The sequence below is a fragment of the Cupressus sempervirens genome, chromosome 6 (genome assembly GCF_028749045.1).
Source record: "Cupressus sempervirens isolate cs-2001-9-10 chromosome 6, ASM2874904v1, whole genome shotgun sequence".
Classification (NCBI taxonomy): domain Eukaryota; kingdom Viridiplantae; phylum Streptophyta; class Pinopsida; order Cupressales; family Cupressaceae; genus Cupressus; species Cupressus sempervirens.
This window is the reverse complement of record NC_143123.1, coordinates 639,552,247-639,624,335: the sequence shown is the minus strand read 5'-3', so window position 1 is coordinate 639,624,335 and position 72,089 is coordinate 639,552,247.

The window sequence follows — 72,089 nt, the reverse complement described above, 5'->3', positions numbered from 1 at the left end:
AGATTCAATACTTCCCCAATAGAGTCACCATTTTGTTGGTGACTTAGATGAGAAAAACCATATTGAAAAATATTACTGAGATATTCAATTCACACCAAAGGATCTTATCCTTTAACAAGGTGTATTGCCATCTTATCTCGCCAGTGGAGTCACCATTTCATTGGTGTTTTGAAACAAAGACAGTTCCAAATTACCCCGACGAGAACAAGATACATCTAAGGGCAGCTAACTCCCATTTTCAACATACCATTTCAAACACCAGGCCAACTATAAGCCTTGACCCTTCTTCTACTTTAGGCTTTGAAAAACCTAGGCAAGTGGACCTCAAATTCAATTTATATGGTACCCATACTAAAACATATTCCTGAATCTAAAAAATCAAATAAAACCTTTAATCTCTTATACTTATGCAATAACAAAGATGTGCAATAGAAAATTGCAACTCTATGAAATTCACAAGCTGAGTGAGGGCATCCTTTTTAGCTCTTCAACATGAAAGGGAAATACATTTGATTAATGATGTTGAATATCAGAAAAAACCCCAGATATGCAATAGCAAGAACAAATGATCCTATAGCTAATTAGTGCCTTATATATTAGGCAATTCCATGAATCAAACACATATATCTATGATATCAATGAAATATTGTATCTAATCACTTTGTGAATCAAACATCAGTGTTCATAAAGACCTAATTCGTATGAAGTATCCTTCTCAAATTAACCAACAACCCTATCAAATATATAAAGCATTTACTTGGCCCTTTGTTTCAATAGCAAACATACAACCATAAGGGGATGCAAATGGGTCTCAGTTCTTTATCCCTAGACCACATAAGACTATAGATTACAGAGACATGAGATGAGAATCAAAATGAAACTAAAGAAATTCTTTCTCATTTGTATTCATTTATTTGAAACTATACATTTAGATGCATGAAATTAAAATATAAAGACACCTAACAGATTAGAACTAGCTATATTATCTTCACTACTATTGTTCACACAAGAGAAATATGTTGAAGAATAATGGTGTTCATAGTTTTGGATCGAATAACATGATCTCATACTAAAAATTTCCAACCCTTACAATGGATGAGAAAGAAGAAGATATAGACAAGGAATGAATTCCTAGATCTAATCTAAAGATGATGTATGTCCACATGAAATTTCATTCTTTATTATTTTAGAACATCCCTCATCTCTCTACCAATGATATCTAATTTGGGTTTCATCATTATCTTGTAACAAACTTGAAATATCTCCTATTCAATGATGAAAACCATTATGTTTGCCAAAATATCTGAAAGCATCATGAAATGCTGATGAAATCCCCATTTAACTAACTTGAAGGTGACCAAACTCAACCCTAACTACATTTTTACTACCTTTTACCCGCACTCAGCTCATTACCCTGCTAGAAATTAGTTTTGAACTTTGGTACTTGAATGTGGTTGCAAGTTGAGAATCTAGAAAAAAACCTCAAATAACCTAAATAGACATCTTCTCATGCAAAAAAAAATTTAGAATCATAAATTTTATCTTCTCTCGGTTTCGATGATATATAATATGTCCATATTTGCCTATCAAGAACTCTCAAAATCTTAGTTCAAAAAATGAACACCCCTGCTATGGCTCTTTGTCTGCACTTTTATATGTTTGAAAAATTAAAAAAATTCTAAAGTTAAAACTTTAGAACATATCATTTTTCAACTTAAAATTTCTATACGTGCACCTTTTGATAAAACATTTAAAATCAATTTTTTAATCATTTTCCATTTGTGGCCCTACCCATGCACTTCAGGTCAACCCATGGTTTGACTTTTTGTCATGTGGTAATATGTCATTGGTTGGCATCTACCATGACACCATCCACCAGGCACCATGTGTCACCTTGTGATGGGATGACATGTGGTTTCCATGTGTCACCTCCTTATTCGCCCTCAAACTACCAGATCACCTCCATGTCACCATGTTGATCGGCCCCCACCATGTCACCTTTCACCTGGGCCTACTACCAAGTGGCACCCAAGCACTTTACCACTTTTCCTATCTTTCTCACAACTTTGTAGAGTGATAATGTGCCCACCATTGGATTCACCATGTGGTGTAATCCTATGCATTCATCTTGAGCTTATTGTGATTCATCCATGGATGCCTTGTGTTAATGTTTGATTTTTCTCTCATGTCCATGTGTATTTCCACCTCATTACTCTATTAGAGCTTGCCACATCATCTCTGACTGGGGCCTGCTAACATGTACCAGCTAAGTGCTTCCCTACATTACAGTTAGCAGGGTGTTGACTGTACAAGCGAGGAAGCACCTTTACAACACATGTCTCCCATGCCATGTCAACACCTTGAATCTTGCATTAGGATAGAATTTCATCACCATGTGTCAACCACTAGTTCATTTGTAAGCTTCCACATGTCATGATTTGACTAGTCAGAGTTCCACATCAGTGATCACATCATCATCTTTGGCATTCAAAATTTTCTTCCTTCTAGCCAACCATGGGCCCCAAACCATGCAAATCTCCCTCTTAAAAGGTTGCATCCTTTGAGACACTATGTATGGGTGTGTAATAGTATTTAAATATCGCAAGTTATCCCTACACAAGAAATGTGGGATAAATGGTTATGACCATTTTTACTTTTTTCATCCTCTATGTATGCTTTGAGGGCTCTGTATATCGCTTCTCTAAGGGATCTATTCCCTCTAACATTCCAAATGGTTTCTCCAACTTTTTGGACATCCATTCTTCTCTAGCAACCTTCCCAAACCTACTCTTCCTTATGTGTGGATGTGGGTAGATTTTGTATACTTCATACTACTACCAAGGACATGGATTTCTTTCTTTTCCTATTGTGGCCTTCTTCCTGGCACTTTTAGACTTCGACGCCACCTCCTCACTCTGCAACATGGTCCTAAACTTCAAGTTAATCTCCTTTGTTGGCTCAATGTCTCCCTCTTTCATGCCACAAATTCCTCATGTTAGCACATTCTTGAACATATAAAATACTTGAAACAGTTTCATAGCCCACCAATGAGCGAAGCATTTTTCTCAACTCCTCTAATTTGTAATGAGAGCATTCATCATTTATGATCAAGGGTGTCTTGAAAATTTCTTCATCCAAATCATTGATGTCTTTAACCAACTTCTCTATGCACTTTTGCTCTTGATCTCTACTAAGCACCCGATCTACTCTCTTTAGCTTCTCTTAAAGGGATGTAACCAACATTTCTGCTTCATACTCCACACTCTTAAAGAAGCTCTTGATATTCAATGAGCCAAACATGTTGAGAGGGCCCACAATCATGTTGTCTGGATAGTCCCCAAACCTAAGCACATCCTTTGTCTCTCTATATGCATCCAATGTATCCTCCATATCCACTCCTACCTTGGCATCAACAATAAATTTTAATATTTTTGATACTACTCCCATCCAAGAATGCTTCTTGTGATCATGTATCCAAAGATGCTAACTTTCACTCAAATCAAAATTTGCTACTTTATTTTTAGTTTTGGAGCTCACAACATAGATTTAGCCACTTTAGATGCATTAATATCAAATTGAAAAGAGTTGATTCTCTTCATATTTATCTTAATATACAGAAATGTATGTCCAGACCTTAATACTATCTTTATACTCTTAGCAACCTCGCCAAGTATAGTTTTCTCAATTCGACCTTTTACGATGTGTGTGACTTTTACATCACTTTCACATTTGAACTTTACTTCTATAATAGGTGTACTTATATTCTTTGTAGCATTTATAATCTCCTTGATCTAAGGAACTCCCAAAGTGATATTCATACTTGTCACTAAAGCCAAGTGAAAAGTCTTTAAAGTCATTTGTGTGCTAAGTTCCCCAATACTTTGGGCTCCAATAGCCCCAACTATAACTTCAGCTTCCATTTTTTAAATGGTAGTGTTTAATGCATGTTTCAATGAACACCTCAAATTAATGTGCTATTAATCTAGATATCTCTACTGCTATTCTTTCTAGAACAATGTAAATCTAGTTTTTCTAATAGAATTAGCACACTTTTGAAAAAATCTAATAGTGCAATCTTCAATTTGTAATATTTTTATGTCTGCAGGTCATCCATTTCTAGTCTTTCTAGGTTTATGGGAGTGCCATCATTTCCTTCCATATGAATAGGGTCCATACCATCTTCCCCACAAAGGAATTCAATAACCCTACTACTTGCATTACGTACTATATCATCATAGTGTGTAGAGAGGTTGTCATGTTCCCTTTTCAAATAATTAAAAATAATAATCTTTGCTAAGGCAGGCAGGCCCAAAAAGGTGAAGTTTCGGAAAAAGGGGATAATCTTTGGAAGCTAATGGACTGATAAATTAAAATTATTATTAAAATATGTTTTATTAACCCCTCTTGGACGTGAGTTAGGGTTATGCCCTCTTTTAAGGGGTTTGGAGGCATTTTGGGCTGATTTCCAAAACTTGATTTTTGCTCATTTCTTTATTATTCTTCAAAGGCTACCAAACCTATGGAGAAGGAGACCCAAGAATGGGAGTTTGCAGGTTTCCAAGAATTCTAAGGATGGGAGTTTGAAGCCATTCCATGTGCATGCTCATGCAGAGTTTGCCTTTGTGCTGAACAGTGCAGATTTGTGGTTTTTCGGGTGTGTTTTTGTAAGAGTTTGGTGTTTCCGGTTGAGTATTTCATATCAGTTTTGGTTTCTGCTGTATTTTAGACTTTTAGATATTAAAATAAAGTTGAATATATGTATTTGGTCGTGATTATACTTCTATGACAGATTATTAGTGTTTTTGTGGTGTTTTCAGGCTATTCTATGTTGTTTTTGGGAGCCCGATGAGCATTATTTTTATCCTCCGTTTGGGAGCTATTGTGTAAATGTTATACAGATCTGAAAATGTCATTTTTTAGGCTATTATGCTGCTGAAATTTTTATAAAAATCTCCACTTTCAGATTTACTAATAATATGTGAAGCTGTGAAGTTTTTGGCACTATTTTCAGCATACCCAATTTGGGGTTTATTGAGAAATTGGTGGATCTTTGAAAGATTGGTTGTTTGATCTTAAAAATCTGATTAGAGGCTTGAAATATCATATAAAATCAGAAAAAGGACATTTCAGTGGTATCAGAGCTATGATCTTGCCAGCCTGAGGGTTTGTAGAAGTTTGCATGTCAGTTTTGACAACTACCCAAATCTTGCATGTCAAAATTTATGATTGCATGCTACTTCTAATCATTTGCATGTTAGTTCTTGGTGAATTTGGTGGTTCCATGTTTCTTCTAATCAGTTGCATGTCAAAATCTATGGTTGCATGCTACTTCTAATCATTTGCATGTTAGTTCTTGGTGAATTTGGTGGTTGCATGTTGCTTCTAATCAGCTGCATGTCAAAATCTATGGTTGCATGCTACTTCTAATCAATTGCATGTTAGTTCTTGGTGTTTGAAAAAGTTATAAACTATTGGGGTTACACTCTACTTTATCCAGAATGGACAGGTATAGTACAATGTCTCAGAGGACACGATCTTGGACAATTGATATCCAGAGTCAGAACAATAAAAAGGATGGTTATTTAGACATTCGAGATAAACTTAGGAAAATAAGCCATGACATGTCTAAACAGTTGGTTGAGCACCACCGTATAATGAATGACATGTTGTCCAACCTAGCTAAGGTGGATAAGTTGACTGGATTTCTATTTGGCAGATTTTCTCATAGGGCAGATGACACAATTACCAAGAACTTACATGAGGAGTTTGAGAAACTAGCTTATAGCCAGGCTGAGGTCTCAGATTCTACTCCGTCATAGGAGGTAGTGAGAAAGGATATTACGCATATTGATAGTAATGGTCAACTTGATACTCAAATTGAGACAATTGTATATAGGTCATCAAAGGGTGATGTCATAAGTATTTAGGATGGTATAGTTACAACAGGTAGTGACTACAGCATAGTGGGTTCAGATGATGATTATGAGGATGTTGTTGTGCATGATGGTGAGATACCTGGTAGAGATGAGCAGACATTGAGCATTCATGACTTTGCTGAGAAAGAGTACCAGGCACAGTTAGATGCTTCGACACATGAGGTTGAGGCTGGTAGTACTTCACATGATTTGTCCAGCCAGCTGAAAGTGAACAAAGACAGTATTGTGACTTCATTATCTCATCATGACAGGTATGTGGAGTTAGTTGGTATTGGTCATATTACTCAAGTGAGGATTTTTCTTGAGTTACCAGCTGATTCTAGTTTAGAGATATGGACTCGAGATTGTTATATTGGCATTTGGGATTTAGTTGACTGGAGATCTTTAACACTTTTTGGTAGCAGTGTTTGTTTGGGTGCTATCATGGATTTGATTAGCAGATTTCATGGTGTTGTCTTTTCTTGTGATAGCAGCTTGTCTGATGTTGGTATTAGTTTTTATACACCGGTGTTGGGCTTTTTTCATATATCAAGTCGACCATACTTGCTGGAATGTGTTGATGATCTTTCATATTTGGCAGTGTGTATAGATGAGTCCCAGGATCATATTGGCATTAACGACATCCAGGAGGATGCAGTGGGCAGTTTTGAAGACTTAGTTTCCTTGGGTACAAAGGAGTTGGACAGCAGTGCTACAGTTTTTGATACTCCATTTGTTGATATGAGCTTTGGAATCGATTCACATGATATGGATGGTAATATTCTAGAGACCAGTAACCTTGAGGATGCTCCTTTAGATAGTGTGTCGGAGGAGGTTTGTAGGATACAGTCTAGCCAATGCCATCATGTGTCTAGTCAGTTGAGAGTTAGTGAGTGAGACATTGCTATCGCTTGCCAATATTTTGATGATGCTCGTCAATTGTTAGCAGTTTATGGATGGGGTTCTCCTACTAGTGATGAGCAAGGAGGCAGTTATCTTTCCTTGATAGAGTTCCACTCTTTATGGGAGGCTATCTAGATTTTGAGACAGGATTATATGCAGTTGGTAGCCGACAGAGATTATCTGATGGAGTGGGACAGTACAGCATATGATGCATTGTTGGCCAAGGAAGATGAGGTGAGTGAGCTTACTCAGCAGCTTGAGGTGACTTTTAAGATTCTTGAGAGTACACAGTTGGCTTTCAAGGAGTCACAGTTTCATTTGGCTAAGGTGACCATGGAGTTAGAGCAACTATAGTCTTTACTAGATTTTGTACAGTCACAAGCTATGGTGTCTGGTGATCTGAGGATGTCCATGGTTGAGATTGTCAAAGATAGTGGAGATGGGGATGCATCCATTCTTGATACTAACATTGGCATATCGAGTTCATCCCCATTAGAGTTAGGTTTAGTTGAGTTGGGTGCTGCAGCAGATTGTTGTGGTGTGCCTAACATGGTGGTGACCTCTAGTACTAATGGCACAGAGACTAGAGATGTTGTATCAAATACCATGTGTGATGTTGGTGAGCTATCAGTTGGCATGGTTCCTGCTAGTAATACTACTCCCTTGGTGATTTCTTCAGAGGTAGTAGTCAGTTTCAACTTGGTTAGTGATCAATTGCAATTAGTTACATCTAGATTGCAGTATGAGCCATTGACTGAGATTGGTGCATTCTATCAGCATTACATTGTGAGGTATGTTCATCAATTTACCTTTGATGACCATGTTGATGAGATGATGATACAGAGATGTACTTTGGTTCCTAGTGCTTATCATTAGTTATGGGATAGTTTGACGCCTTGGGATGAGAGTCATGATGGGCATGACATGATGATAGGTTCTATAGTTTACAGCTTGATAATACATGACTTAGAGCATAAGTTTTGGAGTGATGCTTCAGTGGTGTTGTTATTGATTTTACTCCTTTGGCTATGACATCTCCTAACTTAGCTGGTGATCAGTCACAGTGGGTTGTATCACTTGTTCATGGTGAGCTATTGACTAAGGTTGGTTTTCTTTATCAACATTATATTGCAGGGTATGTACATCAGTTAGCATTTGATCCTTGTGCTGAGGAGTTAATGGCAGGAAAATTTGGTTTGGGTTCCATTTCTTACTGTTTATCTTGTGATGGCTTTTCACCATCAGGGGTGCATGGGAGTTATGGTTATGAGATAGTGGCCGGTCATTTGCAGAGTTGTGTTGACTACAAGAGTTGTACAGTGTGTGGATTCTCCATACTTGGTACAGTTTCATTCGAGAGCATTCACCATTGTTGCAGAGTTGGATTGTACATTCTGTATAGGCCAGTGGGATGCATTGATGGTATTTACTATGTTGGTAGTTTGATTTGTCCACTTTACTTAGGTTTTGATATTCTATGAGTTTGTGTCTCATGGGTTTCTGACTATGGAAGTTGTGACTTTGGAGTTTGGTTGAGCAGTAATTGTCAGTTTGATTATGGATTCCTCTTGGTTATATTGCAGAGGATATTGCAGGAGCCTGTGTTAATTGACAATAGTATAGTTCATGATTACATTTGGGATCTAGGTGGATTTATTGGTTTATTTTTCAGCCATTTCTTGAGGACAAGCAATATTTGGAAGGGGAGGACTTGTCATGTCCCCTTTTCAAATAATTAAAAATAATAATCTTTGCTAAGGCAGGCAGGCCCAAAAAGGTGAAGTTTCAAAAAAAAGGGATAATCTTTGGAAGCTAATGGAATGATAAATGAAAATTATTAAAATATTTTTTATTAACCCCTCTTGGATGTGAGTTAGGGTTATGCCCTCTTTTAAGGGGTTTGGAGGCATTTTGGGCTGATTTTCAGAACTTGATTTTTGCTCATTTCTTTGTTATTCTTCAGAGGCTGCCAAACCTGTGGAGAAGGAGACCCAAGAACAGGATTTTTCAGGTTTCCAAGAAGGCTAAGGATGGGATTTTAAATCCATTCCATGTGCATGCTCATGCAGAGTTTGCCTTTGTGCTAAACAGTGCAGATTTGTGGTTTTTTGGGTGTATTTTGGTAAGAGTTTGGTGTTTCCGGTTGAGTATTTCATATTAGTTTGGGTTGCTGCTGTATTTAAGAATTTTAGATGTTAAAATAGAGCTGAATATATTTATTTGGTTGTGATTATACTTCTGTGATAGATTATTAGTGTTTTTGTGGTGTTTTCAGGCTATTCTATGTTGTTTTCGAGAGCCCGATGAGCATTGTTTTTATCCTCCGTTTGGGAGTTGTTGTGTAAATGTTATACAGATCTGAAAATTTCATTTTGTAGGCTTTTATGCTGCTAAAATTTCTATAAAAATTTCCACTTTTAAATTTACTAATAATATGTGAAGCTGTGAAGTTTTTGGCATTATTTTTGGCATACTCGATTTGGGGTTTATTGAGAAATTGGTGGATCTTTGAAAGATTGGTTGTTTGATCTTAAAGATCTGATTAGAGGCTTTAAATATCATATAAAATTAGAAAAGGGATATTTCATAGGTCCTTAAAAGCTTTCATCTACCTTCTAGACATGTATCTTGTCTCAGTTGTTTTGACCTTGAATGTCATAACAATTGTAAGAAGCATCATGTACCAAATATTGATTCTCATCCCATGAATTTTTGTGGTATGCTCAATTTTTTCAATTATGACACTTTTGACTGCCTCAATTTCAAGTTTTTGTTCAATTTCAATAAGATGATTACTTTTTTTATTTCTTCCATTTAGAAAAAATTAATTCCAAGTATACCTTATCATATTAATACCATTTAGTCATGCTCAAAGGTAGGTCCAACTAAAAAAAAATTTCAAACAATTGAACTATCAAATTGATCTACTAAACTTTTGATATTGATTGGGATTAATTTTGAGCACTAATTGATCATTAAAACTCATTTTACATCTTATCTGTAAACTATGATTTTCTGCAAACAAGGCCTATTGGCTGGCTTTAAAAACAAACAAAAACACTTGATCAGGCTCTAAAATCAGACATACAAATTCTCTCTTCCACATTCTTGTACCCTATTGAATCTTGTCTCATGATGAATTCTCAATCAAAAGATATTGACTATCAAAGTTTCCCTCTTAGAATTGCTTGCAACAAAACATGTTAGAAAATAATAAAATGCATTTGAATTTGGCTTCAAAAATTGTGCAAACTGACACTTGGGGAAACAAAAGTTGGGGCATTAGTTCACTATCACAAGGAGAGTATAAATCTTTGATTTGGTCTAATGACAAATAATAGGACACATTTGGCAAGTGGTCAAAGTGGGCTACTCAGAATTTGCAGACTAGAAGCAATGGCGAACAACTTTACTCAAATATCCCTTAAGGATCTCATTCTATTGCTGAAGTGTTATCATTTCTACCCCATCCTATTCTAGGCTCTTGAACACCTCCTTCATCCTTATTTTAACCATTAGCTTTGCAGTTTCCAAGGTCAACTTGCCAAGCATAAATTCTTGGATCTGATAATCCCTTGGAGTCAATCCTTCAACATTTGATTCTAGAGGAGGGATAGCTACATTAGAAAAAAATTCCTAGCTCTAATCACTCATGATGAAATCTAATGTTCTTGCATCCTTTGGAGGTGAATTAGGCTTCCTTAGCACTTCTATCAATTCCATCCTATCCTCCTACTTAACAGTGAATTATTACTTCTTGTTTCTTATCTCTTCTTTTTTGAGCCACCTATGAATATGTTGCATTGAGGATTTACCTCTACAAGATGAAGGTTTTTTCTTAGCTATATATTTCCCCTTATCACTCCTTTCTAGAGTCTTCTCCCTTTGTGAGGGGTCTATGTGGGTAGTCTATGTATTTGTGGAGCCTATAGTTCTCACCTCTATGTCCTAGGAAGTTTGTTGAGGTTGTTCACTTATCTGCCTCTCTTCTAATACTTCATTAGTGGATACTTGACATGGCTCTTCTTCATTTTCTACTTGGACCTATTTAATTTCTATACATGGAGGAAGAGGGGTAGTCAATCCCTTGTCTACACAAAATATGACTTGCAGCTAGGATTTTAGAACTATCTTAGGTCTTTATGAATTGAGGGGCATCTGAGTCCAATCCTTATGTTGAGGTTGATTGGTGGGCATGTCTCTAATCTTGCCCCCAACCAACTCAATAACCATAGGCATATAGTCAAAATTTGACATCTTAAAGATATCAGTGCCCTCCATATCCTACTCATATATCCACTATTTCATTTCATCTTCTAATGTAGTGGTATGCATGGGTTCATTAGGGATAGATGGTGGTATGATTTTGGAACTTCTCCTTTATTCCTACTCTATGGCTCTAGCTAGTTGAGCCCTTTGACTCAAAGGTAGATCATCCTCTTCATCCTCATCACTCTCTTGTTTTGCCTCTTTTGGAATGGGTTTGGGGATAGATGGAAAAGGAATCATTTTCTTGATCACCTTTTATCTCCTCTTCATCAGAGTCTTAATTTCCCTTCTTTTAGGTGTTGAGTGGGAGGCTTGCTCTACTTGTCAAGGTGGGAACCTCTTGTACCTCAATTTTTATTTCTATTTCTGATGACACTTGGGAAACTAGCAAAATTTAGGGATCACCTTGAGTTTGTGCACCTTCTATATCTTTTAGTCATTATATGTTTTCCTCGCCTTGTTTTGGAGGTGTCAAAATTTATCCCTCTTCTAGGTCAACTCCTTGAGGAGAATTCCTCTTCCTCTTACCCTTTCCTTTCTCATTTTGAGCTTGATAATAATCAACTAGCCTATCAATTTGGTGCACCATCTTTGGCCTTACTGGTGACTGAGTTGTAAATGTAGGGATGGTGACCTTTTTCCCTTTACCTTTGGTTGGATGGGCTTGGGCATGGAAGATTAATGTTTCTGGAATTGGATCAATTTTGAATGGTTTCTTGATCCAATCCTGTGTCAATTTGATGATGTGCCTTTCCCTATGATTAATATCTAATTTTTCTTCTCTATCAATCTTGGCATTCATAATAGGTCATTCACCAATTATATCCATGTTGAACAAAGGATCAAGAAACTCCTCTATGTCCTATTGCAATGTCTTCAATGGAATCTTTATTTTTAAGGCCTTCTCTACCAAATACAAAGTCATCCTACAATAATTCTTGATACAGACATCATATTAATTTATCGCATTCATCTAATGATCTTCTATGGCTTCCTCATGTTGAAATGTTTTGCCTACCAAGTACTATACTCTCCCAATATTGTTAAAATATGGCCACAAAGAATTATAATCTTCCAATGGATACTAATCCCATTCACATTTGAAAGAGGGGATATCTTGCCTCTGATCTACCTAAAAAGTTCCTATAGTCATAGGCCAGGTCCAACATATTTTATGTTTCTTTCTAACTCTATCATAGGTAGACAAGAGTTGTTGGGAAATCTCTAGGAGAATCAATTTATCACTAGGATATCTAGGGAGCTTCTTAGGGTTAATGGTTGTAACTACCACCCTCAAATATGTAAATGTATGGAACTGAATGTAATAAGCTTTGATCAATGATATTTGTGCAACTACCTCTTCTGATATTCTCTTTTCATAATCCCCTTCTATGAACCAGATTATTATGAAGATGAAAGCATCGTTAACAATTCTATATTCTTTTATTTTCTCTAAAAGTTTTTTCTTCACTAGCTGAGGGTATACAATATATGGCCATGTGTTGGTATCCTGCATACTACCCCTTTTTTAGAGCCTTGGATAATTAGTTTCTCTCATAGTTAGTTGGTATACCAAATACGAAGCCATATAAAATTTCATGTTGTTCTTCACCACCACCAACTATTCACACAAATTTTGACTAAGAGTAGAAGCCCAGTCCAGTGGCATCTCTACTTTCTTTATTGTCTCAATAAAGTGCACCATGAAGATGTTCAAGTGTTCGACCATTGGAAAACCCATTACTCTACCCAAGAGTATGATTGAGTACCCAATGTGTTCTTTCATGTACCCTCTTGTCATGTCCACTTTGCCAATTTTCTTTCCCAAAGGGGTCTTCTCTATTAGGTAAGAGGACTGGATAATTTTAGAAGCCTCTTCAATATGTTCTCAGTACATCCTCTCTACATGCTCATAGATTAGCCTAATGAATTGATCTTCCTGTGGGAGATTGAACACTTTCTCAATGTTCTTAGGTTAGAGATCTAGAATGATCTCTCCCATAATACTCTTGACTACCATCTCCTTAGGAACAAAATGTTCTGCAAGTGTCATGAGTAGTTCTAAAGTTCTGAAGATTTCGCTGACACTAGTTGTGATGCTACATTGATGAGCCCTAATAAAATTAGTGTAGAGATCATATGGGATCTCTCCGTCAGTTCATTGCATATCTTTAAAAATTATCTCAAATCTATGTGTCCCAAATTAGTATCTCAGATTTTTGAGTTGTCATCTTCAAACTATGATTTTGTTAGAACACCCTAAAACTTGAACACTACTAGTTTTGGTGTCATTTTCTTGCCAAGGGACGATGAGGAAGATGCCATTGTATCTGCAAAATAAGTACATCCATTAGTTTGAAATTGGAGAAAAATTAAATCAATGGTGCCTTAGATTATCATGATAAAAATCCCTAAAAACCAGATGCTCCAAAAACACCAAAAACTTAATTTTTACCCTAGTTGCAAAAAAATTGGTACACCTAGTGCACTTGACAAGTATGCATGATGAACCATTTCTTTTTTTGCAATTTTAAATAGTGTTGTGTATCAGTGTACCTCATGAGGTGCGCTAATGCACAACCCATCAAAACTTGTGTTAAGGAAAAAAATTTAGGGGCTTTTAAAAGTTTTTTTTCTAGTATTTTTAAATGAAATTGGGTGTGCATCAACAAACCTGGGCAAGTGCACTAATGTGAATGCAATTTAGTTTAAGTTTTTTGATTTTTTTAAATTTTCTTATGTATGCATAAGTGGGTGAACATCAATGCACCTAGGCACACCTACTTTTGAGTTTTATATTAACTTTGTTGCTTTGTAGAGTAGGGCATAAGGAGACACACCTCGTGGGTGCACAGCTACAATTCCTAGATCAAAGGAGGCAAAAAATAATGAGAATAAAGGTGGAAAATGGGAAAGAGGGGGTATATATAGGCTTCCCCTGCATATTTGAACTATGTAGGTGCACAACTATGCAACTACATAGCACAAAATGTTCTTCTTCCTTTATTATTTTGGTGCACTTGCACACCTATTTAGGTGTACTAGTGCACCTTTTAATTTTACCAAAAGATTCTCCATCTAAAACCTTTGATTTTTTTCAATTGGGTTCTCTAGTTTGGACCCAGACATGAACTAGGACACTAGGAAAAATATCAAAAGGACTTAGATCCTAGACTAGGGATCCATAAAGCCAAAATATAAAGTAGTGGGTCCCCATTTTGATCATCAAAATAGGGCATGAATTATGGAATCACAACACTTCCCTTGGCTATTTTATATTGGGATTCTTTCCCCATTCTCATCTTGATTCACTTGTGGCATAAATTTCTTGGGCACTTTTGACAAGCTACTCTCTTTGTTATATTTATTTGACAAGTAAACACCTTGACTATATAAGTCCAATTCTCAAAAGGCTCTGTGTAATCCTATCATGCTAAAAGACTTACTCGTACATGCTAGTTCAGACTAGGCCACAAGTTTTCCAAGGAAACCATCCCTCATTTAGTTTTGAACAACTAACTACTCTCACTAGGCATCCACATAAGAAAGCTTTTGAGGGAGAACCTATTTGTAACAAACAAGAGGATGAAAAATATGCCACTTGGTATAATCCTCTTAGCCACTTAGGTAGTTCTTTTGATACACCCCTTAATACTCCTAGAGATAGAAACAATGTATTTCTCACTATGAACCAAGAAGGAAAAACACCATCACTTAGAAGACATCTTTTTATTTAAGGAAGAACAAGCTAGGCTAGAAAAGGAAAGACTTAAGGAAGTTGGATGAATGACTACTAGGGAGTCATCTCACCTGCATGTGGAGATTTTTTCTCACAACAACCAAGGCTTTGGAGATTCTCATGCACATAACTTTGAGAAATGACATACCAATGCTACCTATAAAAACTCTTTTGTAAATCATACACTCTTTAGAAATAATGGAAAAAAATATGCCTCTGAGAACTCCTATATCACATTTTGAGAGGTATGTGTCACCACCTAGGTGCTCACAAAATTTTCATCATGGAAGTGAGGTATAAAATGAAGTTAATAGTGAGGATTTCATAAAATTCCAACAAGATGAATACCTCTAAAAACTTATGCTCAAGTCTTTAGAGAAAAATGATATCAATATTTCACATATATGACAAGTCAAGGTTGGAGAATTCCACATGATGTTGATGTTCAATGTATTATACAAAAGAAAAAGCCACCCAAAAGTGATCTTATTAAGAAAAAGTTTCAATGATTATGAAACAAAATCGCACTTATGAAAATGGAGGAGAATCCTGAAACCTCATTTGTCAAAACTATATATGCTCTTCCTTTCAATAGGATTCTTTACATGACACTATTTCCTAGAGATATAGAGGTTCCTAAGTATGAAAAATATGATAGAAATAGTGACCCACATGATCATGTTAGACACTTCTATTATGAGGAATCACCCCGACCTATCATAACATAAATGACATATTCACATTTGGACATTTTATGACTTGATGTTTTGACACACTGGTCTAGGAATCTTTTATGGTTAAGTTATTTTAATACTGCATTATGATAATACTCACTTATGTTGTAGAACCTAACTTATATGTTTTAATGATTGGTGATACATGTTTTTAGTATTTCTATATTTTGATTTAAATTGATTTGTAGAGATACTTGAAATATTAAATTGCAATGTTAGGATTTTAACTTATGATATGTACTAGGACCTTGCACATGCTTAATGATTAGATGGTTAGGGATTTGGTGTTTCACTACTATGATAGAAAATTGATTATGCTAATACTTAGAATGTTAATTTTACTATGTTAAATAGAGATTAATGTTGAAATGTAGATTTTGATATTACAATGTTTTGAATATTCCTTATGAAAATGATTAGAAAGGAAAGTTAAATGTGATAAGTGGATATGCTAATTAATGGGAATTATAAAATATCCAATTGTTATGCACATATAATACATGTATTTTCATATGACTTCCCTTGGATGACTGATGCTCAAGTTTAGTGTGTAGGGAATTAACCATAGAGTTAAATTGAGGAATCAAGGCTCAAACTAATGCGAATATAGTTAAACCAAGGTTGAATCTTTGAAAGATTCAAAACCTTGTTGTAATGTGTTTTTCTTTGTGTAAATATGAATTTTTATGTGTGTGAATATTTAATTTCATGAGCAATTAGAGGCATGTCATTGTGAATTGTAATTTATTTGAATGTGTCACTTGACACTTGTATTGTCCATGTGTAGATGATATGTTATTTAGGGTTTTGGCAAGAAGAAACCTAACCCAAACCTAACCCCAATGTAGTACCCCAAGTTAACCTCACATGGAAAAAATTTAGGAAAGGTATCCATCCATTTTAAATTCGAATTCCAACTTCCTAGCGACTTTTGGGGATCTAAAAGTAGTCCTAGTTGGTTATTTTGGTGAAAAGATAGTGCCCACATGATAATAGTATGGTTTGGGGGTCCAAATCTCACCATAAGTTGGTTTAGATGGCTTAGGAGACCCTCCAAATAGGTTTCTTTCAAAGAAATTCGAATTGGAGTGTTATGTGACTTCTTCCACACTCTCCTAGTTGGTCAAAGCTATAATTTTAGAAGGAGACAATGGTTTAAGTAAGGGAGTCTTATGTTAGGCCCATTTTTAGATAGTGAGGGTTTTGGGATCCCTTTTAGAGGACTTGGGATCAAATTAATGGGTTTCCTACCCACTCTCTAACTTTAGAGACACTTAGGATTTTTGAGTCTTGGAGGGAAGTAAAAGGGAGCTCTTCTTCAACTGTCATGACCATTGCATAGGACCAAGGTTCATACTTCTTTCCCATATATATTTTTCTTGAAAACTTGCATAATGGTGTTGCATTCATTAGTGTGAAGGAGTGTGAGTTCATATTGTAAGTAGATTGCATTGTGTTGCATTGTGATGTACATGAGGATTTTTTTCATTGATTTCTTGCCTCTTATTTCCTTTGTTTTTTTATATGAATGTTGTTTATGGGTGTGAATACTTCACTCACCCTTTGGGAAGGGAAGGGAATTCCAAGGTGAAGGGATTAGTTGGGCTTGACAATGTAGTTGAGAACCTTGGATTATGGGCTTTATTGTATCCATAATCATTGCCATCTTTGTTTGGAGGTGATAAGGGAAGTATGGTGGAGAGAGGAAATTTATGAAGTATAAGCTCCAAGAAATCTATAGTTGATGGTAGTATGTTTGGGAATTTATTGTGAAGAGGAAGATGATTGTGAAAGCCCTAAAAGGGCATGGAAATTGTTGATTGTGAAAGCCCTGAGAGGGCATGGAAATTTCTTATTTTATATATTTTTTGATATGGAAAGTCTCCTCTTTGAAAATCTCACCTTCACCCTATGTTCATGGTTCCATTTGTGAACCATTATGAAAGTCTTTGTTGTTCAAGTGTTGCATTATGGTGTTTATGCATTGCAATATTGAGTGTGGTATTTTGTTTAAGGCTTGTTTCTCCTAGCTTGGTGATGGGGACACGACCCAAGCACAAAATGGACACAACAGAAAAGGGAAAATTTTATTAACTATAAAAAATATGCTAGTACACTTAGTGCAGAGAAACAGACTCCAAAACATGCCCTATGGGCTTACAATAGCATAAATCTGGAGATAAATTCTTCTCCCAATACCTTCTCTCAAACTTCACTCCTAACTGCCTTTTACAATGCCAAAAATGTTCTTAAATAGACCTTGAAGGGTTAAGGATTAGGAATACATTATAGAAAGTGCTAGTTGGCATCCACCAACCAAATAGAAGGCTCTAGAAGTCACATTAGAAGTCGGCAAAAAATTAGAAGAATCCAAAAACGGTAATCGAACTTTCGGGAGGCATAACTTTTGAACCATAGCTCCGATTGACAAACTGTTTACATTTCTGGAAAGCTCTCAAAGCGCTCTATAGCCCTATGGAGGAGGTTTGCTCATACCCCATTTTTTTTCCCTATTTGAGGTCATTTAATTCCCCTAACCTAACTTTGAAGCATTCTTAGGATGTCTCCAAAAATCAAAAAACTGTGATAACTTTCAAACCGTGGGGCCTTTTGACCTGATTCTTTTTCTAGAATGTTCTAAATTACAATGATAATCATCCAACCAATTTACACCTTCTAGTTTACCAAAATGATGGCTCAATTGTATAATCCTATTTTTTTGGCATTTACACGTATGCCAAGGTGATTAAAAACTCTAACCTAAAACACTAATAGTGGAACTGTGAGAGTTGGAACCTTTATTTGACCCAAATGGGTATCTAGAAATGAAAACACATGAAATAGAAACTAAGGCTAAGTACATTTTTTTGCATGACACAGGATTGCCCTTATACCTTTGGATGCTCCTGCATCAGACACCCAGGGTAGATTGAAAAGTGACCCTGTCACTTTATGAATGGTAGAGGAAATCCCAAATGGGAAACCTCAGTTGCTGATATCCAAGTTGAGCCCTCTGTCGGTCATCCTTTCCACTTGACCAAATACTCCTCATACTGCCTATTTCTGGTAATCCTACCCACACGATGATCTAGAATGTCTTCTATCTCCTCCTTAGAAGCAGGAATTGGACATTGCTCTAACATTGGCTCCTCATCTGCACCATCATCATGATACTCTATTAAGTCTACAACATTGAAAATAGGAGAAATGTGAATACCATCTGGCAACTCCACCTCATATGCATTTCTTGAGTCATGTTTCTTCAAAATTTTGTAGGGGCCAAATTTCTTCATTTTCAGCTTGTTGTAAGTACCGGCTGGAAATCTTTATTTTCGTAAGTGTACCATAACTAGATCCCCTAATCAAAATTCCTTATGTCTTCTCCTTTGATCAGCCTTAGCTTTATACTGTTGGTTCATCTTGGTAATGTGTGCTTGAAACTCCTCATATAGACGCTTGAAATGTTTAGCAAATTCTTCAACTTTAGCACTTGTCCTCTCCCCTTGCTCTATCTTCCTCAATTCTGGTGCAGTCCTTGGGCTACTTCTATATACAATTTGGAATGATGATCTACTAGTACTCCTATTTATAGAGCTATTGTAAGAAAACTCTTCTTGTGGTAGAATCAAATCCCACCCCTTGGGCTTATCCCCAACTAAACATCTCAGCAAATTGCCCAGACTTATGTTTACCACTTCTGTTTGGTCGTCAGTCTATGGGTGATGTGTGGAACTGAATTTCAAGTCTATTCTCAACTTCTTCCACAATGTTCTCCAGAAATACCCCACAAATATAGTATCTCTATCAGAAACTATACTCCTTGGAAGACCATGTAGTCTTACCACCTCTCTGAAAAACAAGTCTGCAATATGGACAGCATCATGAGTTTTGTGACATGGAATCAAATGTGCCATTTTGGAGAACCTATCAACCACCACAAATACTAAGTCATTACCCCTTTGTGTCCTCAACAATCCAAGAACAAAATCCATACTTATGTCCTCCCATGGCATTGATGGAACAAGAAATGGCTGATATAGTCCAGTATTGTGACTAAATCCCTTGGCCACTTGATAAATCTAACAATTTTGTACAAACTTCTTCACATCCTGTGAAATGTGAGGCCAAAAATAATGTTCTCTAAGAATGGCAATGGTCTTATCTCGACCAAAATTTCATTCCATCCCTCCACTATGTTTCTCCTTAATCTGATTTTCCCTCATGGAACTCCTTCGAATGCATAATTGACTGCCTTTGAATAACATACCATCCTGAATTAGACAGTCTAACCACTTAGTTCTGTCTATAGCAACAGGTTCTTTACAAGCTTTCCACGCTTCAACAAAATCAAGATCCTCAGGGTACAGATTCTTGAGTTCATCAAACCCAACTACTTCAACCTGCATTACTGTAAGCAACAACTGTCTCCAACTTAGTGCATCTGCAACCCTGTTAGATTTTCCACTTCTATGTTTCAACACAAATTTATAGCTCTACAAGAACTCTACCCACTTCATATGCCTCTGATTCAATTTACCTTGGCTATTTAGGTACTGTAATGCCTGGTGATCAGTATATAAAACAAATTCCTTTGCAGATAAATAATGCCTCCATTTCTTTAAGGCCTAAACTATTGCATAGAACTCTTGATCATAAACAGAATACTTCTTTTCCGCATCATTCAATTTTTCACTAAAATATGCAATAGGCTTACCTTCTTGGCTTAATACAGCCCCAATAGCACTGCCACTAGCATCACAATCCACCTGGAACACCTTTCTAAAATTTGGAAGTGCCAAAATAGGTTGTTTTGTCACCTTCTTCAGCAATTCAAAACTTCTTGCAGTTGCTGCAGTCCATTTGAACTCTTTTCTATCCCCTCTTATTGTGTCAATCAAGGGTGCACATATGCCACTAGAATTCTTAATGAACTTCTTGTAAAAACTAACCAAACCATGAAATGATCTTACCTTAGTAGCATACCTTGGACTAGGCCATTTTAAGATGGCTTTTACCTTCTCTAGATCCATTTTGAGACTTTCAGGTGATCTAACAAACCCCAAGTAGACTAACTCCCTTTTTGCAAAGATACACTTCTTCAGATTAATTAAAGTTTCTCTTCCCTTAACCTTTCAAGGACACTACGAATATGCAATAAATGTTCTTCCAAAGTCTTGCTGAAAATTAAAATATCATCCAAATAGACAATAACAAATTTCCCCAAGAGCTTCTTAAGTACCTCATTCATAAGCCGCATGAAGGTGCTTGGGGCGTTCATTAATCCAAAGGGCATGACTAACCACTCATAAAGACCCTCCTTGGTCTTGAAGGCTATTTTCCACTCATCTGCTTCTTGTATCCATATCTGATGATAGCCACTCTTGAGATCTATCTTTGTGAAGTACTGAGCTCCACTCAAGCAGTCCATAAGATCATCCATTCTTGGCAAAGGAAACTGATACTTTATGGTTATCCTATTTATAGCTCGAGATTCTATACACATTCTCCACTCTCCATCCTTCTTTGGTGCTAGTACTGCAAGTACTACACATGGACTCAGGCTCTCCCAAATCAAGCCCTTCCTTAATAGCTCCTAAACCTATCTATTTAGCTCCTTTGTTTCAGTAGGAGTCATCCTGTGAGCAGCCTTGTTAGGAAAACTAGCTCTTGGGATCAAATCTATCTGATGACTGATTTGCCTTACTGGTGGCAATCCTTCTAGAACATTATCAGAGATGATATCTCCAAACTCACCTAGTAAATCTGAAACTTCAAGTGGTATTTCACTACTACCTTCTTTATCTTTTCTAGGGATCAAATCATAGCACATATGCTAATGTTTCATGCCATCTAAAAAATTTCTTCCATCAACAAGACAAATCCTAGCACTCTGACATACCTTTTTTCCTTCCTTTTTCATGGGCTTCAGTTTGTGGTGAACTCCATCCTTTGTTAAAGAGTATGTGTTTGCATGACCATCATGTACTGCATGCCTATCAAACTGCCATGGTCTTCCCAACAATAGATGGAAAACATCCACTAGAATAACATCATAGAGAACTTCATCATGGTAACTCCCAATTTTGAATTTCACTAAACATTGTTCACTTACCAGGACCTTATGATCATCTTTCACCCAAGCAATCTGATAGGGCTGGAGGTGTTTCTCCCTCTTGAGCTTCAGCTTAGAGACCATCTCCTATGATACCAAGTTATCAGTGCTACCACCATCAATGATCACATCATAATATTTATCCTCACACTTGCCCCTGGTACAAAATAAACTCCTCCTTTGTCCTAGTTCAATCTTTCCATTTAGTAGGACCCTTTCATTAACCAAAGTCTCTCCTCTTTTGGCATCTTCTGAATGTGATGATTGTGCATCCTCATCCACATGAGCAACCCTAGCTTGACCCTCAACTCTCCTATCTATCTTTCCTTTTCATTGAGGGCATTCAAAGGCATGATGACCTTCTTCATTGCAATGGAAATAGGTATCATGAAAGCATCCTCTTCCTTGTCCACATCCTCTACCTCTTCCTCTCTGATTTCCAAAGTCTTGATCTTGGGAGCGATTGAAACTCTCATTCCTTTGGTTCCTGCTAGTACCCACATCTTCATTTTTCTTTTTGGTTTCATTTCGGCCTCCAGATGACCTACCACTACCCCTTCCTCCTTGACCACACCCTCTTTGTCTCCCTTCAAACCTCTTATTTATCTTATTTTCAACTCGTAGGGAAAACTGGTATGCCTCTTCAACTCTGGTCATTCTTACTAGACTTAATTCCTCCTGGATGCTAGGTTGCAACCTTCTCCTTATTTGCTTCTACATGCCCTGCTCTAATCAAAATTCTATAAAACTCCTCTATATATTCTTGGACTGATTTTCCTGCTTGCTTTAACCCATGCATCTTCTTAAACAAATCAAGCTCGTAGTCAATAGGAATGAACTGCTTCTTTAGTTTGTCCACCATGCAATCCCACCTTGTGATCTTATCCTTTCCTCTTCTATTTCTTTCCAATTGAACCTCTTGCCACCAAATTTTGGCATGTCCTTTCAATTTTTCCTTTGCAAACTTAACCCTATCTAGATCCCTGATATCCTCATACTCAAAGTATTCTTCCAGGTCATTGATCCAATTGATCAACTCATTTGGTTTCAAATTTCTTGAAAATACACCCACATCAATTGTAGGTCTTTTCCCAAACTTAGTAATGGCCCTAAAAAGCCTTTCCTCTACCTGATTCAGAACTTCCCTATCAAATTCCCCTTCTGGTCCAATTTTGTCTTCTTCATTGTCGTCCTCACTTTCATCACCTGCAGCAACATTTGTTCCTCTACGGAGCTCCTCCTACAATGCTTGAACCTACCTTTGGAGGGCTCTAAACTCCTCAAGATTAATAGCTCTGACCCTTCCACCACGCTCTCTTCATGGAGGCATCTTCTTAACTCAAACCCGCAACCACACAATGTTGGTGCAAACTACCTCACAGTCGGTGCTCTGTCTACACACTTAGGAAAACTAGCTCTAATACCACTTGATGGGGACATGACCCAAGCACAGAATGGACACAACAGGAAAGGGAAAATTTTATTAACTATTAAAAAATTCTAGTACACTTAGTGCAAATAAATAGACTCCAAAACATGCCCTATGGGCTTACAATAGCATAAATCTAGAGATAAATTCTTCTCCTAGTACCTTCTCTCAAACTCCACTCCTAACTGCCTTTTACAATGCCAGAAATATTCTTAAATAGACCCCAAAGGGTTAAGGATTAGGAATACATTCTAGAAAGTGCTATTTGGCATCCATCGACCAAATAGAAGGCTCTATAAGTCGCATTAGAAGTCGGCACAAAATTAGAAGAATCCAAAAATAGTAACTGAACTTTCGGGAGGCATAACTTTTGAACCGTAGCTCCGATTGACGAACGGTTTACATTTTCAAAAAGATCTCAAAGTGATCTATAGCCCTATGGAAGAGCTTTGCTCATCCCTCATTTTTTGGCCCTATTTGAGGTCATTTAATGCCCCTAACCTAATTTTGAAGCATTCTTAGGATGTCCCCAGAAATCAAAAAACTGAGATAACTTTCAAACTGTGGGGCCTTTTGACCTGATTCTTTTTCTGGAATGCTCTAAATTACAATGAAAATAATCCGACCAATTTAAACTTTCTAGTTCAGAAAAATGATGGCTCAATTACATACTCCTTTTTTTGGCATTTACATGTATCCCAAGGTGATTAAAAACTCTAACCCAGAACACTAATAGTGGAACTGTGAGAGTTGGAACCTTTATTTGACCCAAATGAGTATCCAAAAATGAAAGTCTAAGTAAATTTTTTTGGATGACACAGGACTACCCTTATACCTCTGGATGCTCCTGCATCACTTGGGGATGGTCTCTTTAGATGCCTATTTTTTGGAGGAGAGTCTCCATGGTTGTTATTATTTTCTTTGATATGTTTGCAATTTTTGTGCTCATCACTTTCAAGAACAATCTAGGGTTACCCCATGTGTTGATGAAGCAAGGAATGGGATATATCATTTTCTAATGAATTTGAAAGGATGAGATCTTTCTTTTTTATTAAATATTGCATTGTAAAGATGAACCCTTCATTCATGTCTTTGGTGTATTGTATTGTAAAAATGAGGTCTTAATTTTATGTACATCATTGTGAAATGTAATTTCATGGAAGAGATGATAATATTGGGAGATGATTATAGTTTATTGCATTGTAAGTTCAATCACATTCATTTAGGTGTATTTAAATGGATGAATTGATACATCAAAATAGTTATAGATGGAATGTAAATTAGACTCATTTCAAAGGATAGCAAATATTTTGATAATTATGTATTGAATATGCATTGTTGGTATCATTGATCAATTGAATCAAAAAGTAATAGAAGAGAATATATTTCAAATAGAATTTCATGTAAAGAAATCCTCTTAAGCATTATATTATCAATAAATGTCATTCAAGTTCCATTATTCATAGAAAATAGTAATTTATTAGTTGCATGCTTGATCATGTTTTCAATTAATTTCATGTTTAAAATAATTGTTCAAGTGATTCCTAGATGTATCCTTAATCTAGGTATTTATATGGAAATGTGAAAGTAGAACCATATTACTACCAACCTATTGAAAATATAAGAGGAGTAACTGAGAGGGGAGGGGTGAATTAGTTACTACTAAAATATATCCTAAATCCCTTAGATGTCAAATAAAATTTAGACTGATAATACTAATTACTATTGATACATGGTAAGCATACAAAAATTGTTGTAACTCAGTAAATGCAGAATGTGTATTACTTAGTAGATCTTAAGATATTATCAGTAATTTACTTGCAAGCATGAAACAAATAACATGAACACATATGACACTAGGATTTAATTTGGAAACGCAATTTGGGAAAAACAACCAAATGTAACTAGTTACTATTTTTCACTCTTCTAAAGTGAGTCCTTTTAGGAGCCAACCCTATTAAAGGTTACAAAACACACTGTTAGGTGTGACCCTATACTATTTTTCACTCTTCTGAAGTGAGCCCTATTAGGAGCCAACCCTATTAAAGGTTGCAAAACACACTGTTAGGTGTGACCCTATTAAAGGATTTGATCACCCTATTAGGAGTGGCCTTGTAAGAGGTCTTGAAACAATTCGATGGAATTGCCACCTTGTTATAGGATTTACAAATGGCTGCTAAACCAACTTTGTTAAGAGATTTTAGATCACTGCTACAATGGTTAGAGAGTAATAATGAAATGACCTGATTGTGATGCAACTGAATTGCTAATTGCAAATCTCTATTTTGGCTTTATATTTGATCCTTCCTAATTGAATAACACTTTTTTGGCTCCATAAGGAGACTTGCTTATCCTTCAAGTTTGCTTCCTCTCTTCTTATCTCTTCCAATTCATTCAACTTGCATATTTTGAAATCACCAATTGGCCTTTTAACTTATACCTTCCAAATTATAAAGTCAGCTCAGATACAAATTAGAATAACCAATATTCATTACCATAGTTGGCTAGAATCAATAGGTAAAATAATTAAGCTTTGCATGTCAAAATAAGAAAATCCTTTGGTAGCTGACCCAGCTTGGTAGAAACTAATGTTGAAGTGATTTCCAGTGTTAACCAACAAGAGCTCAGTTAACACTATGAACTTACAAAATCCCTTTGGTAAATGAGTGAACTTAGTTAATACTAGCTTTGTTCACTTTTCCCTTTGTTAACCGAGTGAGCCTGGTTAACACTCTTTTCTGCATAACTTCTTTCGATGCCTAAGTGAGTTCGGTAGATACTACCTTCTATTCATAGTAGACTTAGGAATGCTTAGTAGACTAGGAAAACTATCTTCACTGACCAAGTGAACTCGAAATGCACTGAATATCAATTGTTATGCCATTTGTGTAACATCAAAGACAACACACAATTAATCAATTGTATCCAACACAAACCAATATGTTAAACATCATAGTTGAAATAAAAGGATGAATCAAATTGATAAACTTCCATAAGAAAATAGGCATGTGTGTGCATATTAATTAGCTCTCTGGATTTTGTATGGGAAGTGGAAAATAATTCCCCTCCCTATTACAAACAATTAAAATAATCCCTTAGGATAATCTTAGGAATCCTCCTCCAAAAAGGAAAACTAGAATGTATTCAATATAATAATCATATACCATATCTTACTAAGAATATTCTATGATTATTAAAAAAAGGAGGAAAGCAAGCAATCACTTAGCCTAAGTATAAGACAATACAATAGCCTAGTTGACTCATGTAAACCTACTTGTCACATGATATGAATCCTCATATCCAAGTGGAATGGCATTGTTTAATTAGTAAGTTCTAACACCCATCGCATAAGGGAAGGAAAGATAAACAACAAAATTAAATATATAAGTGCCAAAAAAAAAATGTCACCTAGGCGCCCATCACCATAAAAACAAGTGCCACATAGTAGCTAGTATTTGGTGATTATAGTTATAATATTTAATATTAAAATTTTAATTATAAAAATATAGTGTAGAAATAGAATTAATTATACAATTATAGTACACAAATGAAAGCAATGACAATGTCAAAACATAATAAATAAATAAAATAACATTTCCTTAATATCTAAATCCATCTATAAATAGTTTAAAGTAAAAAGTAATAATTAATTTTGTATTAATATTATGAATTTAGAAGTAATTTATAATAATGTACATCAAAATAATATTTATAAAAAATATATTTATGTAATAGTGGAAAATAAAATAATTCTAAACATATTTCATAACATTATAAAAATTTGAATGAGGTAGTGGATGCAAACAAATTGGCTAAAAAATTGTTAGCTTTTTGTAAAATCCATCCATAAGATATCAAATCTTTAACCAATGAGAATGAAGAAAAACATTGTTTTCATTTTGTTATTTAAATATTGTACACATTGCTTTAGAAAATAATTTAAGAACTTAAGAAAATAAAAATAGTTCATTCTAATTGGTTCAAATGAGTTTGGTTAATAACTAGTTAAACCAAACTCATTACAATAGGATATGCACCACCCTTAAAAAGACATATAAATAAATAAAACTAAACACCATCCCCTTCATACCTATTCTCTACAATCAGCATGTAAGAAAAATAGAGGGGTAGAAGTACTTTGACTGAGGGAGGGAGTGCTCCCTTTTGGTCAATGACCACTCCCCTCCCATTTTCCATGCCACCCACATACTCCCTCACTAATGTCATCATTGTAAAAGGAGATGCACTTGGGGAATGGCATGGAAATGGCACCTAGAGAGTAGCAAATTGGGTAGGTTAAGTTAGATAATTTTCGAGTTGGTTAGGCTTGGGAATAGGTACTTGTCAAAGAGTATTAGTACATGGGTGAGAGTCACATGAAGGAGGGGATAGGGTTTATGTAAGATAGATAGAAACATTTTGTAATAGTTAGTAGGTGTTCTCAGTTAGGGAATTTTAGGAAATGGGGGTGTTGGTATATTAAGGGTGTTAAGCAGGTATTAGTTAAGGAGAATAATATGACTTAGGTCATGGTTATGGATAATACTTAGGATAAATAGAAAATAGGTGGAAATTAGTATTAGTATGAATCTAGTAGTAATTAATGTATTTGATGCTCATATATTAAATAATATATAAATCATATATTTAATACACAAGTACATAATTGTATTCTTTCTATAATTTTAGCATTACACTTAATATGTAGTGTGTTGAAATTTTAGTATAGGTACTAAATAATGAACATTTATCCTTATTATATAATATGTATTTTTTTTTAGGGGTTAGAGTAACTTTTATTTGTTTCATGTTTACTTTTTAATGGTGTATAAATTAGATGATATATTCTATGTCAATTAAATTATATTCTTAGCAATTAGTTACTGGTATTTTATCTATTATGCCATAGATCTTGTGTAATGTGATATATATATATATATATATATATATATATATATATATATATATATATATATGTTGAAAACATATGGATATAAGCATGATATTGTAATATTTCAATCATTATTTTGTCTAATGTCAAACCCACTACTTGTTGGTAAGATAACTACCTAGTTGATTTGAGTACTATCATATGTTTGATTAATGAGGATATTTTGATCAAATATGATAACAAGAACACGTAGAGGAAAGATTGAGTTATGGTATGTAAAAGGAGTACAAAGATTAGTTAAGACAGTGATGACATAGTGTATCAATTATTTACTTGAGGCTATAAAGGATGGATACACTAGTTAAGTCTAGAAGGCCAAATAGGAAGAATTGAATCTACCAAGCTTGACCGAGTGGATAGTAGGTGCCAAGAAAATTTATTGCAAGTTGAGTAGAAAACTAGTTGGAGCTAAGTAAAGTGAAGTTTCAATGTATGTCGAGCGAACATAGTGTAAGACAAGTAAAGTTTAGTTGATGTCGAGCACCGATAAAATTTAATATTTGACAATTTATCTAGTGGATGATAAGTGGAAGAATAGTATGGAAATCAAGTGACAACATATTGATGTCGAGTGCTAGAATTCATGTTCAATCATAGATTTGATGAATCTAAGCCACTATTTTGATTTCTTCAATTGTGTTAAGCATTGGAACATAATTATGATGACTTGGTGGCATAAAATTCAAGGTAAACCATTTTGAGGCAAATTCAAAGAGGATTGAGGGAAAAGTTTCTAGAGGAACCAAATGGAAAAATGGGTAGATTCATTGTATCCTACCAAATCCTACCTAACCCTAAAATTGAGGATTGAGGTTGAATAGAAAAAGATCTTAAATCTCTATTTATAGAGAGAGCTGGTTAGAAGCAAAGCTTGTCATGTGTGAGAACCTAAGGAACACAAGGAGTCTAGGGTATTGCTTCATTCAGTAGCCAAAAAGAAGAGGCTATTATTGGCAAGCAAAGCAAGAAGGCTTAGGAGTATGAATTCTTGAAGGGTGAACAAGCTATCAGAGCCAAACTGTGTGAAAGCCAAGCATAATGGAAGACTAAAACAAACATTTGTAATATGAAAGTGAGTTGTAAATCATTATGAAATCAAACCTTACTATCACTTTCTAATCATTGTATCAATCTAGGTTAAATCCTTTGGATTAAGGTTGACCTAGCAGTCATTTGTAAATCCTTTAACTGGGTGACATTCCAAGTGAATGATCTAAAGTCCTCTAACAAGGCTTACTCCAAATAGGGTAAATGAAATCCTCTAATCAAGTCACATTTAACAATGTCTATTGTAACCTTTAATAGGGTTGTCCTTTCATAGGGCATCACTTTAGAAGAGTGAGAAATAGTAACATGTTACTAGCATTTTTTTCCAAATTGGATTTCCATGTAAAATTCATGTGTCAAATGTGTTGTTGAATTTTTTATGTTTCATGTTTACATTTTTGCAAAATTATTTTGACCTAGGATGATAACCTACCAAGTTTAAGCATTGTATGGTCTAATGGATGCATGCATATTAAGTTTTTATATAATATGGGTTCACTAAATTGTGAAAAGTTTTATTTGTACATCTAGACCTTGGATAATTAATTCACCCTCCCTCTTAGTTATTCTAAAGAATTCCAACAATTGGTATCATAGTAATCTATTTAAGAGGAGTAGTTTGAAGGTACTAGAAGAAAGAGATTGAGATGTAAAAGAGAGAGTTACCCAAGCTTAACAAGGACAACTTTCCTGCATGGAAAATTTTGATGAAGCTACACCTAGGAGGTCTTGGAGACCATGCACAATCTACCATCTCTAATGATCATGTTGATCATGTTGGAGCCCTAACTACTAAAAATCTAAAAAATATGAAAGCACATAATCAGGCAATATTGGAGATTGCCTCTGCCCTAAGTTGTTCTAAGTTTGATAATATCAAAGGTTGTGATAGTGCAAAGAACATGTGGGATTCTCTTCACACCATTTATAGAGGAGACACAAATGTTCTAAGAGCAAAATCTAAAAGTCTTGAAGGTAAGTTCGATGATATGAGAACGCAAGAAGGTGAGAATGTTTCTTAATGTTGCTCTAGAATAAAAGATGTTGTTAATGCTATAAGAGGAGCTACTAGAATGATAGATGATAATAGTATATTAAGTAAAGTAATGAGAACACTATTTCCCATCTATGTTATTAGAGTTTCTACCATACAAGAACTAAGATGTATACCAGGTTCTAATCTAACTCTAGAAGGTCTAATAGGTAGGTTTACTACCTTTGAGTTCTCTAATTTTAATAATTTCACTCCTAATAATGTTGAATCTAGTTTAAAAGCTAATATATCATTAAAAGAACCTAAAGAGAAGAAGAAAAAGGTCAAATATGTTTCTAGTGATAGTGACATAGATGAGGAGGATGTAGAACAACTTGAAGCACTACTGGCAAGGAGATTTCATAGAGGCAAAGGAAAATTCAAGGTTAAGTTACCTATCATGTGTTTTAATTAAATGAGGTTGCTCATATTGTTGCTAGATGTCAAAAAAAGAAGAAGAACAAAAGTGGTGACAAATACAAAAGTAGAAGAGATGAGGACAAAAAAGATTACAATGACAAAGGAAAGAAGTCTTGCTACATTGAAAAAGAGAAAACCAAAGATGGATCATTGGAAATGGGTGTTCACATCACATGAATGGAGATAAAAGTAAGTTCATTACCTTGAATTATTATGATGGAAATAATGTAAGGTTTGGTAATGACACAACCTGTCTAATAAAAGGAAATAGTTCTATCAAATTGATAGAAAATATTTTATGTAACAATGTTTATTATGTTGAAGGACTTAACTATAATTTGTTGAGTGTGTGACAACTAAATAGTTTAGGTTGCAAGGTTGAGTTTGAGAACTATAATTTGTTGAGTGTGTCACAATTGAATAGTTCAAGTTGCAAGGTTGAGTTTGAGAATAAGATATCTAAGCTATATGATACTGATGGAAAATTATTTGGGAAAGGTGATCAAAATAGAGGTAATCTATTTTATCTTGGCATGGATGATGCTAACTGTCTTGTTGTAAAATTTGATGATGTGTGGTTATGAAACAAGAGGTTATGTCATGTTAATTTTGATAACTTGTTTACTAGTAGTAACATGAGAAGAGTGAGAGGTTTTCCTAAGTTGAAGAAACCTAACAATATAATTTGACAACAATGTCAATTAGGCAAGATGACAAAATCTATTTTTAAGAGTAAGACTCACACCTCTAGAGGAATTTTTGAAATTGTTCATATTGATTTGTGTGGACCAATTATTGTGTATAGCTACAAAGGTGACAAGTACATTATGATATTTGTTGATGATTATTCTAAGAGGATGACAATTATATTTCTAAGATATAAATTTGATGCTTTCCAAATGTTTAAGTGGTACTTAGCAAGATTTGATAAGGGAATAGGTAAAAGATTGAAATGTTTGAGATCTGATAGAGGAGGAGAATTTACATCAAATGAGTTTGAGATGTTCTATAATGATAGAGGAATCAAACGACAGACATCTACACCTAGGACCCCTCCATAAAATGGAATTACTAAAAGGAGGAATGGATATGTAGTGGACTATGCTAAGACACTCATGATGGAGAAGAATGTTTCTTTAAAATACTAGAGAGAGGCTGTAAGTATATTTTTCTATATCTTGAACTGTGTGCAAGTCAAGAAAGGTACTCATTCAACACATTTTGAATTATAGTATGGATACTCACCCAATGTAAAATATTTTAAGGTATTTGGAAGAAAGTATTATATTCTTAAAGATTTTAGGAATAGAAAACTAGATGCTAAAAGTGAAGAAGGTATATTCTTTGGATATTCCACAAGAAGTAAAGCTTACAAGAGTTTGAATACTAACACTAACAAAGTTGTGGAAAGTGTAAATGTGAAGTTTGATGAATATGTAGAGGTACATGAGGTTGAACCTATGAAGTAATTAGGGTAATACAAATATTTTGTATACTTTTATGAAGGTATGCCTATTGATGAAGATGTTGTAAATCAAGTTGCAAATCAATAGAAATTTTTTGTGACTATCGAGTCACATACAATGAATGTTGTGTTACATTCAAGAACTAAGTTGCAGTCAAGTATCAAGTTATAGAATGAAGCTTAGACACATTTTGATTATGAATTTAGTGTGCATGAAAGAGATGTTAAATTACATGATAGAGAAGTACATGGTGATTCAGAATTTGAAAAACCTAATGAGGAAAATAGAGTAGAACCAAGATTGTCAAAGTATGTCAAGAGACATCACCCTACTAAAAAAATTAGTGGAGATAGAAATGCTAGACCCATGACAAGGAAAAAGATAAGAAATGATACATGTTTTCTAAGCATGCATGAACCTAATTCATCAAAACAATGCCTTAGACAATGTGGACTAGAGTAAAGCCATGAAAGAAGATATTGAACAGATTGAAAAGAACAAGACATGGACTCTAGTTCCTCCTAGACTAGAAGACAAAAATATGATTGGAACCAAGTGGGTTTACAAAAACAAGTTAGATGAGAATGGCGAAGTCACAAGGAATAAGGAAATATTAGTTTGCAAAGGGTGTGCACAAGAATAAGGGATGGACTATGGAGAAACGTTTTTCCATGTTGCAAAATTGGAAGGAGTAAGAACTCTACTTGCTTATTCTATATACAAAGGTTTCAAAGTTTATCAAATGGATGTGAAATTTGCATTTATGTATAGAATATTAGAAGAAGATATCTATATAGAATAGTTAGAAGGGTTTGTTGATGCCAACAACAAGAACATGGTATGTAGACTACACAAAGCTTTATATCATTTAAAGCAAGCACCAAGAGTGTGGTACAAAAGGCTTCACAATTATCTTGTAAAAAATGGATTTGAGAGGACTAATGATAACAATAATTTATGCTTGAAGACAAGAGGAGGTAAAGGTATTTTACTAGCTAAATTTTTTATTGATGATATCATATTTGGAGGTCAATATGGATTCTATAAATCATTTGTAAATGAAATGAAGAAAAAAATTGAGATGTCTATGTTTGAAGAGATTAAGTTCTTTGTTGGTTTGCAATTATATTAGATCAAATATGATATATACATCACTCGGCCTAAGTATGTGAAGGAAATATTGAAAACTTTTGGACTAGAAGACTCAAAATTAGTTAGCACACCTATGGTGATAGGATACATGACGATTTAGTTGATGTGAAGCAAACATTATATAGATCTATGATTGAAAAATTGCAATATTTATTGCATAGCAGACCTGACATTACATTATCTATTGAGATAGTTACAAGATTCTCTGATATTCCTAAAGAGAATCATTTGAAGGTTGTTAAGAGAATAATGAGATATCTAAAAGGAATAGAAGATTATGGTCTATACTACAAGAAAAATAAGAAGTTTGAATTGAGAACCTATATTGATGATAATTCGGTTGGAAACATTGATGACAGAAAGAGCACTAGTGGAGGAGCATTTTTCTTAGGAAAGAGGTTGGTCACCTAGACTAGTAAGAAACAAAATTACATATCTCAATCTACTACTGAGGCTGAATATGTTGTTGCTATAGTAAATTGATTAAACAGTGTATGGATCGAATAGCTACTCAAAGGTATGAAAGAAGAAATCACTACACCTATAACACCTTATTGTGATAATAAAAGTGTTATAAATATATCTAAGAACCCTATGATGCACACAAATACTAAGAACATTGCACCTAAGTATCATTACTTGAGAGAGTTAGTTCAAGACAAAGAGGTGAAGATGGAATATGTGAATACAAAAGTGCAGATAGATGATATCTTCACAAAAGAATTACCTAAGGATTCTCATGAGTATCTAAGAAGTAAACTAGGGATGATACCCCTATCCAATGTTGATTAAAAGGCCAAGTAATGCCCTAAATCAACTAGAGCTAAAAGTTGTATCTTAAACATTGATGCAGTGGATTTTACTTTAGGAGTTGTCTAACATAATCAAAGAGCTAAAAAGAAGATTAGTAATAAGTAAGGTGACAGAGGGAGAAATTGAAATTGCTTATATCTGCATGTTGAGATGACAACTTTAAAGAGGGAGAAATAAAGAAACACAAAATACCAAACATAGTGAGATAAAGGGAGAAATACTTGAAATATCTACTCAGAGAGAGAAATTGAAATTTTTCATATCTGTATGTTGAGATGAAAACTCTGTGGCATTTTTGTCAAAGAGGGAGAAATAAAGAAACATAGAATATCAAACACAAAGAGATAAAGGGAGAAATACTTGAAATATCTACTTGGAGGGAGATAATGTACTTGATGTTTACTACAAAGAGAGAAATGACTAAAACAAATACATCTACCTAGTAAGAGGGAGATAGTTTTGAGGAAGATAAAAGAATAGAAAGGATAACCTTGAATATCAAAAGAGGGAGTGATCAGGAGGGAGTCATAATGATAAGTTTTTTGTCTATTGATCATAACACAATTTTTTAGCCTATACAGAAGATGAAAGTTGATGATAAAACAAGAGATTTCAATGCAAGGGAATTATTTTATTTTTAGTATTGTTTTTGTTATGGTTTTCCATCAATGCCAAAGAGGGAGATTATTGAAAAAAAATTGATATAAGTATGAGACTGTAATGTTTCAATCATTTTTTTGTCACTGATGTCAAACTTGCTACTTGTTGGTAAGACAACTATCTAGTTGATTTGAGAATTATCATATGTTTGATTAATTAGGATGTTTTGATCAAATATGATAACAAGAACAACTAGAGGAAAGGTGGATTTATGGTATATAAAAGGAGTACAAAGATTAGTTAAGATAGTGATGACATAGTGTATTGGTTATCTACTTGAGGTTGCAAAGGATGGATACATCGATTAAGTCTAGAAGATCAAGTAAGAAGAATTAAGTCTGCCAAGCTTGATTGAGTGGACCATAGTTTCCAAGCAAAGTTAGTGTAAGCCAAGAAGAAAATTAGTTGGAGCCAAGTAAAGTGAAGTTTCAATGTATGCCAAGTGATTTTAATGTAAGCTGATTAAAGTTAAGTTGATGTTGAACACCAATAAACTTTAGTGTTTGCCAAGTTATCTTGTGGATGACAAGTGGAAGAACAATATGGAAGTCGAGTGACAACATATTGATGTCAAGTTCTAGTATTCACGTTAAATCATAGATTTGATGAATTTGAGCTAACTATTTTGTTTTCTTGGATTGTGTGAAGTGTCTGGAAGATGACTATGATGAGCTAGTTCCACAAAATTCAAGGTAAACTATATTGAGGCAAATTCAAAGAGGATTGAGGGATAAGTTTCTAGAGAAGCCAAATAGAAAATGGGTAGATTCATTGTATCCTACCTAATCCTACTTAACCCTAAAATGGATGATTGAGGTTGAACAAAAAAAATCTTAAATCTCTATTTATAGAGAGAGTTATTCAAAAGAAAAGGGTATCATATGCAAGAACCTAAGGAACACAAGGAGTCTAGGGTATTGCTTCATTTAATGGCTGAATAGAAGAGACTATTATTGGCAAGAAAAGAAAGAAGACTTAAGAGTATGAATGCTTGAAGGGTGAATAAGCTATCAGAGCTTAAGTGTGTGAAAGCTAAGTAGAATGGAAGACTAAAACAAAAATCTATAATCTACAAGTGAGTTGTAAATTATTATTAGATCAAGCCTTATTGTTGTTAATCTATAATCATTGTATTAGTCTAGGGTAAGTCTTTTGGATTGAGGTTGACCTAACAGTCATTTGTAAATCTTTTAAGTGGAGTTACATTCCAAGTGAATGATCATAAGTCCTCTAACAAGGTTCACTCCTAACAAGGTGATTGAAATCTTCTAACCAAGTCGCATTTAATAGTGTGTATTGTAACCTCTAATAGGGTTGGCCTTTCATACGATGTCACTTTAGAAGAGTGAGAATTAGTAGCATGTTACTGGTTGTTTTTTTCAAATTGGGTTTCCACATTAAATCCATGTGTCAAATGTGTTGTTGAATCTATTATGTTTCATGTTTACATTTCTACAAAGTTGTTTTGACCTAGTACAGTAACTTACCAAGCTTAAGCATTGTATGATCTAATGGATGCATTTATATTAAGTTTTTATGTATATGGGTTCACTAAATTGTGTAATTCTTTATTTTTACATCTAGACCTTGGATAAATGATTCATGCCCCTTCTCGGTTATTCTAAAGAAGTGCAGTAATATATATACACACACATATGTTAAATATATATACATACATATATATGTATCAGCTATATAATCTAAATGAACCTATCTAGATTTTACTTTAGATATATCCATATACATCAACTTAGAACCATAAATGTACATCTAATAGAAACCCCTAGGGAGTAGGTCAAGAATTAATCATCAAGTAGATTTTATAACTCACAGTTGAGAGAAAAGCATACATAAGGTTTTGAACTATAAATGTGTAAGTTGAACATTCAACTGGTAAATCCTACTTCCATCACATAGGTTAATTGTCCCTATAACATATACATTTATAACTAATATATATGGATTATTTCTCAAGGAAGCAAGTATAGCACTATAATCAAAAGAAGTGTAGCATAGTTGGCTCATCTTATCATAATCAAACTTACCACATGTTCTCAAATTTAGACATCTTTGGGGGAACTTTATCCTTTATTATAAATGTATGGTGGACTAGGTGACTGAGAGGGTGGTGAATCAAGAGCCAATAAAACATTAACTCTAATTCACCAATTAATCCTCTTTAAGCTAATCTTATCTAATTGTATGCATGAAAGATTGAAAGCAATAAAACATTCATAGCAGTTGACACAATATTTGGTAATCTAGAAACCTTCAAAATAGAAAGTAAAATTGGAGAGGGAATGATACCCACAAGCTTTAGTACTATACTATAATTTTTTTCTACTAAGGCTTACAAATTATCACTTCTAGTGATCTACCCTATTAGGAGAAATAAGGACTATTCGGTCCACCTTGTAAAAGGATTTATATAACACAATGAAGTATGCACTCAATTAGGAGATTTAGCATAGGACTATTAAGTCCACCTTGTTAGAGGATTTAACTAATGCACCTATTAGGATGAACTAGTGTTTGGTCTCTTCTTTGCTACTTAGTTTTCTGATTGAGATTCCTTTGATGTAAAAATGATGACCTTGTTGTGATATATGAGACTCTTCTTTTCCCAATACTACTTATAGTCTTTACTCTTCAATTCACATTCATACTTGTCACACATACTCTCTTTTTGATATGAAAACATATCTTGCATAAATTTCAATCCAAATAATTACCTTCTAAGGTAAGCTACAATACCAAATTCAACAATTTTCACCAGGTTGGCTCAATGTTGATACTTGAGTTCTAAAGACTACTCGAGTGACATTATGACATTCAGCAACATAGTAAACTTAGAAAACTCTGGCACTTAGCTGAAATTGATGCTTGGTCCACATTGATCAATTAGGAGTAGACATGAGCTTAGTTAACACTAATTACTCAACAAACACTATAGAACTCAGTTGATATTGTAGAGCTTAGTTGACATTGAAGCTCAGTCAACACTACATTTTCTCTACATAGCTAGCTCAATTTACACTGTCTTTCTACTTGGTTGATGTTGCAATTGCCCAATTTACACTGTGAGGCTTGGTTAATACTATAATAGCTTGGTTAACACTATGAAGCTTGGTAGTAATATGACCAACCAAATGATCAAGTGTTTTGGAACTAATTGACAAATAATTTGACCATAAGGTCAATAATCACCCCCTTTGGCATTAGTGATAAAAGCACTTATCATACCAAAAATTTTGAATTCTCAAAAAGATAAGTCAAAACTCCCCCTATCAAAGTACTTAGATTTGTAACTCAATTTTGACTAATGTGCTGATACTTGGCTAATATTAGCTCTATTTTTTATTTTTCAAAGCTATTTTTGTAGCTTTATTGTACATAACTAAATTTCCCTCTTTCTATATTTCCCCTTTGATGTTGTATCCTTCCTTATATACATATTCTATATTCCTTCTTATATATTCCCTTTAACATAAATTCCAAAAAAATCATAAGTACAAGGTAACATCAAAATGTGAGAGGAAATCACTATATACCTTCAAAACTAGAGACATTGATTTGTCCAAATTATCTTTCAAAATTTTTGAAGTATGTAAAGCTATCTATACTTCAACAGACAATTACACCATATGATTAGCAATAGAAAGCTTACTTTCATGGATTAATGTCTCTACATGAGAAATCTATTTTTTCATTATATCCATTTTTGGAATTATCATACTCTGTATCTTTGCCATTGTAGCCTTGATTATTGCTTCTTCTCTCAACAATTCTACCTGCAAGTCTTTCAAATGTCTAATCTTTCCAAAATCTACTAATCTAGTGCTAGGGTCAAGTGAAAAGTAGTTTGCACTAGCCTTTAGATCAATATCAATCTTTGACAACTTTTCCTTTACTTCCTTGGTGAAATTAGTAGTATCACTCAATTTTATAAATAGGGAAACAACACTATTTATAGTATTCTCAAAATTAACTAGAATACTAGATAGCTACACTTTATCTATGTTAATTTTTTGTGCCACCTTTCCCAAAACCTTGTTATCAAATTTTCTCTCTGCCCTTTATAGTAGTTTCTCTCGTCCATTCAAATCTTCATTAAACTTGTAAACTATGTTAACAAGTTGATCCAAAGTAGGCTTCTTATAATCAATTTCAATACCAAGTGCATCAATAAATATACATTTTATATCCTCCAACACTTGATTTCTTTCCTTCTTCTCTACTCTTAGCTTTTTTTGTCTAGCCCTTTTCTTCCAAAGTTCTCCAAGAGTATCCATCTCATCAAGATTGTGATTGGAAAGATCCTAGCTAGTTTGGAATTACTACATCCTCTTCTAGATCAATTTCCTCATGAGAAACTTCTACCTCTTTACCTTTTGCCTCTAGATTAGGTGAAGGAATGGTTTCCTTACCTTTGTTCAAATCCACAATGCTTGGTTGAGGCTTAGCTTCAACTATCATTGCACTTACTATAGAATCACTTGTAACTAAAACAAAATTACTAATTTGAGAAACAAAAACAATAGCAGGAATACTTACAATATCTTGATGTGACTCGATGAGGCTTGGAGCTATGGAGAGTGGAGCTTGTTGCTTAATAGATAAGGTAGTGGTGATAGTACTCATCATTATACTCAATAAGGTATCTCTAACAACCAATTGAGTGCTAGGTTGAGCAATATTTAGCTCAATTATCTGTGACTTGATTGTTCTTGACGTAACTATTGCTTTTCTTAGAGAATTAGGGAGGGAGGCCATTACCTCTACTATAATCTTCTTAGGATCAAAATCTTGGATATCTTGAATCTTAGGTAGATCCTTACTGACTGTTTGATCATCGTCTTCCTCTTTATCATCATCAACTTGCAAAACTTCCTTAGTGGGTTTTATCTCATGAAATCCATAAATGTTCTTCCATTTTTTGTATTGGATTATACAGTAGATTCAATATCATTTGACAAGATCAAGAATGCATTGAAATTAGGAGTAACCTTGTGTTCATGCTTTGTCAATGCTTCCTTCACTTCCTTATATGACAGTTTTGGCATTACCTTCCTTAAGGTTTTCTCCCTGATATCCTTGACAATATTTATTGCATTTTCCCAATGGGTTGCAATTGCCTTAAGTATAATATCTAGAACTTGATTAGTTAATTCACTTGGAAAGTATCTTCATTTAGTTATATTTCCCACTAAGGCTTCTTCTATATGTGTTTTCTCTTCCTTTCTTATTGTTTCATACTTAAGAGATTTGAAATATTTCATACATCCTGCTTTTGTGAATCTTCTCAATCTTTTTTCAAATGTTGGGGCATACCTTTTGAAAGTTATCTATTGCTCTTCTTCATCTTCATCTTGAAGTTTGAGCTTCTTCCTTGACTTTGTGGGTCTTTTGGTGAAGAAGGTAGGTTAGGACCTTCTAGCTCTTTCTATTATGGTTACTGTAAGAATTTTCCTAAGGGAAAAATTCACCCAAGAACCAAGAACTCATACACAAGCACAACTGTAGACCAAAAATGAAGAGAGTATGATCAGAATAACAATGTATTCAATAATTTGATACAAGAGTACACTAGGAGTGATTGACTATAAAGGCTATAGGAGAACCTCTAGAATGCATAGAAGTTAGCATCATGATGTGTCATACAACCAAGCACATGTCCACCAGATATGGGTTATCCTCCATTAAGCATGGAAGTAAGTGCGGTGATGAGAGGATAAGTCTACAAGGATGGGACACACAAAATAGTGTTGTAGACACCATGTGCTCAAATAGAGGTGCATACTCCTGTGTTGTCAACATGACAACTTACAAGGTTGCACAAACTCCTAAGTGTCTCATAATTAAAATAATGCAATATAATTAAATAATGCATTAACCTAAGTAAACTTAAGTAAGTGTAAATAGTAAAGTATGTATTTACACCAACAGTTACTTTCCCCTTTTTCTTTGGAGGCTCCTTGGTTTCTTATTTTTCTTCTTCTTCATGTTCCTTAGCTCCTTCTTCTTCTTCAATATCATCTCCCTTTCCTTCTATGAGAAGAACAGGGGAACTAGATTTCACACTTTCCTTCTGGATCTTTTCAACTTTCTTCCTTCCCCTCTTCAGGGATTGAGGAATCTTGATTTCAAGTGAAATCTTAGTTTTTGCCTCTTCATATGTTCCAAAATATGGTGTTTTTGGGTCCACGGGCTCATTGACAAGAGCCTCTATGATATCCTTAGTATCATCAATGTTTACTTCATAACCAAGAGGTCTTACCCATGCATCTCTAGGTCTAACTACTTGTATGTGTACCTTGTCATAGTCTACAAGGAAAAATATCTCTTATTCATAATCATCCACTAGTTTCTTAGGTATTTTAAACCTAATTTGTATCCTTCCCTTAAAGGTCTCAAAATACGCATCCATGATGCCCTCAAAATTATTTCTCATTTTAGTTATAAACTCATTAATCTGGTATAAAATAGGTCTATCTATCTTCCATACTACAATACCTTTTGAAGGGAAAAGTTTCTGAACATAAAAGAATAAACATGCAAGAAGTGATCCAAACTTACATGAATTAGTCTTGGATGCTAAGATTCTCTCCATGTTCCTACTTCACTAGCTCAGCTATAACTTGGTGAGGTCAAAGGATAGATTGTTCTTGACCACCTTAAATGTTAAGTCCACAACTTCACATGGGACATTATTTAGTCAACTAGAACTATATATCTTGTGAGAAATCACATGAATTTTGAACTTGTTCTCCATGTGTGTAACACCATTAAGCTTCATTCCTCTTCCATCCCACTCGAAAAAAAGTCTTCTTTGCCAACTCAACCCGACCTAGGGGTTTTTTTTGTTTTAGGTTTTTCTAGCATGAGAAACCCAGTAACCCTATGAATCATTTTCTTTGTGATCTAGATGGGTTGGTTGAGCCAAAATTACATGTCATGAATATGACTAAGGATAAACCTAATCCAATCAATTTGGAAATCCCTTGGCATATGTAGAATGTGGGTTAAACCCTTTGCTTCCAAGTGTTTATGCTTGGGTTTTAAGATTCTATCCACATGCAATGCTTCATACACTTGATTCATCTCTAAAGTTCCTAATTGTTGAATCAAAAAATAATAAAATAATCTAATATCATGTATCAAAAGTACCTTTGGTGGAATTTGAGAATGTGCACCAATTGGGTCCAATTCTTCTATGATCATCTGACAAAGTTTGAACTTTGGATCTACATGCACAAAATTTCTTATTAGCATCTCAAAACCTTTCTTAACCTTGTTTCTAGATGAAGATTCCATATTGCTTAGTGATGAGGAATAAACTCTTAAAAGTTCACACTAAATCACTCAGGGCCTCTAGAATGCTTGTAATGTCCCCATCTCTTTAGCCTCTCAATAGATTTCTTAGCCTTTTGTCCTTCGAAGGCTAAGTGGAAATAATTAAATTGATTTCTTATAAAGTCATTAAATACTTTTTAAAAAATTAAAAGAGATGACTTTATATTTAATTAATTTAATATTAGGCAATCGTCGAGAAGCACAGCTTATCTATTGTTGGAAAGGAGGAAGCTTCCAAAATAGTGCGATAAGATAACACTTATGATTCTTCTAGAAGGGGGGGGGGGTAGGAATAATATAAATAGAGGAGAGAACCTTATGGGAAGGCATCTAGATTTGTTTTTTATATTTGCCTATGTATTGGTGGAGCCAAGGGCCTACAGATAATCAATTTGTCTTTGGGAATGAAAACTTCCAATGATAGCAATTTTGAGGGTGTGAAACATCACCTGAATTATTTTTGATTGGAGGTGGTATTACAGTCACTTCATTGTGCAAAATTTGTGGCCAAGGGCTAGGTGTGAAGAGGAAGAATAAGTAGGCCATTTCTTACAAGAGCTTGTTGCAAGAACACTGTATTATCTTGTTATTAAGGCATAATACTTGGAGATATTGATTGCATTGTTAGTAGAGACTCAAATTGACTTCAAGAACCAAGTTTTCTCTTGTTTATTCATGCATATTATATGCTACTACTGTAGGTGTTAGTCTTTATTATAATTAAGCATTTATTTAAATATATGATACCAGAGTTTGGATTTGATATTAGTTTGTATTCAGATCTTGTAAAGATTTCTTGGTTGTAGATGCATCCTATTCTCTTAGTGCAGTAATAGGTGAAAGGAAGAATTATATTAATTCTACATCTTGTAACCATTTATTACCAGTAGAAAATTAGGGTAATTTGTGATCAATTTGAGCAAGGCTCATTAGAATGCTCTACTATTTTCTCTCTCAAATTCACAGTGGAAAAATAAAACCTTTTGATTCTTCCTTTTAACCAAAAATCTATCTTCAAGTTTCCATAAATGTATCATACATAAGATAGCTTGGTGACAGCCTAGTAAACTCAGTAAGCATGAGATGCTTGGCTAAGTCTTCAACTTGGTACATACCTTTCATCTTCAACTTGGTAAGCATAAGTTCAGCTATCTCTCAAACTCTATATATGCTATCTACCTCCAAGCTTGGTTAGGTCAATAACCTAACTTTTCTCTATAAGGTCTTACAACCTAAATTTTTTTGGTAAGGTCATTAACTTAGTGATCCCAATGCATCTAAAATAGTAATTTGCATCTTCTTACTTACAAACTAGAAATGATATAGGATTTTTATTTTGATTCATAGTTCCAATGATCTCCATGGCTAATCAGTTTGAAATGGTTGATTCACCCAACTCATTGACTTGGGTGTCAACATTTTTAAGACTTTGACTTGCATTTTCTAGATATTTCTTTGTCCATTGCTACCACATTTGACTTCTTATATTTTCATCCTTTGCTTTCTTTTCATCTTTAGCTTTAGCTCAGTTCATACAGTTTCTAGCTAGATTTCCAAGTTTTGTACATACAAAACATCTCTTTGTAGGGTCTCTCTTCCTCATGTGAGTTTTTATTCAATTTTCTATAATATGTCCATGATTAGTGCATAAGTGACACATGTACCATGTGTTATAATCCCAACCAAAGATAGCTTTCACAATCTATTTTTTTGGGTTCCATTTCTTAGTCTTGCATTCTAAAGATTTATGCCCTTCTTTGTTGCAATTGAAACATTTTCCTTCAAACTTGGTTTTCTCTATGCATTTACTTGCTTTATGTCTTTGTTTGTTATTATTGTAGCATTTTCCATTGAATTTTGTTTTTCCATTACTCCAAAATTTATTTGATGTATGCCCTATATTTCCACAATGATTACAAGTAGGTCTTTTGTTCTTCTAAGGTCCTTACTGAGATGATTCACCTTCATCTGTATAGCCTAATTTTGCTTTACCTTTGTGTCTAAATTGAGTTTTCTCATTCAATTGATTCATACTTTCTTGAGATTTCATCATCATTTCATTGGTTTTCCTTTCTATGCTGAGATCATTTTGTAATCTTGCATTTTTCATCCTCAAGTTGATAAGCTCTTGATTTGCACAATTGAGTTGATTTATTAAATCTTCTTGCTAAAGAGATAGGTGTTGAATTTAATTTTCCTTTTCTTCTATCTTTTTACTTAGCAATATTTTCTCTTAATTTTCTATATCCTTTTCTTCCATTTCTTCACACATTCTGATTGGTTGAATTTCTTGTTCTCTTTTTAGCTATCTGACTTCTTCATGAAGAGTGGTATTCTTCTCAAGTAGGTCTTTGATTGTTGCATCAGCTTCATCTAGACTTCTATCTCAAAAAAAATCTTCAATTCTTTTTTCTATGTAGATATTTTCATTCACTTGTGTTGCTTGGTCTTTTCTTCTTTTCAAGGATTGAGAGATTTGTTCCTTCATTTTCTTGAATTGTTCCATGGCCATTTGCAAATCCATCTTTTCATTTTCAATAGCTTTCTCTAGTCTACACACTTCCATTGCCTCTGATATTTTCTTAGGCTGCTAAACTTATGATGTGAGAACCAAATTCTCTGATGCCAATTGTTGGAAATGTATGCTGGGCTAGGTAACTAAGAGTTGGGTGGGGGGTGTTTAATCTGGAACCAATAATGATGGGGACACAACCAAGCACAGAATGGACACAACAAGAAAGGGAAAACTTTATTAACTATGAAAATATGCTAGTACACTTAGTACAGAGAAAACAAACTCCAAAACATGCCCTATGGGCTTACAATAGCATAAATTTGGAGATAATTTCTTCTCCTAGTACCTTCTCTCAAACTCCACTCTGAAGTGCCTTTTACATGCAAGAAATATCCTTAAATAGATCCCAAAGGGTTAAGGATTAGGAATACATTCTAGAAAGTGCTATTTGGCATCCACCACCAAAATGGAAGGCTCTAGAAGTCACTTTAGAAGTCGGTAGAAAATTAGAAGAATCCAAAAATGGTAGTCAAACTTTCGGGAGGAATAACTTTTGAACTGTAGCTCCGATTGATGAACCGTTTACATTTTCAAAAAACTCTCAGAGTGCTCTAGAGCCCTATGGACTAGCTTCACTTTTCCCCCATTTTTTGGCCCTATATGAGGTCATTTAATGCCTCAAACTTGAATTTGAAGCATTCTTAGGAGGTGTCCAAAAACTAAAAAACTGCGATAACTTTCAAACCATGCAACCTTTTGACCTGATTCTTTTTCTAGAATGTTCTAAATTACAATTTTAATCCTCCCTCCAATTTACACCTTCTGATTCACCATAATTATGGATCAATTATATAGCCCTATTTTTCTAGCATTTACACGTATCTGAAGGTGCTCAAATACTCTAACCCAGAGCACTGATAGTGGAACTATGAGAGTTGGAACCTTTATTTGACCCAAGTGGGTATCCAAAAATCAAAACACATGAAATAGAAACTATGTCTAGGTACATTTTTTTGGGTGACACAGGATTGCCCTTATACCTCTAGATGCTTCTGCATCAAATAAACTTTAACTTCAATTCACCAATTAATCCTCTTTAAGATAATCTAATTTAATTACATGCATAAAATACTCAAAGAAATAAAACATTCATAAGAGTTGAACATAATTATTGTTCAATCATAACCTAAGTGGAGAAGATAGTTGTATTGAAGCCTAGAAGAAGTGATGATAAAGTTGACCAAGTGATGTTAGAAGCCAAGAAAAATATAGTGTTGATAGAGCATCAATATCAACCAAGTATCAGAATATATGTTGGGTAGAATAGTTATTATTAACTGTGTAATTTAGTGATGAGCAAGTGTCAAAACATAGTGTTAGCCAAGGGACAACAATTGACAAATTATGAGAAATCTTGAGTTCCAATCAACACAGTTGAATTCTTGGGATATGGAAAGCATGTTGAAGATAAGGATGGATGACTTGGAGAATTTAATTCAAGAGAAACCATGTTTGATCATTTCTATGCATGAATTCAAAGAGAAGTTTGGAGAAGTTTCTAGAAGAGAAAATAGGAGACAAAATGATGGAAGGATTTAATGAATCTAACCAAACCCTAAAATCTGGGGTGATATTTTTTGCCCCACTTTTCACCATATAAAAATTTTGCAAAGTGGAAAATGCACTAATGTCATGTTTTATCAAAGTTTGGTCAATAGGTCTTTCCTCTTTAGATGTTGAGTTTCTCCATTGGGTTTTCATCTTTTCCCTTCTCCCGTGTCACATATAGCCCAGGTGGGTATTTCTTGATTGTCATGAGCCTTAAAGGGTAGTTTAGAACCATACCCAATGGGGATTCTCAAATTGTGCTTCATCAATTGATTTTCTTGCAGCTCATTTGATCTGGAAACAGAGAAATTGAATTGGCAAAAAAATAGGTTCCAGCTTCTCCTTAACAAGGTTTTCGCACCCAAAAGGTGAAATTTTGCAAAGACTGGCAAATTCTATTGGCGAGCTTTATTGAAGTAAGGTGAATCATGTTATGAAAAGATCATTCAAATGATGTTATGTTTTTATAGTGAGAATCATTTTGAAGTCCAAAAAATGATCAGAATAATGATTGGTGAAAAATTAGGAAAGAGCTTCTCCGTGGTGAACTCTGAAGTCAGAAGTCAATTTTCTTAAGAGGTGTATTTAAAGGAATTAACAGAGCCATGGGTCCCACCTCTCACTTGCAAAGTTAGTTTTGAGTTTTTCAGAGGCTTTAAATAAAGTGAATAGGGAAGAAGTAAAACAATGGGCCTGGGCAAAAAACAAAGTTTCTTCTTCTCCATAGTGGGTTTTCGCACACAGAAGGTGAAACCCTACAGCGATCCATAAATGCTATCTATAGGTTGAAACAAGGAAAGGTAAGCCATATTATGGTCAAATCATTTAGAATTATCATGTTTTCATAGCAAAAATTACTCAGAACTTATTAAGATGATCATGATAAGCATCATCGAAAAACTCAGAAGTAGCTGCTCCTCTAGCGGACTTCAACCCAAGAGGTAAATTTTTTGCAAAGGCCTAAGTAGAAAGGTAAAGTTACTAGAGGGCCTCATTTTTTTTCTTGTGAAGCCTCTTTTATGTTTCCCGAAGGTTGTTAGTAAAGTGCTTAAGGTAGAAAGGTAAAAGAAGAAGCTTAAGAAGAAAATCGGAAATCTGCTTCTCCGCTGCGGGTTTTCTATCCTCGAAGCTCATTTTTTGCATTTGAAGGAAAATCATTCCTGCAAGTGTGGTAAGTATGTGAATTAATTGTAGATTATTTAGGGCAAGTAAATAAAAGCAAATCAGTGAATTAATAAGGCTTTTGCAAGCAGAATTGAGTTAAGCGGATTTTGCCCTAGGAAGTTCTTCGTTCTTAGTTTTTTGGAAGATAGGTGAAAACGAAAAGTAAACCAGTAATCAATGAGAGTTACCGTTGAGCCAATAGAAATAGTGAAAAGATAGATAAATCTATTAGAACCTTTGAATCCACCAATCCAATGGATTTACCCTTAATTTTGCTCATGTGGCATGATTTATGAAATTCAACAAGAAAATCTAGGGTTATTTTATAAAGAGGGAAGTAACAAATTTTTTGAACTACCATTTTACTGTTATACTGTTGTACTGGATAGTGCTTTCAAGTAATTTTCAAAGTTATAGAGTTTCTTCTTGTATCATCTACAATTTTTTGAATTATTTCTATCATACATCAAATAAAATGACAACAAGATTCGCGAGTTTTGATGGATTGGGTGGAGTTAAGTCAGTATGGTCGACTATCATAGATACTTCACTTTGTTTTTATGATATGCAAGATTTTCAAAGGAGATTAAGAGAAGAGTTAGTTCATCCCATAATGGAGAAACTTTTGGGAAGTGGATTAGTGGAAGCAGTTGGGTTCTCTGTAGCAGTACAAGCCCCAGAGTTGATTTTGGAATGCATCAATCATTATAACCCGGATACAAAGCAGATTCTATTGCCTGACCAAACAGTGTTGATTTCAATTGATCATCAAGCAGTAGTGAATTGCTTGTGAATTCCAGAATGGGAGGAGTTCTTTGATTTAATGATGAATGGAGCCATGTCTAAGTACTCTTTGAAGAAGATGGTTTGGAGGAGGGGGATCATGCAGTCTTGATTTCAAAGGCCAAGGGAAGCTAAGAGTAAAGTCCCTAAAACTCTTTTCGATGCAGACCTCAAACCAGAAATTGTTGACATTTTGGTTTTGTTGTATCGACTAAAAGGTGAGGTAGAAGCTTTTAATTTTGTAGAGCAGTACTTCTTTTTGGTGCAAGTTATTTGCTCAAACACACAGTATATTGACTGGGCATATGAGGTCAGTGAGCATCTTTCTAGGGCTCTCAATGTAGCCAAGTTTTATAATTCATTTTATATGTCCTCTTTCTTGATCTACATGTTGGCTTCTCTTCAATTATGGCTGGGACTCCCTAGAATTGAGAATTTTCCTAATAATGTAAAAATTTATGAGTTTTATCCATGATTGCAATTACAGACTGGTTATGCAGAATACATCTAGGTAAATGATGCATTCACCATGAGGATTTGCAGGGAGCTCCAAGGGTGTCTAGAGTGGAGATTCAGTCTGGAAGCAATGGCAACCATCGATCAATTTGGCAATTATTTCATTTAATTCTCATCATTTTCTTATTTGTGTCTTGCAGCTCATTTGATGGTTTTCCAATGAAGCTGCCCAGGTATCCATATGATATGATCATGCTCGTGGAGATAGTGAGGCAAGAAATTTAATTGAACGTGTTGAGTGCCAACTTGAGGAAGAAAGCGTACGAATTCCCTATAAGAGTTGGAGCATATAGTTGTGAAACCAAGTTAGATGCAAAGAATATACTCAAAGCATTTGAGAGTAAATATAAATTGGAAGAGTATGAAGCAGTAAGGCCCCTGTTTGATCCTAATGGATATGCCAGAGATGTGCTTCAAATTGGAAGCATAATCAAACATGTGACAACCATGGAGGATTATTGGGTAGATTGCAAAAATGAACTGGAGATTCAAGATCATGCCTTTGCCAGATTTACAATTGATCAGTAAAGACATATGGTATAAATTTAGATGTGGAGGGATTGGAAGATGATGGTCAAAATATGTACAGTAATACATATTTGACTAAGTTGAGGAATACTCCCATTAGTTCCGAACCATATGTTGAAATAGAAGAAAAATTTGATGTCATGATAGCAAGAATTATCAAAAGGACTAGGAAGTGGGTTGAGTAGATAGCTAAGAAAAGCCAGAGCAAGAGCAAAACTACTCAAGCTTCTCCAGCTGCAGCTACTCCCACTTCATCTTAAAGTGCCACACCCAGTGCTACTACTGCACCTGCTCAAGGCCCAGCTCAATCTGCAAGTAGAGGTGATCAACCCCTAGAGAAGAATGTTCCAATAGCCCCAACATGTCAAGGTGGATCACTACTAGTCATTGGAGCTCAAGCTCAAGCTGAAAAAGAAACAGAAGGACAGAAAGATGGATCTCCTGCTCCAGTCTCACCTCCACATGTCACTCCAACTCTATCTCCTCATGTTGCCCTTGTATTATCCCCTCATCATAGCCCTACTCCATCTGTAAGTGCTCCTATTCTTAAGCCCGCTGGGTCTCCTATTCAAATAGTAGAGATCAGAGATTATAAAATTAGTAGTAGTGAATCCACTAAGTCTGATGAAGTTGCAAAGAAAACTCAAGAAGAGAAGAAAGCTCCAGGTCCATCTAGGCTTCTTTCTTGAGATCCAAAGAGCCCCTTTTTCCCAACTATAGCAAAAATGACTCCAGTGAAGAAGAAAATTTTCAGCATTGAATCACTTGGAATAGCCTCTAAAGTGATTAGTACAAAGTCTTGGCTTGAAGAGACTTTGGAGAAGAAGAGGAAAAGAAAAGATGAAATTTTTCCTTCAAAGGATGTTGTATCTCAAGTGGTTCACTCAGGATCTACCATAGTAAAAGCTAAAAAGCAGAAGACCTTGTCAATATTGGGACAAGATCCAAAAATAGGGCACTTAACTATGGAGGTAGTAAAACCAAATAGGGCAGGGAGAATTGAAGATATGATGCCAGAAGACTTCAATCTACATTAAATTGATCTCGGGGAAGCTAGGCATGATACAAAAGTGGGCCTATGGAGATCAAGTAACAAGGTGATAGAAGAACAATTGGAGAACCTCAAATTGTCAAAAATTAGAATGAAAGCTGAGATTGAAGAGTTGAAAAGATTTATCAAGCAACTAGTTGTTCCATTGCAACCATTACTGGCATACCTACTATTGAGAACCCTACTGCAGAAGAAGTGCAAGCCTTCATCTTGCAGCTCCAAAAAGATAGACATTTTGGCTAGATCGAAAAAGAATGGATTGAGAAACCCAGTATCAATGGAGCTATTCTAATTGATCAAATTGGAAATGTTATCCTTCGGTCAAAATTTGAGAAGGATAATATCACTTCTAATCACAACACTTTGGCTGCAAAAAGGGAAAGGTGTGACGAATGATTTCTCTCCTAAATATGGTCATCCAAATGAAGGAAAAAGAGGTAGTTGAAGCAAATATTTTGAAGAAGGGGACTGAGCCTTTGTTCGAATGGCTTCAAAACATGCAATTCAAGCAGGAGATGATTCAAGAGGCAAAGGAAGGACTCAAGGAAAAAAAGGAAAGAGTGAAGAAGATCCAAGACAGAGCATTTGAGCTCATGCGAGGATTACACACTGATCCACAAAATAGTGGGCAAGGAAAGGCTCTCATTGGGGTGGAAGTAATGAAAAATAACTTCTCCACATACTTGAGTAATCTATCTAGGATGACTTCAAGCGGTCCAAACAAAGTGGTAGAGTTGTAGACACTTGGTGGATATGTACATGTGGCATCTGAAGATTTGACAAGTCAGTTGAATGCAGTAAAGGAGTTGGCTGGAGAGCATTCAAAGTGGCTCTTAAGATTCACCAATGTACATGTGCCTAGTCACGAAGAAATGATCCCAATTATAGTGGCTGCCAGAACATATAGGGAAAATTTTGAAAAAGGAAAGAAATCTAAGTGATTTATTTAACACTCCCTTTCCATTTCCTGATATAAATTTTGCAAATTTTGTAAATTTTTGTAATTTGACAAATTGGCATCTTGCCATTTGTCATATTCAGAAGATGAACCGATTGAAATTCCTATTGTAACGGTCATCTCTCAACCCTATATGTATGGAGTTAAATGATTAATGAAAGGTCAGCAAAATTTTGGTGTGAAGTACTATTTGTTGCAGAGACAATTGAATGACACTTTTCTTCAATCATTTTTCATTCTAGTAGGTATTCTGATCAATTAGTATTTCCTTTCTATGTTACAAAGAACTTAGGAAGAACAGAGTTTCATTTCCCCTATTTTACAGAACATGAATGAATGTAATAAGTATTGTTACAATTCATTTGATGAAAGGATGTTGTTAGTTTCTCTTTTTCCAATTCATCAATTGTAGTTTAGATTTGATTTTCAGCTTATTTTAGTTTTGTGCGAGTGGATTTATGAATTCATAAGAAATTTGGATGCATGAATCTATTTCAGTTTTGTGAAGTATTCTTGCTTGAATTAAGTTCTAGTTAGGCTTAATTTGGTTTGCCTCTTTTGCTCTAAGGTTAAGAGCATACCCCACATTAGTCTTAGGAATAAAACATAATTCCTTGAACATCATTCACATAGGGAGTTGTACCTTAATTTAGAGGGAAACTAAACATTCTTAGAAATGGTTTCCCAACTATTGTGTAAATTTGTTCTTCGTTATAAGTTTGGGAAAATAAAAAGAGGAAAAAAAGAAGAAAAAATCTGTTTACCAACAATATTTAAGTAGTAAAATATTAGAGCTACCTATTTAGAGAGGTACAAGGGCTAAACTTACAAGAGGTTAGTAGAGCTAGTGAATACCTTAATAAGGTTCAAGGAGTTATTGATTCTATTAATTTGGCCAACTTGAGTAGAAGGTTGAATAATGAATTGTTAAGGTGAAGAGTGATTGCTTGAAGGATTGCCAAGCAAATTAGTGATGGAGATGTTAATGGAGGCTAATCAATGAGTCAACTGTTGGACTTAATGGTGATTTTTATTTGTAAAATGAGTTTTATTTATCAAATCAATCTACTTCTAACCATTGTATTAGATTTGAAATTATTTAATCAAGGTTGTGTTATAAATATGGATAAGTAGGACAAATTAGAGTTTTCATTTATGGCAACATATATCCTATATCAAGAAGGCATTATGTATAGATAAAGTTTATCTAGTTAGAGATGGAAATTTATCTAAATGTCAAAAAATTATCTAGTATAGCAGAAATATTTTTGATGTGTATGGATGAAAAAGTAATAATTGGCATGTGCACAGTTAAGGATAGGTAGTTCAGTATGTTAGGATGATGTAACTAAGTGCACAAGTTTGTATAGATAGTATAGAAGGGGTTATGAAATAAACACCAATAATTGCAGTAACAAAGAAGGTTATAACATATCACTAATTAGGTAATTACAAATTATAGAATTATTTAGTATACAAAATAATTATTTAACTAATTAGGGACAAAATACTAGATAGAAGGAAAGAGTTAATCTCGTATTTTGCCAATTGTGTGGAATCTTGAAGGTCAACTGAGAAAGTTTTGTAAAATGTAAAGATATAAAGGAAAGATCATATTATGTAAAGAAGTGTGTAAGTTAATATGTGAACTATATGATGAGAATTTTGATGTATGATTAGAGCTATGTGAAGTGTAGTGAATTTAAGATCAGATATTGAAGCTATCAGCAGTAAGAGGTTTTTGTATCTATCTCTTTTGTATAAAGGAACTATATTATAGAATTGCATGTTTGGGTAGGGGGCTCATCTTGTATACAACTCCTAATAGAGTTGAAACAACTTCTAATAGGTTTGATGCTTTCAATAGAGCCCAGTCCTCTAACAAGGACTAAGACACTATGTGTATGTAATAGACTCCTAATAGGGTCAATGCCCTTAACAAGATACTTTTGTTTAGTGGATCATTTTTTGAGTACCATCCCCACCAAGGTTTTCCCTTGGTTAGGGTTCTCCTAGTTAACAAAATATGGTTTAATGAGTTCTCTTTGTGTATGGTTGTTATTACTATTAAAAATTATTTGTTTGCTTTCATATGTATGTTATATAAAATAATTAACAATATTTAGTTGTGGAAAAAAATTTGTAGAATACTGATTGACCCCCCCCAACCCAATATTACCTATTTCTAACAATTGGTATTAGAGCTCAGTTACTCTAAAGAGGCTTAATAACTTGTGTAAGATCCATATGAATATGAAATAGTTACAAACGAATCTTGAAGAAGCCCTTGAGAAAATTGATCTTCTTACTGAAGAAAGAGATAGCCTAAAAGAAAGGTATGAAGGTGCAAAAGACTACATTGGGAAATTGAAAGATAAGATTAATCATGTCAAATCTATATAGGAACCTAGAGAGCAGACAAAAGATAGTGATGAGGTAGCAATCTTAAAGAAAGAAAATGAGATTCTGAAGCATGAATTAAAGATTGTTGAACTAAAGGTAAGTCTAAAGAAAGATGATAGCAAGGTAGAGTATGATCTAGAATTTGAAAATGTAGATCTAAGATCCCATCTCTAAAAAGTGACATTTGAACTTGATTTCATCAAAATAGATCATGTAGAACTTGAGAAGTACAATACTATTGTGAAAGGAAAATTAACCCAAGATAAGAAATAGTTAGAAAATTTATCTTCTAGTAGTGAGAAAATTGATGAGAAACTATATTATCAAAGACCTTTCTATGTTAAGACTGGTCTTGGATATTTCATCAGAGAAAAATCAGCAAAGAAATCTAAAACAATAAAGTAACTAGATCCAAATGTTGAAACCCCTAAACCTAAGAAGAATGATCAAAATGAGTCTAAACTAAGTCAATATAAAGATGCACCTAAATAAGTTAAAGATGCAAATCAACCTGAGAAATGTGATGAACCTAATAAAATAGAGCAACTTGAACCATCTAAAGAGATAAGATATGAATTCAAAGGTAGATTTTTCCTATGTAATGAAGTTGGTCATTTTAAGAGAGATTGTATAGGTAAGTCATTCAAACCTATCACTAATTTATTTATTTTATAATTATCATGATTTTGGTCATAAAGCAGTTGATTATAAGAAACCTAAATTTGATAGTAATAATAGTAATAGTAGAATGTTTAGGGATACTAACCCTACAAATAATGAAAGAAGGAGATCCTCACATAGATATAATAAAGGAGAAAGATCAAATGTAACAAGGAGTAACATTTTAGGCTTTGACTATAACAACTCTAGACCTATTGCTATGAATTTTAGAGCACCTGTTAATCAGAATGGACCTAATTAGATAAAAGTACACATGTATGTCAATTATGTAAAAACTTTGGTCACATTGAAAGATTTTGCAAAATGGACATGAGGAACATCAATAAGAATCCAAATTTTAGAAGAAAAAATAAAAGAAATGCCAAAAGGAATGATAGCAGCAACAATAGTCAGAAAGATGAATTGAAAGAACATGTTGAAGAATTCAAAAAAGTATTTGTCAAAGAAAAATATCAGTCAAGTTCACATCTAGTATTAGAAGAATAATATTTTTATGCACCTGAGTTAGCTATTATATTTGATTCATCCTATTTGAATTAAGCACCTACTTATTAAGGATCAAATTTCATAAAGAGAAAACTAAGGTTAGAGATTGAGGTAAGAGCTACAAAGTTAGTATGTGGTAGAACAAGTTAAGAGGAATCTTTGGTTAAGAGCACATATCATTTAGAGATCACATGAAAATGTATTAATAAAACAAGTTCACTAGCTAATAGAGATAGTGTTTTGTGGATTGAGTAGTTGTGCAATTGATGCAAAGATCATTTTGAAAAGATATAAGCTATGTGAGAAATATTATGAGTGTCATTCTAATTTGTGAAGAGTTAAGGATCAATGAAAAGTGATTTGATAGTATAATTGAATGAGATTTGAAGAGTTTTCAAGTGTGAAGAATAGATAGCCCAAGCTATGCATTAAAATGAGGTATTTTATGTTACCAGCTAGAGTTGTTATTGCACCAAAATATCGACCTGTCAATGCCCAATACAACCACTAGACTTATAGAACTTAGGAGGTGGTTAGTCCATATCACAAATCCTAAAGGGGAAGGGTGATAGTTAGTCCAATAATTCTCCCCTCAAGATTACTTGAGGAGATTTGAACCTATGACCAAGCTTTGATACCACTTGTTACAAGCTAGAGTTGTCGTTACACCAAAAGCTTGACATGTCAATGCTTGATGCTCCCACTAAACTTATAGAACATAGGATGCAGTTAAGCCATGTCATGAATCCTGAAGGGGAATGTTGGCAGTTAGTCCAACAATTTTAATCTTAATAAAGAATTTTATCTATGAATTGTGTCAAGAATTCAAGAATTGAGATGGATAAGTCTTTAGTTCATAATGTGGAAGATGAAGCCAAGCCTAAAAATAAGATAAACCTTGTTTAAGTGTATGATTGATGACCCTAGCATTACATTGTCAAAAATGCTTGAGAATATTATTCATTTAGAAGATGTGGGTAGTTGTCTGAGAAGTAAATTTGTGATAGTGGGAGAGGAACATGTCTCAGAATAATTTGTCAAGATCTATAATCAAGATACAAGTTATCAGAAAGGTTATGAAAATCTGAAAGAAAATGACCTAGTTGAATTTTTGTTTTGTAATGAGTTTGACAATGAAGAGTTGACAAAAGTGATGTTAAGTAGAATTTATGATGGCAAGATTTGGTTAGGAGATAATGTGGTTGACATCTCATCTAACTTGATTCATGAGCTCACAAGATTATGTAATGAAGGTAGTATTCCAGTCAATGAGAAGAATGTCAGGAAATTAGTACTTGACAAAACTAACTTTTTGTATAATGGCAGAGGGATAGTAATAAGCAAGGTTAAACAAGAAGATGTCATGTTCTTGAGTAGAATCATAATAGCCAAGATATTCTACAGTTAAAGAGTAGATGGTATGTAATATGGCTTTATACAAGCAACTTATAAGATCTATGTTGACATAGAAAAGGTAAATTTGTGTGAAATTCTAAAAGCTCAATTAATAGAAAACTTGGAGAAGATCAAGAAGGTAAAAAAAAGTCAGTTCAAATTCCAATCCTTGATCATTCACATGTTTTTCCACCTGATCAAAAGATTTCCATTCATGCAAATATTAATTATAATGACTAGTGATAGGAGTATAATGGAGAAAATCTCTGATGTATGTAGCAAATGTCTTATTGAGAAGGTAAATGACACTGCAAATTTGATTGTGAAGACATATCAAACAGAGATGAGGGAAGGATTCAAAATTCCACCCTCCATGAAAAAGAAGTACACAGAAGACATTTTTTTATGGACATTAATTTTACATATATTGAGGTTGTAGAGCCTATGATATTGTATATTGAAACCTTGGGATATGAGATCATTGAAGAGGAAATATAAGGATATGCCCAAGCTATCCTTGAACTAGATAAACATGAGGAATTTGATAGATTGGGAACATATAATAAGCTTATGCAATCATGTAGTCAATCCCAATTGGAGAATTTAGCTAAGAAGAAAGTAGAGGTAGTTATGAAGAAGACTATGGAGCAAGTTGGAATGTCACTTGAGGAAGCCAGTATAGTGAGGAAAACTATCACTGGCATGAGGCAAGTTAGTTAACAAGAGATGATGTATATACTATTGTTGGCATCTGCAAGACCATCTGATAGAATAATAATGGTTGCACTTACTACAACAACACCTATTTCCCCCTATGTAGTAGTTTCACAATAGCAGGTGCCCATCATGCCTATTATTCCTATATAAAGGAATCTGAAGAAAATGAAATTGAAATCATAGAGATGAAAAGAAAATTAGTCAAACTTGCAAAGGTGAAGCAAGAATCACTTGATACCCCTAAAAAGAAGAGAATTAAATAAATGGAAACATGACTTGGAAAGAGGTAGAAGGAGATAATGCCTAACCTACCTAATAGGAGGATGCAAGGTTAGATAGAGCCTTGGAAGACAACATATAAAAAACTAGACATTGTGCGATTAGGGAGGAAGGTCTGGAGGCCTAAAATTGAAAGGATAAACAACACCATCATTAATGAAGAAAACTTTGTTCAATTAAATAAGTTTTATCATTTATATAGAGGGATTGACATAGTAGAGCTAGAAAATGTGATTATTAGTCATATCATTCTATCTAATAAGAAATGTGAGGATGTTAATAATGAAACCAAAATAACCTCTATGAGAGGCTACAAAATAGAAGAAAGAGAGTGGAAGATGAGGATAAGAACATCAAACAAAATCAAATAAGGAAATTATGCCAAATTGACAATGAAGAGCATATGAAAAGTTTCATGAAGAATCTAGAACCTTATATTAGAAATAAGAAAAGGGCTATATTGATAATGGGAGAAAATTATGAGAAGGTTAATGAAGAAACTGAAAAAGAAATTATGCAAATGATGAGAGACCTAAATAAAGCATCAATAATAGCACCCCAAATAATAATTGGGACAAATACTATGCAAATAGGTGGAACTAAGGTCACTATTGATACAACTGAAGATCCTTTTAAGGATCATGGAACCATCATTGTGTTAGCTCCTGATTAATAGTGATTTCAAGTAACTTTTATGATATGAGAAAACCTAAGAATTAGCTAGAAACCATTATAGGAACTCTATAAATCAAAAATGGCCAACTAATAAGACATTGAAGTCTTCTCCACTTTGAATTATGTAAGATTTAGGTAGGTGTACCTCAAGAATTCTACTTAATCTATTCTTCAAATCATCTATTCTTCAAATCAAGATTTGTAACATGAATTCCAATGACAATAGATTACTAAGCCTTATTTCTTCTAAATCAATGATTTTGAGATATGACAACCAATTATTTTACCAAATCTTAGACACCATGAATCAAGTACAGGATGACATTTTCATACTTAGTTAATAGAAATATAAAAGATTGATTAATTATAGTATTATGCATTATGCAAAACATTCCCATTCAAATTAATTCACAAGGATGGTCAATGTTTTATCCATTGAGCTAAACTCATAGAGACAAAACACCTACTATTGGATCTTATCTATACGCTTTGTGTAAAGATTTATCTATATTCATTTCTAGATCTTATACGTATCATATCTTCACCTAAAGCATAATGTTATCTCAATTTTCACTAACTATTTACATGACCCATTAGATCATCAGCAAAAGAAACATAAGATATAACTCGTATTGGATTACAACCAAAACTCAATAAACTTTTCTATCCAATTAGTTTTAGAAAATAAGATAGAGATAAGAAAAGAGACAAAATGTGGATAGAAATTAAATCTCAATATTTGTATTCATTTTCTTTGAAGTGTATAGAATTTAGTGATTAGCTCTATTAGGATAATACAATTGACCAGCAATTGTAACTTTGTATTCAATTTTGGAATTGATTTATAGTATGCACAGACCAACTTAAAGATTACAAAGGCTTATATAAAGAATAAAACTCAAACCTTTCTCTAGCTTTGGCAACTCACTTATATAGTGTGAGTTGTAACAAGCTTCAAGCATAGAGGGAAAAGGACTTTTTTCCTTTAAACAAAAAGCTTTACATGAGACAAAACTTTCATTCTTAAAAAGATGCTTGGGAAAAGACAAAAGTTGATGTTTGTTTGCCTTTTTATAATAGAATGGCTTTCTCACTAATTTTCTTGTGGTGGGGCCAATTCTATTGTAACAACTTCTTTTAAATTCATTGCATCTAATGACTGATATTGTGTCATCTATTGTTCTCCAAGCCATGGGACCACTTGGATTGCACATGATGTATCATGCTTTGATATCTAGATGTTTATAACAATTGACTTCTCTGCTACCAAATCATTAGTTTGAGTGGTCATGTGCATTATGGCATTTTTTTGCTTCTTTTCCATTTCTTTTTTTTGAACTACCACATCAACTAACTACACATTTTCTATGGAAATTGATTTGTCCACATTTTATTTTTCACTTGCTATTTGCAACAACTACGTTGCTAGTGAATAGTCAACTATCCACTTGTCAAAAAGTGCATCATCAAGCCAGTTGAAACTTAATATTTCTTGCTCTCTTTTTAGGATATCGTTTCCCATCCTTTTTATCTTAGGGAAGTCTTATTTGAAAGAGTCAAAATATATATGTACCTATATAATTTCTTCAGTATTCCTAGAAAACTAGATGTAATTTTCTTTATTTACTACCTCATTTAACCTAACGCTCATAGGTTCCTTCAACTCATTTTCCCACTCTTCTTTCTCTCTTATTTTACATATGCCTCTGAGTGCATGTGGAAAGAGGTAAAAAATTTTACCAATATATTTTATAAAAAAAATATTTATTCTTTTTTAAGCATGTCCTTCTTGTGATCAAACTCTTGGAGATCATTGGATTGATCAAAACTTTTTTCAATCTGTTCATTAGAAAAATCAATGATAGAATAACAAAGGGTTGTGATGGCATTATCCCTGCTAATTCATTAATTGAAAATAGGTCTCAAGGTTTCTTTATTATTTATTAATTCATTCCATATCTCTAATAACCTTGATAATCCCAATTAAAATAGGGGTTAACACACCCTGTCTACCAAATAAAAAATTGTATCTTTGATTCTATCCTCCTATTGAATGCCCAATTCAACATGTAGTGACCATATCTTGGTCTTTTCTTCCTCAAGCTCTTCAACTGTGTAAACATATGTTTGTTGAGGTGTGCTAGGAATTTAAATAATTATCAATGTGTTGAAAGGTGGAATAGGGGGAGGAGGAGCAAAAATTATGAGTTGGCTTAACTGTCTGCCTACTTTTCTCTTTCCAAATTATTTTTCATACCATACAACTTTATTCTCCAACTAGTAGATTTGTCTAGCCCTTTCTTCATAAGCTTCCAAAACCTTTTCAAATTTTTCATTTAGTTAAAATAATTTATTTTTTAATCTTTGGTTGCTACAACTACACCAAAGTAAGCCACTTCTTTGTTTATTAAGGCCACCTTTTCACTATCTACCTCTTCAACTCTATAGACCATGAGACTAGCTGTATGCTCAGAATCTAAGACTTCATGATTTTTGGCCTTGTCTCTATTTTGAATGGGCCACATGACCAGTTCTTTATGGTTTTCATTGTATTTGACCTCTTTATGGGCTTACAAAACCTTGTCCTCAGTTTTATGCTAGGTCTAATTTTCCTTTCTGATTGCATTGAAAACCATTGCATTAGCAATGTTCCATTTAGGTAATATCATGATTCATGAATCCTTTAATAATTTCCTTCCCCACTTAGGGTTTATCTATCCAAAATCTTCCATTAGGTTGGCCTTGATCTCTTCTTCAATGTTAGAGTCATGTCTATCATGTTGCTCTATTTTGATCTTCTTACATCTTTCCTCAAAATTGTCTATATTGTTCCTCCACAAAATTTGGATAAATTCTCTTGACTTAACAAATATTTCATCATCCAAGAACTTCTTGGATGCTTGTTCCACCATAGGATCAATTTCTTCTTCTTTTCAAATCCTCTATAATGAGATCTAGTGATGGCATAGGGGACTCTACAGGTTCTCATCCTTCTACCACAGCTATAGTGATGACAATATTCCCTTGGCCACCCATCTATTTTAGTTGCTCCCTCAAGTATTCTTCATCATCTATATGTATGGGGGTTTGTGAAGGGTAATATTCCTCAACCCTAGATGAGAATCCATGTTCTAACTTCTACTTTTAATAGTAGGTGTTGCAAGAGGACTTTCTAAAAATTGTCTCTTGTATAGAGGCACAGGTTGTACACTTCTTGCCACAACATACCTACCCCTTTTCTATAGTATGTACTGGCCTAGATTTATGATAGATTTACTTTCTATCCACTTCTCAATCTCAATAGCCTAATTTGGATAGGCTTGGACCAAAATTGCTTTCTTCTCATTTAGGGTTTTTATAAACCCAACAAAATTACTCGTAAGCATACTAATTTTATTACTCGAATATTTTACATCAGCTAGGGGATCATATTTTGGTTCTAAGGCACTAATGAATTCAAGAACCCTACTATAGACTTTCCATTTCTCTTTCTTAACCTCCTACTCTTGTAATGAAGATTTTTTCCTAATTATATCTTCAAAAAAGTAAGAAAAATGTTTATAAGATTTACCTTTAGTCATATCCATGAAAATATCATAGAAACCTTCAAGTCAATAAAATGAGAATGGGATTGGGTTGTCTGGTATTTTACCAAAACTTTTATTAACTACCTCCAACCTCCCTTAGTAAAAACATAATTATAGACTACAATAAACTTAGCAAAGAATGTACCTTTGGATCTTCCCATTAGTTCTTTTTCTTCTAATCCTCCTACTTTCCACAAGAATTTTGCAAACCCCACTTTCAATGACACTTGATATGGCAATACATGAGGTTTCCCTTGGAAACCATACACCGTGAATATAGTTGAGATTGATTATGGGATGATATTCCCTTAGTTGTGTCTTACCTTCAATCCCTTGGCATGATCTTTGGGCCTAATAAATTCTAGCAATGATTGAGGTATCTTAGGATTATCTCCAATTAAAAAAAACCTCAACTTGGAAGCAAAGTATCTGTCAAATCTCACAAAGTTGGCATCAATGACTTCCCAAGTCATATATGCATTCTACAACTAAATAGATAGCTTTTCTCCATCCTTATCTAACTCCAATTTTATCTCCATGGAGAATATAGAAACACCTTTGTACAAATATATGTACAACAACATGGAATACCAACAGAAGGGTTTTACAACTTTAGCTTTATCTATGCCTATTAATCCATTACAGAGCTCATACCATATTGTAATTTTTGAGAAATGATGAAAACTATGGACCCTTAGATGTGATCTTTCTCAATTATCCCAAAGAGTCTATAGAGGGAAAAGTACAGTGATTGTGCCCTAGGATAGAAATATTTTCTTAACAGTGGCTCTCAGGTATTTGTTGTCACCAATGGCAACTGACCTATCTTTACAAAGTTTCTTTGCAGTGGCCCTCTCCTTAGGTACACTCTCTAAGAATCATACCTAGCTTTTAAATCATCTAGATAGATCTTCTCATACATTGCATAGTTAGGGTTTAAGCTAAAAACTTCCATAATCACCTTTGTTGTAACCTTAAAAAGATTGTCTCCAACATGAATCTTGACCATCCTTGACACTGGGTCATATATTTTTGCTAATGTTATTAATAAATCATCATCGAAGAAAATGTCAAAAACATTTAGCTTGTCAATGTCAAATTCCCACACATTTCTTAGAGGAGTATCATGTTTTCTCTTAGAAAACCATTTTTGAAATTGCTTTAAACCCCCAATGGATATTTAGGCATCTCTTAACCAATTGGTCTTGTCATAAAAACCCTCACTAACCAGTAACCTAGGGTTATTTGGGACTATCTCTCTACCTTTATCAGCCTCATTAGTAGAGAAAGGAAATTGTTTCAAAAAATCACCATGTAACTTCTTTGGTGGTAATCTACCTTTATCAAGAAATCCCTTTGTGGAGGCATTTTATTTATATTATCACAATTAAAACTACAATTTCTTAGATAACCAAAGGTTTTCAGTACTCAACTAAACAAACTTGCTTCATTGAAAATTTTGTCTGCAACAAATCACAGCTTTGGAAAAATGCAATTTGAACTATGATCTTGTTGCACTCTAAAATATTTATTTCTCGGTACTTGATAATGCAATGAACTAAAAAAATTATGCAATGATAATTTGCTATAAATAACATTTTCACCCAATAAAACATGTCATTTGGATCTTTTTCTGGCATATTTCTTTTTTTTGCCCAAAACAAGATACAAAGCCACCATCTCCGCATAGCAGCTTGTCTCTTCCCCACTTTAATTAAATATCGGACACTTGAAAAATGTGGAAATGTGACAAAAATTGATCTTTATATAATCAGTGGCTAGGAACATGCATGATCTTATAGTATTTTAAGACTAAAATGAAAGGGGGCCCGCAAGGACAGATGTCAAAATATTGTATTCCCTCTTTAGTTAAACATTGCACGTCTTCAAAATGTAAGAAAATGATGATCGTTGATCTTCACTTGATCAAAAATCATGAAATCAAATTCACCAAAGGTTAAGAACTTCAAAAAAATAATGGTTGAGCTAACCCAAGGAAAACCTAAGGTTGGAAAGGAATCATGTGCTAGGGTAAAATAGATTTTCATGAAAACATTCAAAAAGGTTGTGTGAAACTATATAATAAAAAAATTTCAAAGGCTTTTAAGGCTTTATAAAATCTTCCAACGCAAATTTTTCAAAATATGAATAATGTGAACCAACTTTTAAGAACTATTGAAACAAAAGACAATAGGGCACCAAAAATTAGGGATTTTTCTAGGGCATAATCAATAAAAAGATACACGATCCCTTATTTCAACTAGGTTTTTACTACAAATTTGTAGAGTTTTTAACATGTAAAAAACCAGGCCAACACATTGTTGGAAATATCACCAGCTATTATAGTTCTGAAGAAGAAGTAGATGAAGAAGAAGATAAAAGAAAGAAGAAAGAGAAGAAAAGGAAGAAGGAAGAAGAAAGGAAGAAGAAATTAGAGAATGAAAAAAAGAAGAAAGAAGAAGAGGAATAGAAAAAGAAATAAGAAGAGAAGGAAAAAGAAGGACAAAGAAGATAAGGATGAGGAGGAGGAGGAGGAAGATGAGAAGAAGAAGGAAGAAGAAGAGAAAAAGAAGGAGGAGGAAAATGAGAAATAGAAGGAAGAGGTAGAGGAATAGAAAATAAAAGAAGATGAAGAGAAGAAAAAAAAAAAAGAGGAAGAAAAGAAGAAGAAGAAGGAAGAGGATAAGAAGACAAGTGCACCAAGCACATCTCTTACCCTTGCAACTCTAACAAGGTCATATGATATGATCAAACAGAGTTGATATCATCCTTGAATAAGATAATCATCAAGAATAGAGAGGTAAAGATTTTTCATTAAACTCTCATGGATGTAACTAAAAAGTTACAAAGTACACTTACAATGAAGATGATAGATTCTAACCTAGAGGATAAAGCTAAGTCACTAATTCAAGCATTTGATGTTGAATTCACCAACATGTTAGATGTAGCACTAGTTCATGTCCAAGATAAGCATGATGCTCAAATGTTTGATAGAGTATGTTATAACATAAAAAATGATCTTGCAGCTCTTGATGCTTGTATCAAGGAGCTAAGAATATGTGAGCTTGAAGGAAAAGCACTATATGCAAAATGTGTTATGTCATTCAGATTTACAAAGGATAGCAGTGATGAGTTACATTGGAACCATGATGAATTCAAGGCACTAGCGTATCAACTTCTAAAATCAAGCATCTAAATTGAAGACATTGAAGGACAAATAAAAAAGACTTATGATGAGATAAGTCTCATAGAGTTGAACAATGAAAGAATTGCAAAGGGGTTCTCATTCTTAAGATAAAATATATCTCTAAAGATAATTATACTTGAAAAAAAAGTGGTGAAATATTTGAAAGCTAAGACTTTCTTTGATAATTTTGTATACTCAAACTTTTATGCACTTGAGATTGCATATTATGGTCTTTGTTCCCTTCTAAGCATATCTAAAGGAGTCAAAGACACATGGGAGAAGAACTTAAAGATTCTAAAGGTAAGTTTTGTAGATTGGATTTCTTGGCTATCAACTTACTATAGAGGTAAAGAACTAAAATTTTAACATGTATATAGATTTTGAAACCTTTGTTGTTGATGTCAAAGGTGGAGAAGTACAAGGAAAATTGTAGAGTATAATGTGAGGGAGAAGTATAAGGAAAATTATGTATTGTATATGATGTATGTACTAAGGGGAAGTAATATATATGTGAAGTATATTTTATTAAGAGTGATAAGGAAAGATGGTTATAAATTTAATGATACATAAATTTTGAATTTTAAATATCTTGTAAAGGCCAATTTTGAAGAATGTTTTTTATCAACATTTTGGGACTTAGCCAACTTTCACATATGTTGTCATCAATGCCAAAGAGGGAGATTATTGTCAATATGGATAAGAATGAAAAGTTAGATTTGTCATTTATGGAAACTTTTATCTTGTATGAAGAAGGCATTATGTACAGATAAATTTTATCCAGTTAGACATGGAAAATTGTCTAAGTGTCAGACAATTATCCGATATAGTAGAAATAATTTTGATCTGTATGGATGACAGAGTAATAATTGGCATGTACATGGTTAAGGAAAAGTAGTAAAGTATGTCAGGATGACATAACTAATTGTGCAAGTCTATATGTACAATATGAAAGGAGTTATGGAATAAACACCAATAAAGGCAGTACCATAGTAGAACAAAGCATATCAATAATTGGATAATTACAAGTTAAAGAAATATTTTGTATACAAAATAATAATTTAACTAATTAGGGATGACATCCTTGATGTTAATCCTAAGAGGGAAAGAGCTAATCTTGTATTTTTCAAGTGTTTGGAAGCTTAAAGGCTGACTAGGAAAGTTTTGTAAAATGTAAAGGTATAAAGGAAAGATCATATAACGCAAAGAAGTGTGTAAGTTATATATGATATGTGAAGTAATATGAAAACTATATAATGAAAATTCTAATATATTATTAGAGGTATGAAAGGTGCAGAAAAAGTAAGATCGAATATTGAAGATATCAACAGTAAGAGGTTTTTGTATCTATCTCTTTTGTATAAATAAATTGTATTGTATAACTCCATGTTTGTGTAATGGGCTCATCTTGCATACATTGTAATTGTATATACCAAATCTTAATAGGGTTGAAACAACTCCTAAAATATTTGAGGATTTTAACAAGGCCTAGTCCTCTAACAAGGACCAAGACACTATATGTATGTAACAAACTCCTAAAAAAGTCAAAATCCTTAACATGGTACTTTTGTTTAGTGGATCATTTTGTGGGTATCATTGACATAAATGTATGTACCCTTGCTTGAGGTATGACCCTCAAATGACCTCATGTAACATGGAATCAACCTCCAAGTGTAAGAATTGTGCTCTAAGGTTGAATCTCTAGAGAAGGTCAATTTGCTTACAATCAGGATGCACCTAAAATAGCACTTTTGAGGAAAAATGAGAAGGAGATGCTAAAAACTAAAATGTTGAAAGGGAAAGGTAATGCACTATATTGAAATGTGGTTACAATCTCTACCTATATATGCACAACACATGAATGAGATACCCAATTACACCGATCTCAACTCTCTTCTATTTCTTAAGAATTCACATGTAGGTTTGGAATTGATTAAATGTTGAAAGGAAGGATATTTTCACAATATAAAAATTGTCAACAGATTAAACACAACATATAACTCTAAGAAGTCGGAAAGAAACATTTAAAACAAGGAAAAAGATATGTAAAAATCATGAATGACAAGAAGAGGCAAAAACAAGAATTTCATTAATGGTAGGAAATAGGAATACAATTGCAGAGCATAAGGCTACTACAAAAAATTCAATACAAAAGAACCCCAAAAATGTGTACAAAGTTGCCTTCTAAAAAGATCAAGCTATTTAGATATCTAAAAGGAACTAAAGATTTTTTATTGTGGTATGAATAAGATGGTGAATTTACTCTTAAATTCCACATTAATGCAAATTGAGCTGGTAATGTGGATGATAGAAAAAACACAAGTAGTGGAGTTTTCTTCTTAGGAGAAAGATTGATAACATGGTTAAGTGAGAAATAGAACTACATTTCACAATATACTACTAAAGCTTAGTATGTTGTTGGTGTAAATAATTGTTCTAGTATTGTTTGGATTAAGAAACTATTTGAAGGAATGCAAGATGAGGTAACCATTCCCATTACTTTTTATTGTGATAACACTAGTACAATAAATATGTCAAAGAATCTAATGATGCATGAAATAACCAAGCATATATCTATCAAGTATCACTACTTGAGAGAGCAAGTACAAGAGAAGAAAGTGAGGCTTAAATATGTGAAATCTAAAGAAAAAATTGCAAACATATTTATTGAGCCATTTCCTAAGGATTATTTTGAGTATCTAAGAGGTAAACTAGGGGTGCTTCCCCTATCCAAGATTCACTAAATGAAGGTGCATGTTGTATCAATTCATGGATTATAACATATATTGTTGTGGATTTGATGCACAAGTTTACTCTTTTCGGATGTTTCCTAAAGATGTGTAAGTGATTGTAATGAAACTATTGTAAATAGTGCATGTAAGGTAAAAGGCATTACTATAAGGTTCTATAAGTTTCACATTGGGACATACACTTACCTTTGGAATTGTTTTCAAAGGGGGAGAAGATGACTAAAAGGAAAAGATGAGAGAATGAGATAAGATGTAATAAGCTAGTTAGGGGGAGAGAATAAAAAAGGGAGAATGATGAATTTTTTTTTGAATAGAGAAGCACACCTTAAGTGGGAGAAATTGAGAAATTGAGAAAATGTCAAGATGAAGTTGCTAAAGATACAGACTAAATGAACAAGAATAAAGTCATAGACCTAAAAAGTTATATTATTGTCAATGCATATATTTTATTATCTTGCGTGTAATGTTTTGTAATGTAAACTATTATGTTTATGTGTTTCTATTAATCCCAAAGGGGGTGATTTGTAGCCCCAAATTATGTTGTAACTAAGAATTCTATTATTGTATGTAAAAGACTCATATTAGTTGTTATGTTTTCATTGATGTCAATCCTTATCCTAATCTAGTATAGTACCATATCATTGTTGGAAACTACAATTACTATATTGTCATTGATTTCAAATCTACTAATGAGACATGTTGCTTTTGATCTAGATGTCATATCTATTTGATTGATGAAGAGAATTTGAGAAGTTGTTCATAACAAAAGTATATAGAGGAAAGGTTGAGTTATGTAAAGGAAGTTACAATGGACATTTAATTAGTTAGACTTTGACAAAATGAGATGATTTTTTATATCATGTTCATGCTCAAGACTTGATAGTGCACATAAAGATAGATCACTTATGTAAAGCTTGATCAAGAAATAGAGTAAAAGATCAAGGAACTTTGAATTTCATGACAATTGATGCTAGTGTCAACCTAGACACAATAAGTTCCAAGAAAATTTAGTGTTGACCAAGCATCAATATTGACCAAGAAAACAAGTTGATATTGAGCTTGAAGTTCTACAACGATTGAGCAATTGAATGATGACCATGTTTTAGTCCTTAGTTATGATCACGTGATAGGATTTTGAATGTGTATGAGAAATTGTATATTCCATCCAACTCAATTGATTTCTTGGGATATGGAAAGTGTTTTGAAGATAAGATTGATGATTTGGATCATTTAGTTCAAGGAAAGGATTAGGTATCATACCTAATGAAAAAATTTGATGAGAAGTTTCTAGAAAAAAAGGAAGATGGACAAATGAAATGATCCTATTTGATCATATCATAAATTCTAAGATCTACAATGATCATGAAAATGGAAAAGGACTAGAATTACCTATTTAAGGAGGTGCAGAGCCAAACTTTAGAGAGTGTGAGAATGAGTACATAAAGTGGGTGACAAGAGCATGAATGAGATATGAAAAGAAGAGAACAAAAAAAGGAATCTATGTGTGTTTCCAGTAAGAGGGAATAAAGTTGTTGAGGTTGATAAACAAATTCAAGTAGAAGGCTTAAGATTTATGTGAAGAGAAGGATGATTGCTTGAAGGTTTTTCAAGAGAATCAAGGATAGAGGTGACAAGGAAGGCTTATTAAGTGTAGTGCCTCAATCAGTATGTCCTTGTTATCTTGGATGACATATTCATTTATTCAAAGTCTATCAAGGAGCATGAGGTCCATTTACACCAAGTACTATAATGCTTACAGGACCATCAATTTTATGGAAATGTGGGTAAATATGGATTCTTCCCACCTGAGGTGAAGTATTTGGGGCATAGCATCATAAGTGATGGAATTGCAGTGAACCTAGAGAAAATTTGAGCTCATGGATTGGTTGGCATCCACTAATATTTCTTAGGTTTGTAGCTTAATGGGATTGGTAGGCTACTACCATTTATTTGTGAAGGACTTCTCACAAGTGACTCACCCTATCACTTCTCTACAAAGGAAAGGGAAGAAGTACATTTTGTTAGGCAAGTATGAGTTAGTATTTGAGGCTCTAAAGGAGAAATTGACCAGTGCACCAGTCCTTGCGGTGCCTAATTCTATGGGCAATTTTATGGTGTGCACAAATGTTTCATTGGAGGGTGTGGATGCAGTGTTGATGCAGGATGGTTGTGTGATTGCATATGAGTCTAGAAAACTCAAGGAACATGAGCTTAAATACCCCTCATGATTTGGAACTTGCAGTAGCCATGCTTGTGCTTATGCACTAGAGACATTTCCTTTTAGGACATAGGTTTGAATTGCATAGCAATCATCATATCTTATAGTATATCTTTACTCGGCTAAACCTGAATGCATGATAGCATCGCTAGATGGATTTCCTATGTGAATATGATTTTGATGTTTACTACATCAAAGGGAAAGAAAATGTCATCTTGAATGCCTTGAGTAGAGGGCGACATGAGATGTCATTTTTGTCATTAGGAGTGGATTTTTAATGTTGTATCTTAGAGGCCTTGCTTAGTGACATGTGGTATCAGGAGGTGAGGGTGGAGATTGAATCTAGACATACCCTTGAGGAGAGGTTTTTAAGTTATTTCTAGAGTCTATTGGATTATTGTGGCACTTGGGGTGCATTTATATTCCCTGTGTCTGGCAATATTTGTACCTTGATTTTGTCATAAGCACATCGGGCACCATACTCCCCACATTCTAGTGTAAATTGTTAGAATATGAAAAGATTAATAACCCAGAAAACTAGTGCAAAGAGTAAATATCTAAACTATGAATGCAAATGATACAAAATCAAAATAGCATCATAGAGTTAGTCTCGAAGAGAGTAATGCAAATGCTGGAAGCAAAATAGCATTAGGAAGATGCAAAAATAAGAGATACAAATACAAGCCAGGTAGCATACTTATATAGGCTAGGAAGAGGGAGGAGGTGGTAACACCAACCAATAAGGAGCAACCATCTATCGGACTAAAGATAGCAAAGTATCTTCCCAAGATAGCTAATTGATGCTCACATGTAGGAAGGTGACACCTCACAACCATTCACCTAATAAGACATGCTTTATTAACCTAAGCGAGATTATTAAAAGTGTAGGAAAAACCTAGCAAAGTAGGATAAATAAAAAACTACACTAACACCCCCCCATAAGCAAAGCTTAGGTGGATGCAAAAATGGGTCCCGACAAGTCAAGCCTGATGAGGTACCCATGTACATAAAATTCCCCCAAAAGAGAGAGAAAAGAGACTGCCCAAAGAAAATTAGGACTCCAAGTGAGAGGAAGAGGCCCCCCCAAAAGATGAAGCATCCCACACCCCCAGTAAAGCTTGCAAATTTTGTCTGGTAGATCCATTTACATTGAACAAGTTTTCTTCCCTTAGGAAAACGGACAGCATCCCAAGTGTGGTTCCTCATCAAGGAACTATACTCTTCCTGCATAGCTATATCCCACTCAGAAATACCAGAAGCCTCATGAAAGGATTGTGGATTTGAGGCAGTAGCAATGAAGATATGTAGAGCATCCTTGAATTGTGAGTGAGTCTGCTTGGTGTCTGATGGATCCCCAACCCAATCACCTACAAACTGCAAGGTCTGTCTAGCCCAAAGTGGACCAAAAGATGGAGAATCTAGAGGAGAATCATCAACCTGTAAATGATGACTAGGAGAGGAAGGAGGTGAGTCCTCTGAATCACTCTCTGCATCAAAAGTGGAGGTAGAAGACTGCTCAAGTGAATCTGACCCATCAGAAGATCTATCATGTATTCCAAGTGACTCCAATGTCAAAGTAGAAGGAAACCTTGTGACCATGCTCTGCTGGTTAAGCTAATGCAAGTAGTGGAAGTTAAGATGACCAAACTGCTCATGCCATAATCTTCTCACATCATTAAAGTGAGTGAGTGAAACAGTCAAAGGAGGATTATGAACAAAGTGAGAAAACATATAGAGTCGTGACTAATGATCTGCTCTCCCAACTGCAACTGTAGAATCATTGTGCAACTCACATATCTCCACTAAACTAGGAGTGAACTCAACCCACTTGCCTAAACCTGTGTGAGTGATTTGGTGTACCGATTGGAGATTAGTTGACAATGAGGGTACATAAGGAACATCATGGAATGTACCATCCCCCACATCAACAGACCCTCTCCCACACACCTCAACAAGAGTGTTATCACCCATCAAAATAGAAGACATAGTACACGGCTCCAAGGATGCAAGTTCTTCCTTAGATGAAGCCATGTGGTGTGAAGCACTTGAATCAAGAACCCAAGTGGATGGTGAGGAAGCAACTACAAAAAGGGCCTTTCCCTTTCCTTTCCCCTTTCTATTTTATTTTTCTTTGTTAGACCCTTCATTAGAACTTTGTTTGATAGACTCAGGAACACTGATATTATTCTTCTCAAGAATGTATGTTAAGTGATCAAGTTGTTTCTGCAAACATTTATGTTCATCATGACCAGGTCTTTTACAATAGGCACATTTGACCTTTTCTTTCTTGGGCTTATCACCCTTGGAAGATGGTGTATCAATAGTTTCTTTTGAAGAAACCAGCATCTGATCCTTCTTCTCCTCGCTATTCTTTTGTTTCTTGTCCTTACTATTGTTGTTACTACTTTGTCCTTGTTGTTCTTTTGTGCCTTGGTTGGCAGCCAAGGCATGTGACTTAGAGGACTTAAGAATGCCCATCTGGATTAGCTTGTCCTATTCTCCAGTGAGATTGACAACAAAATCATCTAAAGATGGCATGGTGAATTGAGTACCAAGTGCACCCTTAGTAGCATAGAAGGTAGAGACAAACACAGA